The 72,089-nt window shown below is 31.5% G+C and overlaps 3 protein-coding genes, 1 non-coding gene and 1 pseudogene across 6 annotated transcripts; 3 read left to right on the top strand and 2 right to left on the bottom strand.

Annotated features, from left to right (window-relative positions):
- Positions 1-36,010: 36,010 nt before the first annotated feature.
- On the top strand, positions 36,011-38,205 carry LOC107956260 (cytochrome b561 and DOMON domain-containing protein At5g47530-like; annotated as a pseudogene).
- A 1,444-nt stretch (positions 38,206-39,649) lies between these two features.
- LOC107955025 (cytochrome b561 and DOMON domain-containing protein At2g04850) lies at positions 39,650-42,330 on the top strand. The gene has a single exon (XM_016890726.2). The coding sequence runs from the start codon at positions 39,848-39,850 to the stop codon at positions 41,183-41,185; it is 1,338 nt and encodes a 445-aa protein (XP_016746215.1). The 5' UTR covers positions 39,650-39,847; the 3' UTR covers positions 41,186-42,330.
- A 648-nt stretch (positions 42,331-42,978) lies between these two features.
- On the bottom strand, positions 42,979-47,556 carry LOC107955026 (heterogeneous nuclear ribonucleoprotein 1). Its single transcript, XM_016890728.2, has 5 exons — positions 47,144-47,556; positions 46,867-46,990; positions 46,372-46,596; positions 44,824-46,021; positions 42,979-43,526 (listed from the first exon to the last, which is right to left on the bottom strand). Exons 3-5 carry the CDS (start codon positions 46,588-46,590, stop codon positions 43,513-43,515), a joined length of 1,431 nt encoding a protein of 476 aa, XP_016746217.2. The 5' UTR covers positions 46,591-46,596; positions 46,867-46,990; positions 47,144-47,556; the 3' UTR covers positions 42,979-43,512.
- A 6,081-nt stretch (positions 47,557-53,637) lies between these two features.
- LOC107955027 (zinc finger BED domain-containing protein RICESLEEPER 2-like) lies at positions 53,638-57,478 on the bottom strand. 3 transcript variants are annotated; one of them, XM_041097812.1, is made up of 4 exons: positions 57,262-57,478; positions 54,169-56,225; positions 54,031-54,089; positions 53,710-53,909 (listed from the first exon to the last, which is right to left on the bottom strand). In XM_041097812.1, the coding sequence occupies exon 2, from the start codon at positions 56,222-56,224 to the stop codon at positions 54,473-54,475; it is 1,752 nt and encodes a 583-aa protein (XP_040953746.1). In that variant the 5' UTR covers position 56,225; positions 57,262-57,478; the 3' UTR covers positions 53,710-53,909; positions 54,031-54,089; positions 54,169-54,472. The 3 variants fall into 3 exon arrangements, 2 of the variants coding, with proteins under 2 accessions (XP_016746218.1, XP_040953746.1); XR_001699793.2 differs by lacking the exon at positions 54,031-54,089 and having other exon boundaries at positions 53,638-53,909; positions 56,097-56,225; positions 57,262-57,475; XM_016890729.2 differs by lacking the exon at positions 54,031-54,089 and having other exon boundaries at positions 53,658-53,909.
- Positions 57,479-62,420: 4,942 nt separating this feature from the next.
- On the top strand, positions 62,421-62,527 carry LOC121219694 (small nucleolar RNA R71). The gene has a single exon (XR_005916585.1). It is a non-coding gene; the product is annotated as a small nucleolar RNA R71 (small nucleolar RNA).
- The last annotated feature ends 9,562 nt before the right edge of the window (positions 62,528-72,089 follow it).

Here is a 72,089-nt window from a genome sequence, read left to right as displayed (position 1 = left end):
ACCAAACCCAAGTGTAAACACTGTAATAAATTCCATTTTCATGAGAGCCGTATGAGAAGTGGAGCATGTTTTAGATGTGGTTCTTTTGACCACTATCTCAGAGATTGCCCGAAAAAGTCTAAGAAAGATACTGTACAAACTTCAAAGCCGAGTAACTCTGCTACAAGAGGTAGACCACCTTGTAACCCCGACAATCTCAGTAGTAGTCGAGGTACTATAAAAGATTAAACTATTAAACCTGAAGTACGAGCACCGGCAAAGACATATGCTATTCGTGCACGTAAGGATGCCTCTGCACCCATGTTTTTACTGGTACTTTTTCTCTTCCTAATACTGATATAATTGTTTTAATTGATCCCAGTTTAACTCATTCATATATTTGCAAAAATTTAGTGTCTATTAAAAATTTACCTGTCGAGTCCACTGAATTTGTGGTTAAAGTATCAAACCCCCTAGGTCAGTATGTGATGGTGGATAAAATTTGTAAGAACTGTCCGTTAATGATGCGGGGTTTCTATTTTTCGGTCGATTTGATGTTATTACTGTTTGATGAGTTTGATGTAATTCTGGGTATGAACTGGTTAACTCAACATGATGCCGTAGTAATAGCAAACAAAACTATGTTTTGTTGAAATACCAGAATGATGAAATGATCTATATTGAATCTGATAATTTGAATGGGTTGTCTAATGTGATATCAGCCATGTCAGTACAAAAATATGTCAGAAACGGTTATGATGCTTATCTTGCCTATGTATTGGATACTATAGTGTCTGAATCCAAGATTAAATTAGTGTCAGTAGTTTGTGAGTATCCAGATGTGTTTTTGAAAGAATTACTCAGATTACCATCAGTTAAAGAGTGGAATTTTCTATAGATCTTATTTCGAGGACAACATTGATATCTATAGCACCATATAGAATGGCCCCTACAAAATTAAAAGAGTTGAAGACACAGTTGCAAGAACTAACTGATAGAGGTTTTCTTCAACCTAGTTCTTTACCTTGGGGTGCGTCAGTTCTGTTTGTTAAGAAGAAAGATGGATCTCTGAGATTGTGTATTGATTACAGACAGCTCAATAAAGTTACAATTAAGAATAAGTATCCACTACCTCACATTGATGACTTGTTTGACTAGTTGAAATGTGCTACAGTATTTTCGAATATAGATCTCTGTTCTGGCTACTATCAGTTACAAGTGAAAGACTCGGATGTACCAAAAACAACATTCAGAACCTGGTACGGACATTATGAATTCCTTGTGATGTCGTTTGGTTTAACTAATGCACCTGCAGTATTTATGTATTTAATGAATAGAATCTTTAGACCATATCTGGACAGATTTGTTGTTGTATTCATTGATGATATTCTGGTATATTCCCAAGATAAAAAGGAACATGCTGATCATTTGAGAATTGTTTTGCAAACTTTGCGTGAGAAACAGCTGTATGCTAAATTCAGTAAATGTAAATTCTGGCTTTGTGAAGTTGGTTTTCTAGGACATATAGTGTCTGCTGAGGGCATTAGAGTGAATTCGAATTAAATTTCAGCAATTGTTAACCGGAAACCACTGAAAAATGTGTCTAAAGTCAGAAGTTTTCTAGGATTAGCGGGTTGTTATCAAAGATTTGTACAAGGGTTTTCGATGGTAGCTTTGTCAATGACATGGCTATTACAGAAATATGTGAATTTTGAATGGTCTGATAAATGCCAGCAAAGCTTTGATCGGTTGAAAGCCCTATTGACTGAAGCACTAGTTCTGGTTCAACCTGAATTAGGTAAGGAATTTGTAATATACAGTGATGCGTCATTGAATGGTTTAGGCTGTGTTTTGATGCATGAAGGTAAAGTAATAGCCTATGTTTCTAGACAGCTTAAACCACATGAAAAGAATTACCCGATACATGATTTAGAATTGGCAGCTATTGTCTTTGCACTAAAAATTTGGTGACACTATTTGTTCGGTGAAAAGTGTCATATATTCACCGATCATAAAAGTTTAAAGTATCTGATGTCGTAAAAAGATTTGAATTTGAGACAATGGAGATGGCTTGCACTGTTAAAAGATTATGATTTGGTAATTGATTATCATCTGGGAAAAGCAAATGTGGTTGCAGATGTTTTGAGTAGAAAATATTTATTTGATTTACGAGCAATGAATACCCGATTATCACTATCAGATGATGGTTCAATCTTAACTGAGTTAAAAGCTAAGCTGACATTTTTACAGCAGATCTATGAAGCTCAAAAAAGTGATAATGATTTACAAGTTAAACGGGTACAGTGTGAATCGACTTTCGATTCAGAATTTCAGATTGAATCCGATGATTGCCTGTTGTACAGAGGCAAAGTATGTGTACCGAGAAATTCAGAGCTTGTACAGAAGATTTTTCACGAAGCTCATAATGGTACTATGTTTGTTCATCCGGGGAGTAATAAAATGTACAATGATTTGAAATAGATGTACTAGTGGCCGGGAATGAAACGTGACATTTTTGAATTCGTATCTAAATGTTTGATATGTCAGCAAGTTAAAGCTGAACATCAGGTACATTCGGGATTATTACAACTAGTCACGATACCGGAATGGAAATGGGAAAGAGTTACCACGAATTTTGTATCAGGATTACCCCTATCACCGAAAAACAAAGATGTCATTTGGGTAATCGTCGACTGTTTAACGAAGTCTGTACATTTTAATCCGGTATGTATGGATTTTTCCCTGGATAGATTGGTTGAATTATATATTTCTGATATTGTTAGATTATATGGAGTGCTGGACTCCATTATTTCCGATAAAGATCCTCGGTTCACATCTCGATTCTGGAACAAATGACAAGAGGCCCTGGGTACACAATTGGATTTCAGTACTGCATTTAATCCACAGACTGATGGTCAGTCCGAGCGTGTGATTCAGATTCTTGAAGATATGCTTCGGTGTTGTGTTTTAGAATTCGAAGGTAATTGGGAAAAATATCTGTCATTACTTGAATTTGCATATAATAACAGTTATCAGTCAAGTATTAAGATGGCACCGTATGAGGCTCTGTATGGTCGTAAATGTAGAACTCCATTGTATTGGACTGAGCTCAGTGAGAAAAAGATACATGGAGTTGATTTGATCCGTGAAACTGAAGAGAAAGTAAAGGTGATCCGAGACAGTTTAAAGGCAGCTTCTAATCGTCAGAAATCTTATGCGAATCTTAAACGAAAAGAAATAAAATTCCAAATTGGTGATAAGGTATTCTTGAAAGTTTCACCTTGGAAGAAATTTCTTCGGTTTGGTCGTAAAGGAAAATTGAGTCTGCGGTTTATTGGACCGTATGAGGTTTTTGAAAGAATTGGACCTGTTGCGTACCGATTGGCCCTACCGCTAGAGCTTGAAAGGATTCACAATATCTTTCATGTGTCTATGTCACGGTGATATCGATCAGATCCTTCACATGTTATCTCCCCGACAAAGGTTGAGATTCAGTCTGACATGACTTACAGTGAGGAACCAATCAAAATTCTGGCACGTGAAGTAAAAGCATTGAGAAATAAAAAGGTAGCTTTAGTGAAAGTTCTCTAGCAATGACACGAAAAAGAAGAAGCTACTTGGGAACCAGAAGAAACAATGAGAAAGCAATATCCGAATCTATTTACTGGTAAGATTTTCGAGGATGAAAATTCTTTAAGAAGGAGCCCGTTTTCAGTGAAATTGGAATATTGGTTTCGGGACCACAAATTCGATTCCGAAAGAAAATTTATTTTAATATTATTTTATGGTCTGCATTATGATAGGAATATCGTATAAAAATTTCGTTAAGAAAATTTTACCGATTACATGATTAATTGATAAAAGGATCAAATTGCATAAAATGTAAAAGTTAAATTCTAGTAGCTAAAAGGATCAAATAGCTATGGAATTCAAAATTGGAGGTCTTTATATGGAAAATAGACCATTAAGAGGAGTTAGTAGATAAGTATGATGATTCGCCCATGGAAAATTTGATAAAGAAAAGGATTAAATTGGAAAGTTGAAATAATAAAAGATGATAACTTAATTAAATAATAAAATATCATCTTTTTCATCATCTTTCCCAAATTTTTTTTATGGAAACCCTAGCTAAGAGAAGAGAACTCAAGCAAGCTTATTTGGCTTAATTGGGTAAGAATTTTAGTCTCATTTTTAATGATTTTTATGTTTTCGAGATCATAATAGCTTAATCTAGCTATCTCGGAGATTTATTTGTAAATTTATCAAAGTACTAGGGTTTTTCCATGGATGAATTTGCATGAATTATGAAATTTATGGTAGAAAATGAAAGGTTGTTGATAAATAAACAACTTTTGTAAAGAGAATTTTGATGAAATTGTGATTTAGGACTAAATTGAAAAGATGTGAAATTTATGAAAAAGTTCTAAATTTTATGAATTACTTGGGTTGTAAATGTTACATGTAAAAATCGGTTAGGCTTGGAATAAGGATTAAATTGCATGAATTTTATTTTCGAAGCCTAGGGACGAAATCGTCATTAATTAAAAGTATAGTGGCAAAATGGTAATTTTTCCTAAGATGTGAATTGAATTGAATTGAATATGAATTGTATTAAATTGAGCTAAATTTACTCGTATAGATCTTATAGATCAAATACGGAGCTAGATCGAGGTAAAGAAAAAGTAACAGATTAGTAGCATACAAGTTCACAAACATTGTCGAGGTAAGTTCGTGTAACTAAATTGTATATTTATATGTTTGAATTGAATTTTGTGTATGTGAATTGTTTAATTGTCATGTATGAAATTAATTACATATCCAAAAATGATCGATAAGTATTAAGTCATGTTTGAATAAATGAAATTCAATGGATATAGGGTTCCCGTATTGGTTGTGGTCCTGCATATATTGCAGACACACCATAGCTCGAAAGAGCATCCTGTTAATAGCCCTCTCAAGCTTCTCGTTATATGGTTCTTGCGAGTTTTCCGTTATATGGTTCTTGCTAGCTTCTCGATAATAGCTCTTCGGAGCATTCCGATTGGTCATGATCCTGCATGTGTTGTGGGCACACCACAGCTCTTATGAGCGTCCTGATATATTGCTATTCGTAAGCTTCCTGATTAAAGGCTCTTTGTGAGTTTCCTGATTAATGGCTCTCTAGAGCTTCCCGATATGGCTCGCTTGAACTTTCCGATATATGGTTATCCGGAGCTTCTCGTTAATAGCTCTTCAGAGCTACCTATTATTGGCTCGCATGAGCTTCCCAATTATGGCTCTTATGATCTTCCTGTAATACAACCTGGATAAGCTTCTTGTTATATGGCTCTTGAGAGGGCTTCCCGATTATATGCTTCAATGAGCACCCTCGAATATGAATTGACATATTTCAGATTTGTACACTTCATGTGTACACCCGAGTATCTATAGATATTTTAAATGATTCAACGGGCAAAATCCTAATATGAGAAAATTAATGAATTCAAGGTGAAATGTTACATGTATATACATGAAATACATGGAAATTTGATATTGATGAGCTCATTACTGATTCTTGGTATTCACATGAAATATATGACTAACATGTTGATGAAGTTGTGTGTTTCGGAGGTATTAGCCAAATTGCTTGGATGCATTTTGTATGCTTACCTTAAATGTAAAGGAATGGTAAGTTTATTTCCTGTTATACGAATTTACTAAGCACTAATTGCTTACTCTGTTTTATTTTCTTTGTTTTATAGTAGCTCGAAAGCTCATTAAGGTTGGATCTGGTCGGAGACACATCACACTATCCATTGGCCCATTTCGGTACATTTAGAAAACTAATTTTTTATTATAATGGCATGTATAAGGTAAATTGGCTAATATTGGCCTAATAGCATTTTGTTGTAAGGAGCTATTGGAATAGCTTATGTTGGACATATTTTGATGTATATATAAGAGGCAATATAATGTTCAATGTGAGTGTTGTTGATAGATGAAAAACATATAGGTATATTGATGATTGATTTGAGATAGTATATGGTAATATGACATGTTTAAAACTTAACTTTGGCTTGAATTAATTATCTTGAATTGGTTTGTGAATCAGTTAAAGTGTTAATATAGGTGGAAGGCAAATTTGGGTTAGAAATATGGCTTGGAAATAGCCCTTTTTTGTCCACATGGGCAAAGTTACAGGTGTGTGTCTCAGCTGTGTGTGATACACGGCTTAGCCCATGGGCATGAGAATTGGTCATGTGTCCCCTGCATCTTTAAAATTTAAAATAGAATGCTCAGGATTTATCACACGGCCTAGCATACGGGCGTGTGGCTTGGCCATGTGACTCAAGTCAGAGAGTTACACGGGTACAGACACGGGTTGGGACACGGCCGTGTGCCCCATTTCGAATGCCCACACAGCCTGAGACACGGGCGTGTCACATGGCCGTGTGAGCCATACGGCCTTACCACACGGGTGTGTTTCCCCTGCACCTTAGAAAAATTTTGAGATTTTGTGAAAAATTTTCTGAGTACCTGGTTTAGTCCCGTCTTGTTTCTAATGTATGTTTTGGGCCTCGAGGGTTCATATAATGGACTTTATAAATAATATTTGAGATGAATGTTAAATATTATGAAATGTCTGTATTTGATCTGTTTATTTCAGTAATGCTCCGTAACCCTGTTTCGGTGACAGATACGAGTTAGGAGTGTTACAACAAATGTAGAAATGCACTGTTACTCTTCCATTAGCATTTAACGGTGAAGTGACCAATTTGATCAATTTTTATTTTAGGGTGACCAAAATAAGAATGACACATATTTAGAGTGACTAATGGTAGTGTATCCATTAGGAAAACACAATTTTTCTAACTAATTGCCTTAAACATAAAAGGGTTTAACTTAAATGACATAGTTTCATAGAATACTTTTAAAGCTATCCATGTGTGTAAAAAATTTTACATATAAAAAACAATACGAATAGAAAACAAGAGTTTGCCAATGAGGCATTGACTTAATGATAAGTTAAGGCCATATGAACTTGAAATCTTGTGTTTAAGTTTCATCTTGTGTAAATTATGTGGGGATTCTCCCTAGATTTTATTTTAAATCACATCAAGTATGAATCTAATCTAAATATATTCTAAGTTTAAGTTCAAGCATATTTTAGTTTGCACTCTATTAGTGCATTGCAATAATTTGATTTTAATTATGGTTATATAGTTATGTACTATTTGTGACTGTAATTATATTTATAACTTCTTAATAAAGAAAAGAAAAGAAACTTTTTGAAATAAAACAAATGATTTCAAATTAGAAGGATAAGGAAAGAGAAAATGAAATAGATGTAAGTTATGGGTTCAAAATTAATCATTTTTATTTTAAAAAATTCATCTTATTTTTCAATTATATCAAATTAGGAAAGTAAAGAAATTATTATTTATTTTCAATTTTTTTATTTTCTTTTGATCTTATCAAATAAAACTTTTGGGTTAGAGGAAAGAAAAAAAAGGGGTTAATATATACAGATGTACTTGAATTTGGCAACTTTATTTATTTGGTACTTAAATTATTTTTTATTGGTATCTTACTAACACAGTTAGATTTCGAGCTAACAACTAATAAAATGTTAACACGTCACAAGTTAAAAAAAATTATTTTTTTTAAATTAAAAAAATAGGAAATTTTTTTTTAATTTTTTTCTTTTGCATGCATAATGAACATTCACAAAAGGTTGTCCGATTTCATTTGTAAGTGGGGACAATCATTTGTCCAGGTTCATTTTAAATATTTTTTAGTAATTTTATATTTTTATAATTTCGAAAATAAGAATATATTTTTTAAATAAATGAGCTTCTTTATTTTAGAAAATTTTTAGTGTTTTAATTTTTTTAAAATTTTTAGAAATTTTCTTGTTTAAATGTGTATTTCTCTAGTAATTTTATATATTCATTGATAATTTTTAAAAATAATATAAAATATTTTTAAAAATAAATTACAAATTTAAAATAAATTTAAATAATTAAATAATAATTTTAAAATAAATTTAATTTTTATTCTAGATTTTAAAAATAATAATGATCATAAATCATTCAAAATAATTTTTATTACTAAGTAATAAATTTAAAGTAAATTCCAGATCTTAAAATGATTATAAATAATTTAAGTGATAAAATTGGAACTTATTTTAAAAATATTTTTATATTATAAAATTGAAATTATAAAAAATATAAAATTACTAGAGAAATACATGTTCATAGTGAATCAAGACAAATAGTTGTCCTGATTCAAGGTTTATTGTGCATGTGAAATAAAAAAATCAAAACCAAAATTTGTAAATATATATAAATGAGAGAAAAAAAAACCTGAAATTTTTATAAAATACATGAGTTTATTTTTATTTTTGAAATTATAAAAACATAAAATTACTAAAAAATATTTAGAATGCATAAAAAATAAAATTTGTTAAAGTTTTAATTTATTTAAATTTTGAAAATAAATATTGATTGACAATGTTAGTCAAATTCGATAAAAAAAATTAAGTTGACTCATAATTTCTAAATTCAAATATGAATTAAATTTAAAAAAACTTTTATATCAAAGTTATCGAGTTGAAATTATGAGTATTATATTATATTAAGCTGTAATAACTTAATGAATGTTTCACGGAAAACAGCATTATTTGATTTAGGAATAATATAGAAAGGAATGAGATTCAACTCACAAATCTTGGAATGTAAATGATTAAAAATGTTTTCTTTTTTTCGATTAAGCTTCTGCTCAAGTCTGCGCGTTCTGGAAAAGATGAAGAAAAGACAAAGTAAACGCGTGTGGACAACTAGCAAATGGTGAAGTCTTACCTTAAAATACTGAAAAAGGTTAAAATATGTCATAGGTCCCTCTATTCTTCACAAATTTGGAATTTAGTCCTCATATCTTTATTTTCTGAAATTTAATTTCTCTACTTTTTGGATTTCTAAATTCAAGTCTAATTATTAATACGGTTATTTTTTTTGTTAAATTGATTTGTATGACATTTTGAAATATAAAAAGAATCCTCCCTTGATAGAAATATAACTAAAAATTTACGTTGTAATGAACTTGATAAATTAACAGTTGGACTTAAAATTTCGACATCTAAAAATTAGAAAAACTAAATTTCTAGAAATAAAAATATATAAATTAAATCCAAATTTGTTAAATTTTCCATTTTCCATTTTTATTATATTGAAGCAAATTATTACTTTAAAAAATAAATTATTATTCTCTTATTTGAACATAGAATTATCAAATACGATACTTTGCTTGCAGCTGAAGCTAACTAATTAGAGATTAATTAGCTTATCGTAAAAAAGAAATCAAAATATAAAAAAATTATAATTTTTTTTTGAACCATGTATAATTTTTTTATAAAATGAAAGAAATGTGGATTTAAAATTAGATACTCTCTTTATATTAATTAAATCACTATTTTGTCCTTATTAATACTTGTATGTATATTTTGTTTATGAATTTTCTTTTTATTTCAATTATTTAAATCTATTAATAAAATGACATCTTTTATTTTTATTAATAATAATAATAAGTTAAAATATATCATAAGTCTCGGTATTCTTTTTAAATTTGAAATGTAGTCATTTTAGTCTTATTTCTAAGGATTTAGTCTCTTTACTTTTTAAATTTCAAAATTTATGTCTAATTGTTGATACTAATAAAATTATTTTATTAAATTGAGGTTCATTACGGCACCAATTTTCTAGTTACATTGCTATTAAGTACATCTTTGTTTTTATTTCAAAATATTACACTAAAAAAATTAATAATATTATACAAGGACATATTTTAACCCAATAAAAATGAAGGTAAAAGAGGATGTTGAGTGCAGGCGGGGCAGTGTAGGGTTAGGCAAGCATGAGGGCAGGCCTTACGTGGTCTACAAGCATTTACAAATGGGCTAATATTAAAAATAAGTTGAAGAACAATGAAGGTTTCTAGAAGGTAGAGAATATGAGAGTCATTTTAGCGGTAACCATATAATGTGTGGGCCCCCTGCTGATGGACTATTTACTTTCCCCATAATGGAAGTTGCGACGTGGACCTTCTACTTTAGGTTTTCCATAATTGGTAGTTGATTATGTAGTTTTCAGTTATGTTCAACCAAGGTTTGATTTAATAATAAAGGCAGATGGTATTTACTCTTATCATATTTGGATTTTTTTAAAAAATTAAAGGTGTAAAAATTTTTAATTTTTTTTAAAAAAAATTCTGTTGAATACTTAAACTTTTAAAATGTATAAAAAAGCCCTCAAACTTTTTCAAAAAAGTAATTAAGTCACTACTTGTTTTTTTTTACTCAATTCGATACTTAAACTGTTAAAATATGTAAAAAAAGGTTCTCAAACTTTTTTAAAAAGCAATTAAACCTTTGTTTTTCTTTTTGCACTCAATTGTAAAAATGCATCAAAAAGGCCATTTGACCGTTAACTTTAACGGTTGGTCGTTGAAACTAATTGCCCCTAATTTTTTATTAGTTAAAGTCACTGCGTGTTACAACCACGGCGTAATATGTGACAAAAAATGATAAAAAATAAAAATCAATAAAAGTTATAAAAATTATAAAAATTATTAAATTTTAATAAAAGAATATAATAAACATTTAATTTTTATTAAAAATTAGAAAAAGATTATAAAAATCGTAAAAAATTATAAAATATATAGAAAAAAATATATAATTTTTTATAAAGTTGTAAGAAAAATATAAAGAAATATAAAATTCGTAAAAGAATTATAAAAATTATCATACCAAATAAAGCATTTATAATTTTTCTATAACTTTTATTGATTTTTATTTTTTATCATTTTTTGCCACATTTCCTACTATGTTGCAACATGTGATGGCTTTAACTAAAAAAAAACTGGGGATCGTTAACTTTAACGGTCAACAGTTAAAGTTTATGGTTAAAAGGCCTTTTTTATGCATTTTATAATTTTTTTATGATTTTTATAAAATTTTACAATTATATATTTCTATTTTTTAGTAAATTTTAAATATTTTATATTTTATTAAATTTTAACAATTTTAATAATTTTTATTTATTTTTATTTTTATAATTTTTTGTCACATGTGACATAATGATTGTGACACAGGTGGCTTTAACTAAAAAAATTAAGGGCAGTTAACTTTGACGGTCAACTGTTAAAGTTTATGGTCAAATGGCCTTTTTGATACATTTTTGCAATTGAGTGCAAAAAAAAAAATAGGGGCTTAATTTCTTTTTAAAAAAATTTTGAGGGTCTTTTTTATGCATTTTGATAGCTCAAGTGTGCAATTGAGTGCAAAAAAAAAAAAACAGGGGCTTAATTACTTTTTTTTAAAGTTTGAGGGATTTTTTGATACATTTTGAAAGTTTAAGTACCCAATTGAGTGCAAAAAAATATATATTACCTTTTTTTTTAAGTTTGAAGGTTTTTTACACCTTTAACCTTTTTTTAAAAAATTATTCTCCATCATTTAAAACTCATATCAATAATTTAAATTTTGAATTAATATTTAAGTTCCGTTTGTTTCACTAAAAATAGCTTCCGAAAAATATGTTTTACACTTGTTTCATGGAAAACAACTTAGTTAACAGAAAATGACTTACATGTTAACGGAAAATAAACCTTTTTTTTCTCTGTAAAATGATTTACCATTTGAAAAGCATGAGTCGTTCTCTAAAAAAGAGCTCATTTATGGGTGATTTTATTTATACATAAAAATTAACTTAAGTCAAACTTAATATTATTATATCAATAATAAATTTTTATTTTTATTTTTATTTTTATTTTTAAAAATGCTTAAAATTAATAAAATATTAATATAAAGTATTATAATTTCTAATATTATTAAACATACATATTTAATTATCTATATTAATCATATAATAATTTTTTAATATAATTTTTTATTTTAATTTTATTTTAATAATAAATTTAAAATAATAATTTTAAATAATATTCATTATTGAAAAATATTCAATATTAATATTTTAATAATAAATATATTAATAGTAAATATTTTGTAGTATATAGGTTAAAATATGTCATAAGTCTTTGTACTCTTCACAAATTTGGAATTTAGTCCTTGTACTTTCATTTTCAAGAATTTAATCCCTTTACTTTTCAGATTTGAAAATCAAGTCCTATTGTTAACATTGTTATTTTTTTTGTCAATTTTGTTGATGTCACATTTTTAAATAAAAAATACTCGACATTCATGTAACTAAAAATGGCGTTATAATGAACATGAATTTAATAAAATATTTTTAATAATGCTAACAATTGAATCTGAATTTTGATATCTAAAAAGTAGGACTAACACAAAAATAAAAATACATGGGCTAAATTTTAAATTTACGAAGAGTATAAAGACTTATGACATATTTTAACCTAGTATAAAAATATGAATATTTTAATTATATAAAAATGAGCATTTGTTTAAATAATACTTACTTCATTTATCTCTTGCAACTTTAATGTGTCAATATGTACTCTCATATATGTAATATATGTAATTTAAATTAAGTTTTAATTAAACATTATTTATTGTTAAGTTTATATATGGTACTGATTATTACAAAATATTTTCTTATTATTAAATAAATTTCGATTATTAAAAGGAAATTGCACTATAATATTTTATAAAAAATATATTTGTCATTTTTTTACAAAGAACAATGTAAAATATAAATTTATAGAACAAAAATATAAGAAAATCTCAAATGCATGTTTGTTTCATTAAAAAAAATTATGAAATATTTTTAGGAAATCTATCAAATAACAGAAAATATTTTACACAAATATATCCAAACAATAGAAAATATTAACTTTTTTCAGAAAAATAAATCATTTTCTAAAAATTATTTTTTAGAAATCATTTTCAATAAAACAAACGGAACTTTAATTGAGAATGAGGTTCACTTTTTGTTTTTTAATTTTATTTTATGAAATATACACATTATTAATGAAGAAAATAGGTGCAAAGTGCAAATTGTTTGACCGAAAAAAAAAAGGTCAATGCAAATTGGTAATTCTCTGATAGGAGGGGAGATAGAAAATTTTTTGAGGGGTTGTAATAAAATTGTATATTTTTATAATAGCAAAAGTAAAATATCATCATTTTAATAGTTTATATATTTATAACTTTTAAAAGATTAAATCATTTTTTTTTATTTTCAAAGGAAGCAAAGTGTAAATTTACTATATACTAATTTAAAATTTTTAAAATTATAAAATAACTAAAAATAAAATTTTCCATTATAGGCCCCTGGCTCTGCCTCTGTCTCCTATGATTTGGAAATGACCATCATATTCATTCACCGGTAGGAAGTAAATCATACATTGTATGTATTAATTTGAAAGCCAAGCCACCAACGACTACACTTAAAGCCTCGAAAAGCAGTACCTCATACCAATGTTCCAATAATGACACCTGCATGCATCATTTCTCGTATTTGAATTTTGGATATGGATGTAAATTTTATATAGTAATAAATCAAAATAATATAATATAAATTCATTTCGATATAAATTTTAATCTATATCAATTATAGCGGTGAGTACCATTAGCTTTGAGTTGTACCACCCAAAATATCATGTATCGGTTGGTATAAGAAATCTTTTTTCTTCTGAAAAAAATGAATTTATTTAATAAATTAATGCACTGATGATAAATTATGTATATTATTTTTTGGGAAGATTCACTTTAACATTTAAGTGGTTTTATAGTATTCTATAAATTTTTATACGGTCAATATTTTAACGATTCAGCCGTTGAATTTATTAATATATTTATATTTGTCATGCATGTAAATTTTTTAATCGATCTGATATTTCTATCATATCGATATAAAATGTTGTCTATATTAATATATATTTAACGATTGAAAGTGTTTTGCATAAAACGAATAGTTAGAAGATTTTAATTTATACTATCCTTGAGATCTATGATCTATATGAATGGAGTATGAAATATAACAGTTGTATTGCTAAAATATTAATCGTACAAAAAGTAACGGAAGAATGCAAAATCACTTAAGATTTATACTAATATAAGCGGATCCATTCCTTTATCTTTTACTTTCAATATATATGGATATATTAAATTTATTTAATTTATATACATTTATCAATTGCGTATAGTATCTTTATATAACTGACTAATATATTAAAATAGATCAATACTAATATATGCAAGTATTAATAGAACAACAATACATCCACTAATACGATATTTATTATATTAACATATATTTTACAGTTGAAAAGTGTTAGTAAATTATGTTATTTTTGCAATTAAAATAATTAAAGCGAGAAAAGGAAAACTTTTGTGATTTAACTTTGAAATATGAAAAGATCATGATTCTCATATTTCAAAATTTTTATAAATTTAAATGTAATTTTCTTAAACATTTCAGCCTCTTGCTTCGAAATAATGATGAATAGAAATTCATGTTATGGTACGATTGCTTTAAAAGTATTTAAGAGTTAGATTTAAAATTTATTGTAGCTTACAATTTTTAAAAAATAAAATAAAGTGTACTTTTTTGTTTTTATTCAGTTTTTAACCATTTTATTCTACTTTTAAATTTAAAAGAATTATAGTTTATTCATGGGTTCTCAAACTTTGGTATAAGTCCTACTGTAGGTCAGCTTTATGTGATAGTATTCTTTTTTTTTTTGGTAATTATTTGGATGTGTTTTATTTTTGTTTATAATTGTAATTTTAAAAATTTGTACAGTTTAACTAGTGTTTTACAAATTGGGAATTTTTTTTGGTATGACCAAAGTGTCATTTATTTCGGTATTATAGTTTATAATGATTAAATTTTCGGGATGCGTGGTTATCTCTTCCATTAATATCATTTTCAAATTTTTCTCTCTAAATTAATCAGTTTGATATATTCAACATTAATTTCTTATTTAGAAGTCATTTTTTAATTCACAAAGAAATGCATTTAGAAGTCATTTTTTTATCAGTTTAGTTATTAATTAGTATATTTAAAGATGAATGCAATGGTAAGACATATCGCATTGTCAAGTAACATTATTGAGAACAGTAATCACGAACTCCAAATATGAAAGATACTTTAATTTAAAAAATTGAAATTTAAATGTTAAAAAAAAAGGTACTTTTAAATGTATTAATTATCAATTTAGTGGCTCCAACTTATGGGTATGATATGTTCAATTTCCTCTTAATCCTAGCCATTAGGAATGCATTACTCTCGCAGAATTGCTTTAATAAAGAATTAGAGCTGGCAAACGGGTAGGCTTGGGTTGAGTTTACTTCGGGCTCGGATTAGTTTGGGCTCGAGCTTTTTCAGGTTTGTATCTGTTACGACTTGAATTTTCTTAGGTTTGGACCTTTTTGAACTTGGATTTTTTTTTTAGATTTGGGCTTGGTTCGAACTAGGCGAGCTCTAACGGATTCAGATGATTTTGAATTTTATAAGTTATAAATATTTTAATTTTGAGTGTGATAATTCATTTTATTTTTATACGATGACAACACAATTTAAATTTGCCTTATAAAAAACATAAATTATATATATTTAATAAAGTTATTTTATATAAAATAATTAAAGTGCTTATTGTAGGTAAAATTTATTATTTTATGAAATTATATGAATTGAAAAAATATCTTGTATTGTTCATTATTGTATTATATTGACAATTAAAATTTTTCTATCTTTCTTATTAAATTTATAATCCTAATATTCATATTCTAAAATATTTAATCAAAAACTAGAATATATTGTAATGACTTGGTTTCAAGTGGTATCGAAAAATGCAGTTTCGGGACCCTGTTTTCGTAAACCAAGTCCTTAAAATATTAAATATGGATATTTACGGAGTTAATATTTAGATGAATTGTAATTTGGATAGTTAATTTAGCCGAAATTGTGTTTAATTGAGGCCTAGGGACTAAATTGTAAAGCTGAATAGCTATAGATTTTTAATTAGAAAATGACTTAGGGACTTAAATTGTAATTATCCAAAAGATCAAAATGGTTAATAAGCCATTTTTAAACATTCTCTAGTGGACGATATGATGATATTTGATTAAATAAGTAAAATTAAGATTAATTATAACTAAAACATAATTAACTAAAGTTAATTGAGCCATAGTCGAAGTATAAAAATGAGAATTGGTGGATGGAAAAATAAATTTAATCTTCTCCAATTGGCTATTAGAAAAGAAGAAGAAGCTTGACGCCATTTTAGGTTCTTTTTAAGCTTTTGGTCCTTAATTCAAGTAAGCTCTAGCAATTTTTTATTTTATTTTTATAGATGTTTTTATATTGGAAGCTTGAATAAGCTAACCCAAGGAACAATTTGATCAGTTGGTGAAGTTTTGATAAGATATCATTGTTGACAATTGAATGATTTAGGTGTTAAGTTGATAGAAATTAAGCTTAATTTATGAAAATGACTTAATTGTAAAGTCTAATTGTTAGTTTCGTACATTAGGGACCAAATTGAATAAAGTGTAAAACTGGTATGAAATTTTGGTAGGAATAGAAAATAGAAGGTCCCTAATGAATATATGTGAAATCGAATTTTAGTCTGAAAGTCTAGATCGAAAGTTATGTTTGTCTTGGGTTTAGGAACTAAATTGAATAAATTGTAAAATATGTGTGACTTTGTAATTGTTGAATGTGATTTGATCTGTAATTTGATATTGTGTATTGTTGGATTATTTGTAACACCCCAAACCCGGCTTGAACGTTATGACTAGATTTGGGGATGCTACGTAAAACAGTTGTAAATCTGGTTCCCGTATATTTTGAAACATCGTAAACTTTTATTACCTAAAAACCCGTTTTATTAAAAAAATGTATTTGACATAACTTTTTAATTGAAAAATTTGTTTATTTACATTTACTGAATAAAACGAATACTTTGCAGTGGAAATCTTAGATCATTATATTTTGGAAAACCAAGTTTATTTCTCGAAATCAATTGTTTGTAGGAAAACAATAATTTTCGATAAATCATTTTGTTGGTATCATGTGTAAATCAAAAATAAAATCCAAAACCAAGATAGTCCCAAAATGTCCAAAATAGTCCAAATTTTACAAAACACTTAACCTAATTTAAAATAGTTAAAAAGAACAAAATACTAATATAATCGAGCTCCCGTAGCACCGACCTGCCTAAGTTTGAGGATTACCTGAAAATATCAGTTAAACCAAGAGTGAGTTTTGAAACTTAGTGTATAACGATGAACTTAGTATAGTTAAATGCATATCAAAAAGATCTATCAGAAATAGATTTATAACAGAGCAGAACAGATGTAACACATAATCCTACCCCCAACTAGGGGTGCTCAGTCAGTTAACCGACCCAAAATAACATTAACCGAATTAACCGACCTTTCAAAATTTTTAACCGTTAACCGAACAGAATTTTTTTCAAAAAAATTAACCGAATCGAAATTTTTTCGATTAATTCGGTCGGTTAACCGAATTAACCAAATTACCCGAATTAACCGGATTACTCGAATTACCAGAATTACCCTAATTAACCGAATTGAATCACTATATAATTAAAAACAATACATAAGTCTTTGAATTTTATTTTTATTTATTAAATTATTTGTTTAGACTTTTAGACTTTAGTTTTAGTTTTAGATTTTTATTTTTATTTATTAATATATTTGTAATTTTTATGATTGGGTTGGGTTAGATACTTGGGTTTGGATTGAGATTAGGTGAATAGTGGGCCTATTTATATATTATAAATTTATTTATTAATTTTTTAACCGAAAAAATTAGGTTAACCGACCGGTTTCGAACTGAATTAACCGTTAATCAAAAAATTAAAAAATAATTAATCGACCCCCGACCAAAAAAATTCGGTTAACTAATCGATTAACCGAATTCGATCGATTAACCGAATTTTTTCGGTTTTACCCGAATTTTACACACCCCTACCCCCTACCGCTACACACCATCTCTATCCATCCGAATACACCATATGGCTACGAAACACCCATCCATCCCTACATACCACTTAATGTCTATAGGACACTTTACAGAATAGTTGCAACTGAGCTGTCGGATCAATAGGCAATCTATCGCCTTTTTATAGAATCACTTCCTCCACATGTTATTTACAACCTAACCCAGATGCAGATACAAAATACAATAAATATCATACATATTCAGAGCAGAAATTATACATGCCAACATAATAGATACAAATCATAAATATTCAGGTTATTAATCATTTGCCATTTTAATTACTCTTACAGATAGCAGAAACTGTATTGAAAAATGTCTAGATTTCATGTTTTATAGTATATTTAATCATATATCGACCCTACAGATGGCCCACGATTGATCGAAACGACGTGTACGGCTCTAAGGAAAATTTTTGAATTTTGGGCCTACACACCTATATGACCCACACGTCCCAAATATCTCAAACTGTGTCATACACAGCCTAACACAAGGTCTGTCATAAATCGCCCAGCACACGGCCTGTCACACGGTCGTGTGTCGCACATGGCCTGCCACATGGCCTGGCACACGGCTGTGTGGCGTCGACAGTGCTGCTTTTTGACTTTTGCTGTTCGTTGATTTTTGGGTTTGTCATTACACACATAGGTATTTTCTGACGTCGATTCAAAACACGAGTAACCCAAGACTTAACACATCAATTAACACATCGATTAATGATTCCTCGCAGTCGAACACAAATTGACATTAACAACAACCATGCTTTAACGAAGAAATTCAATCCACGCCTTCAATTAAAACCTTACCTTCAAGAAAACTGTAACCCTCATGAATTAACTCGCAGGTGATTCGTTGAATGATCCACGCTCCTAACAGAAAAAAATACACTAGACCACCTAATGTAGTACAAAACGCTCCCAACAAAAACTGAAAATTAAGAACAAATGCTCTTATAATAGAAAATTACAAAGCTAGCATAAAAAAATACTTACGCTCAAACTAGCGACCCTACACAGTGCTCAATGATTGATGGACAACAAAGAAACCCGAAGAAAAAAAAAGAAAAATAACTAGGAAAGGAGGGAGATGACGTAGTAATGGAAAAAGAAAGAACTAACGTGAAAAAAGGCAAGTATTTGGGAAAAAGAAAATAAATTGAATAAGATGTTAAGCTAGTTACTATTATTAAATCACCACTAACCCAAAACAAAACTAACTCCTAAAAAACCCACTTTCATCTACTTACCACCTTTTTTTAGAGTTCTAAAGCCAATCCAACACTACCTACTAAATAGCCCACTAAGAAGTAACCACAAAACAAAAATTAAATTCAACTACTCACTCTAAGATTTGTACACCCAACCTCAACCACACACTCAAGCTCCCAACCACTAGAACAAATACTTAATTATGACATAACTCAACAAATCAAAAATTCATAATTTGGGGGGTTACATTATTATTCGTAGCTAAAGATGACGCAGGGCCATCGAGAGGGAAAAGAAAGATGAGAGTTGACGATGAGTAACTCGAGTCTTTAGTTTGTATTTTTATGATTCGAATCACTTTAATTGTTGAATATTTATACTATTTTGCATTATATAATGTTGAGGTCAATTATCAATTGTTATTTGAATTGAATTGTTATGATTGAGATTGGTTATAATATAGGACTAAATTGAATATTATAGAATAGAAAATAACGTAACTTGATGAAAATATGAAATTGGATTTGAATTGGATTGAAACATGTTATGTTATGTAATGAAATGATGAAGTGAAAATGATGAAATGTAAATTGAGCTATATGATAAATTGGATATTTGATTACCTTATTATCTGTTCGGATAAAGTCAAATATAGTTGGCATGTTATTGGATAGATTGAGTACGAGTTACTTCGACTATATGTTGATGAACGATGAGCGCATTTTCCTTCTAACATTTTTATTAGTGCAGGGTACAACTTTTATTTTGGTTATACTAATAAGCATTGAGCACAATCTATAATAGCCCACTCGGTGAAGTCCTAGTATCTGGTTATTGTTTATTGAAATTTGGTATTTAGAGTAAATTCTGAGTGAATAAGACATTAGTTTTGACTAAGCATAAGATTCTGTGAATACGCCAATTGACGAATCTTGTGTTTGGCGAGCTCGGTAGTTTGGCAGACTCTCCCGTGGAGTATACGATACCCCAGTTGTTTAAGAGTTTAAGTTAAGTTCTTAATTGATAGAATTATTTATTATTTTGGTGGGACGATTTAGTTAGTCAAATGAGAATTGGTTAGAATGAAACTAAGTTACTGTAGTTGATAAGACTAAAATTATGGAGAGAGTACTTAGTCACAATTATCGAGGGAGGGTTTCCACTAAACCTTTCTTCCGTCTTTAGTTGTATAAAGTTAGTAGTGACTTCTTGGACAAGTTTTACTTCTTCTTTGAATCCATTTTCATTCTAGATCTTTCTCCGCTCTCTCTCTCTCTAAAACTTAAGACTAGGAACTTACTTGAAATTGGGTTCGATGTACTCAGCCAACTCCTTCATTGTTTTAGCACTTGTTAACTATCGATGAACCTTATGTTATTTTCATGGTCATTTACATGATCTTAGTGTTGCATGCTTTAGTGTCATATTTGTATGTGAGGAAGGAAACTTCTTGATTCTGGGTTTTATGATAATGCTTCCTGCAAGCATGTTTAGTTTCTGATGTAGTGATTTGATAAGTTTAATTATCTATATTATAGCTCAAGACACTATTGAAGGTTCCCATGATAAGGGCAAAGATCCTGTTTTTTAGACTTGCTACACTTTCTGGTGAGTTCCTTCTTACTTTCATGTGTGTTCTGACTTTGTTTATAATTTATTTAAGGTAAGTATTCATACTCTGTAAGGATGAGATATTTGTACATGAAAGGTGATTGTTCAGAGTTGTTATTCTGGTTTTGGTTTGTCTGTGTTAAGGTGTAAGAATTATTCTTCATGTTTAAACTACTACATTCTGCTTTGGCAAGAACGACATTAACTTAATCATGGAAACAATGATTAAGGAAAATGTACTCATGGTGTTGCCCTCAATGGAATGTACATTGCACTGGCAGATTATGATACATGAAAATGGTTGTGTAGCATCTGGTAGGGCAATTATACGTTGCAAACTAGATTGGAAAATTACAACAAAGGAAATCAATTATATGGCTCGGACTAAAGGATCTGGGTACATGGTTAACATGAAGAAAGTTCGTCTACATGGTGTTAATGGTGTACTGTATACACCAAATGAAAGGTAACGGGTGTATAGACTATCAGTGTACAATACTCGCTATCTGGTGTATTATATGATTGTTTGACTTTTTGAAATGATCTGTTTAGGTGTACTAGTAAATATTTGATATGTTTTATGTAGGATCTCACTAAGTTCTTTGAACTTACTTAGTTACCTCTCCTTCTTAGGCATGCTATCAAAGTAAAAGAAATATTGTTGGACTATGCTAGAAGTCAATTACTGTTGTGATATTTCTAATGTTTTATATTATGCATGATATGAGGGTGATGTCAAGATGTTTAATTTTTAAGAATGAATCTTTTATTTGAACTTATGCTCATGGAAGTATGATTTTAATGAAATTACTGTGAAGTGTTTATGTTTCCTTTTAAAAATGTATTATTTTATGTAGTTTCATACAACAATTGGTTTATATTTCATAACAACTTATACTATAGTTTAATTAGCTTGTGCCAGAAATAGCTTTAAAGATAGTGGTTTTAAATTAGTGACATGACATTCTTGGATCCTCCTTAAGGATCAGTTTTGGAGTGTTACACAATCTATTTACTTCAAAAATTTTGATGAAGCACCGGGTGCTAAATTGGTGTGTTAGTTGGGATTCGAGTATCCATTCGAGTCCGAGTCATATTAATAGGGAGTATAAATTGCAAATTAGTTTATTAATATTTGAAAATGAATTCAATATTATGAAATTGTATTGCAGGTACATAGTTTTGATATACAATTGTCGATAGCATGTGAAGGATCATAAGAACCAGTTAAACGAGTATAAGGGTTGATATGGAAAGATAGTGATTGAATTGTTTTAATTCGAAAATGATATGCGGACTTAATTGAATGTGTTAATTGAATAGAAATGTGAACATTAATGATTTTGGTATGATATGTTCAATTAGATTGCTAATTGAAGTAATATGTTTAGTTAATTCATTTGACATAATTAGTGTATCTTGTGGCATATGCATATTGTCATATAATTTGAAGATTAGCATGAGTTTTATATGAATTGGTTGATATTTGAAATTGAAATTAAAATTGTTTGTATACAATTGATTTAAATTTTGTATTATATTGATTCAAATCATAGAAATACCATTGAGCTTTATCGCTCAATATATGGTTTATTTTTCGTGCACAAGTTAGGTTCATATCAAGGTTCTTAGCACCAATTTCAGCATCTAGACAAAGATCTCAGACTCAACAATGTTTGTATAGTTTCTTTTGTTGGCTATACAACATGTATCTAGGTTGAGTCGGAATTAGTTTTTTGGTTTGGTCATATGTTATATATATATGAAACTATGAATGTCACAACTTTTGGTTAGGAATGTTTTGTGGTATATTAATAGTTTATTTGGTAATGTGTTCACGTACATATATATATAAATGCCATTTAGTTCAATGAAGGAATTGAATGAAAATTGTTAAAATGGTTGAATGTATGTGTGTATAAATGGTACTTTAGACATAATGGAGCTCATTCGGTAAATAGATTTGGTTGAAATTATAATTGCAATTGAATTTGAAAAGTTTAGGTGTTTGTAAACAGGTACCAAAACTTAACCATTTGAAAACAGCATGTCATGTCACGACGTCGATTGATGGTCGTCGTGATGAGACCACGTTGCTATGCCACGATACGACGCTAATTTTTGAATGTTACGAGAGGCCTCTCAGTATGTTGAGTCGCGACAAGGAATCTCTTGACCTCGTAATGTTGACCCGATGTTTTGAAATCTTTACAATTTGGTACTAATTCGACCTTGGGTTAGTTTTAGAGCTTTCGTAAGCTTGTATAAGACCCCAAAAAAAGTTGTAAATTGTATTGTATGCATGATTGGGTTGAAATTGATCTTTTAATAGTATAAATTGAATGCACATGATTATAGTTGCTCCGGCAATGAATATGACACATTGTAACTCAAATCCGGCGATCGGGTCAGGTATTGGGGTGCTACATATATTATACTAAGCCCTAACCCAAATAATATACTCATAATTACCCATGCTCAAAATAAAATAATTATATCTCAAATATCATATCCAAAATAAAAATAAAATAAACCCCATACCCCAAATACAATTTGTAAAAGTTAAAGCACAATTCAAATTCTAATTTAAAAAAAATCTTATTAAGATATTAAATTTTACTAATATTTTATGTATGGTTAGTTATAATTATAAACATGAATTTTAATGTGCTAAATTACACATAACCATTGATGTTATATATTTTATTATAATCTATAATATAATAATTATTATATTAATACTTATAAAATATATTATTCTATTATACAATACTATACCACATACTACAAAAGTAGAGTAATATTGTAACACCCCAAAGTTTAACTGTTTGTTTGTTAATTCTATCAATAAAATATGTATTTGCTTAATTGGTTTAGGGCCTTGATTATGTGTTTGAGATCGGGGGTACAAGTCTTCCTTTTTGAAAGTTTTGTTATTTGTTTTTACTTAACCCTTATCCATAAACTTTCGAATTAAGTTTATTTCTGCATTAGCTTATGTCAAGAATGAGCCTGTTGGTTCAATGGTTAAACTTTTGCATTCCCTTTGGTCTTGTGTTTGAGTCTCTGCTTAAGTGAAGAGGAAATATATTTTTATTACTATTCCGTTAAGTGAAGTTCTTTTAATTAATTAAACTAATTTGCTTTCCCTATTTTCTTATTCGTTCTTTCCTTTTTTTTATTTCCTTTTCTTCCTGTTGTATTCTTCCTTTCCTCTGTTATCTTTTTTCTTTTTATTTCTTTTTATCAATTCTTGCTGCTGTTACGTCTGGAAAACTTCGTATTTCGATGTCTTCAATTGAAGGGTTAATTACGTAAGTTGTTATGAATTCCTGTTAGCATTCGTTTCTGTTCATCTTGTCAAAATAGAGTTTCTATTTAACTTGCTCAAATTCTGTGTTTAAGTGTTCGGTAGGTTTTCTTTTAGGTGAAGATCGTGAGGATAACAATTCCCAAACGCATTAAGTTTGTGAAATTGTTGTGTCGTGCGAAGGTAAGTGTTGGTTTTCGAGTTTGGGGTTTATGTAACACCCCAAACCCGACCTAGAAGTTATGACAAAATTTGGATAAATTACGTCGACTCGCTTGGTAAACTGTTTCAGTAAGTATTTAGCAAATACGAATATAGCAAACAACCATTAAAAACTATTTGTTCGTTTACAAAAAAACACTTAAGAAATTACTTAATTCTAGTAGAAAACCTTTTAAGAGTTTTAATTTTGAAAACCAAAAATCCATTTTGTAGAGTTGAGTGATTTTGCAGTTTCACGTTTAAAATATCAATTACTGACGAATCAACAAAAACCCAAAACGAATTCAAAAACCTATTACAGATTATAGACCCAAAAGTTCAAAATAAATATTTACAAGAATCACCATATTTATATTAAGGGCGGAAACAATCCGAGCTCCCACGCGTCGTCTGGTCTTAAGTAAGTGGGTTATCTGAACGGTAAAAAAAACAAAACAAAGAGGTGAGCTATAAAGCTCAGTGTATAACTAACTCAACAGAAATTATACAAAATACCATATACCACTCGAAGTATCACAGAGAATTTTGTAATGTTCATATAAAAAAGTAGAGCAAATCAGAGTATCACAGAGATTTTCGTAACAATCATATAAACAAAACAAAGAATGTATTATTATGCCAATGCGATATTTTTTTTCTTTTTTCAAAAAATCAAAATACAGGTTTTCAGAAACATCCTACCTAACTTCGCTACACCAAAATAGAGTTCCCCAGAACTCATCCAACCCAATCACACCAACAGATAATTGTGGACATTACCATTAGAATTGTAGTTAAAATTGCCAGATCAAATATATATGGTCAAGCCATCATAATTGCAGACAAGTTGCCAGACAGAATTATGGATAAACCACTAGATAATGTAGATCATTAAACTTCCAGAAACCTTCTCCTTTCACATCCTCCCAAACCTAATGCAATGTGTCATGGCAATGTGCCATGACACATATATACAGAGTCAAAATGATTAGCATGTAGGACATGCTGTAGTATAATAACAAAAATAGAAGGCATGGAAGTCCATCATTTACTGACCATATTTTTAAACCTGAATGAAACGTATCAGAGATGCCAAGAAATCATATACATGGTTCTATATCAAAATCAGTATCAACAAATCAACATATTCGAAAATCACATGTTATCATCCAACAAAGTAACACAGATAGTTACTATTAAAATAAACAGAACATGGATCATCCCTGAGTAAATCACATACCTTAAGCATATTCCAAACATAAGCACATTATACGCTAACAGATCATACTTGCGTAGCTTATATCATATTAAACATATGTTTATATACTAGTAGATCATCAGATATCGAGATTTATAGCTTTATCCAGATCATACAGACCTTATGGAAAGCCTACGTTCGATCCAAACGATATTTTCGGCCCTAGGAAAAATTTTTGATTTTTGGCCAACACGCCCATGTGGATTCACACGGCCTATATGACTGGCCTGTGTGGTCTAGCACATGGCCAATCACACGCCCGTGTGACTCAAGATCCATAAACAGTCTCACACAGCCTGGACACACGCCCGTGTGATCCACATGACGTACCATACGGCCATGTGGTGTCGACAACCATGTTTTTCGGCTTTTACCGAACTCAGAAATCAGGGTTTTTGTTACACACCTAATACAGTTTCGATTAAGAAGCAACAAAGATGAATTTCGAACCCTAAAAACAAGATTCAAATGAGTAATTTAGACACGATTCACAAATAAGAAAAATAAGAACTACTCCCAACTGTTCTCATTCGATGCCCAAAAACCCATTCGAAACTTACCGGTAAGTGAATAGTAATTTACACGATTATCAATTCGATGAAGGAACGTTAAACATCATTCAATCCTTTCCTTAGGGCCATAAACGTTGTTCGAATCGAACATAGGCCTCTGATAGGGTTCGTATGATTTGAATTAGGCTATAAAACTCATTAATTAATGATCTATTACTGGAAAATTTGTTATATGAACATTCATCTGACGTGTTATTTGATAAGCAAGTATGATTTGTATTGACTGAATCTGTACCATTGTGTACGCAAATCTGATATCTGTTAATTTTGCGTCTATATTGGGACAAGATTTGTGATAACAGAGGAAGTGTGGTAGTTTAATTATTTACCGATTCTAGTGGCTAAGCCATATATAAATATCTGGTTTTGGCGATTTATCACACTTTGATCTGACAACTAGCCTACAATATTCTGAACGTGATATATAGTCATTATGCGGTGTGTAGGGTTGGATGGGTACTAGATACCCTATTTGGTGTATAGGGGTAGACGGGGATGGTGTGTGGTGAATGGGGGTAGGAAATCTGCATCTGTATCTGATATATCTTTTTTCTATTTTTGTATCTGACTCAGAGAAGTGTTTGAGTAATGAGAAATCAAAACCATATCTGTTATATTACTGTTTATTTGAATACATAAGTTACACACTGAGTTGTAAACTCATCTAGTCTGTTTGTTTGAATTACAGGTAACCCATAGACTTAGGCGAGTCGGCGCGACAAGAGCTCGGTCATCTCTATTCTAGTTATTTTACCGTTTTATATGAATTTATACTATCACATATTTTATTTCGGATTATTGCTTATAAGTTTGGAATTCCATGTTAGTTTAACTGTTTAAATGATTGCCAATTTGTTGAATTTCAAATAATTTAAGTTGGACTTTTCGAAGAAGGTTATTATAACTCTCTAGATTTGACTGTAACATCTAGGCCGAGTTTGGAGTTTTACAAATACATAATATATTAATTATTATCATAAATTATTGGTTGAAATATGCCTTAACTCCCCATACTTTTCCTACATTTGAAAGTTAGCTCTCCTACTATTTTATGTAATATTATATCATATCATATAGTATATAATATATTAATAGTTTATACATGTGCATAATGATTAAACATTATAATATCATGTTATAATAGTAGTACATTATATATTAATTATTATCATATATTACTGTTTATTATTATACTGGTTGAAATATGCTCTAAGTCCCTAGACTTTTCATACATTTGAAAGTTAATCCTTCTACCATAATGTCATATCATACCATATGGCATATAATATATTAATAGCTTATATATATACATCTATGATTAAACATTATAATATCATGCAATACTATACCTTTTATTATAATCTATAATATAATAGTAGTACATTTTATATTAATTATTAATTATTAATGTTTATTATTATACTGGTTGAAATATGTTCTAAGTCCCTATACTTTTCATATATTTGAAAGTTAGCCCTCCTACTATATTATATAATGTTATATCATATCAAGTAATATCTAATATATAACAGTTTATATATGCATCAATGATTAAATATTATAATATCATGTAATACTGTATATTTTATTATAATAATAGTTATATATAATAGTAGTAAATTATATATTAATTAATACTATATATTATTGTTTGTTATTATACTGGTTGAAATCTGCTCTAAGTCACTATATTTATCGTACATTTGAAAGTTAACTCTCCCGCTATATTATATAATGCTATATCATATTATATTATATCATATCATAGCTCTCCTACTATTATATAACAATAATGTAAAATATAAAATAATATGTAATGTACTACTATCTATAATATAATAATAGTTATATAATAGTAGTACATTACATATTATTTTATATTTTACATTATTGTTTATTATTATACTAGTTGAAATATGCTATAAGTCCCTATACTTTTCATACATTTGAAAGTTAGCCTTCCTACTATATTATATGATGCTATATCATATCATATATTACTGGTTTATATATATATGCATAAATGATTAAACATTATAATATCATGTAATACTATATCTTTTATTATAATATATAATATAATAATAGTAGTACATTATATATTACTTATTAGTATATTATTATTGTTTATTATTATACTAGTTGAAATATACTCAAAGTTCTTATACTTTTCCTACATTTAAAAGTTAGCCCTCCTACTATATTTTATAATGCTATATCAAATCATATTTTTAGTGATAGTTATATATTATAATATTATTTTTGTTGCGGAAGCGACGATAATATTAATAACAATATTATCAGAAATATTTAGATAATTATTATGCCAACAATTATACTAAGAAAATTCCCAGTTAAATTGGAGGGGTCACAAATGGTCCCACTTAAAACCCAACAACTAGACAGAACTCACTTAGTTATTTATAGCAATAATAACTAAATAAATATAACCAATATAAAGCTATTAAATATAAGCAAACAAATAAGAAATAAAACACCAGAATTTAACGAGGTTCGGCCAATTTAGCTTACGTCCTCGGACACTACCAAATTAATATTTCCGCTAGAAATATTATAAAAGAGAAGATCAACACCAAGTTACAATTAGCTACTTGGATTTTCAAAATGAGATTTTGGGATGATGAAACCTAAGGGGGAGGGGTTCTATATATAACAAACCAAACCCCCTCCCTTTCTATCTTTTCCTAATGTGGGATATTGCCAATATTCAACAAATCTCCACCTTGGCGATATTCCACATCTTCGAACATCTTCTCATAACACAAACTTCAATAGTGTCTTCAAATTTGCGCCAACGACGCCATATCAAATGTGTCGGACATTGATCAAGTCTAAACAATGTTCAAACTTGGCCCTTGTAACCACCTTAGTCAGCATATCTGCAGGATTCTCCGTAGTGTGAATCTTTTGGAGAAGTATCTCCTCTTCTTCGAGAATTTCCCGCACAAAGTGATAGCGAACGTCTATGTGCTTCTTTCGTGCATGAAAGACTTGATTCTTTGCTAAATGAATAGCACTCTGACTGTCAGAATATACCTTAAGTTGTTTCTGACCAACTTCCAAGTCTTTAAGCAATCCGTGAAGCCAAATTGCTTCCTTCACAGCCTCTGTAATTGCCATATACTCTGCCTCTGTTGTAGACAAAGCCACCGTGGACTGTAAGGTAAACAAATAGCCAGTTGTAGACCGTCGCTTATCCAAATCACCTGCATAATTAGAATCACAATATCCAACTATGCATTGACCAAGTGATTCATCCCGCTCGAATGCCAATCCGACATCTATGGTATTTTGGAGATACCGCAGAATCCATTTCACAGCTTGCCAATGACCTCTGCCCGGATCATGCATGTACCTGCTAACAACACTAACAGCCTGTGAAATATCTGGTCTCATACATACCATTGCATACATCAAGCTTCCAACTGCATTTGCATATGGGACTTTTGCCATGTACTCTCGTTCTTCCTTAGTCGTTGGAGATAACTGGTTACTCAGTTTAAAATGAGGAGCAAGTGGGGTACTTACAGGTTTTGTACCTTCAGACATACCGAAATGTTGTAGTACATTCTCCAAATATTGTTTTTGTGACAACCAAAGTTTGCCCCTCTTTCTATCCCGAGTTATTTCCATGCCGAGAATCTTCTTGGCTTCCCCTAAATCCTTCATCTCAAACTCTTTACTCAACTGAGCCTTCAGTTTATCAATATCCATTTGGCTTTTTGCTGCAATCAGCATATCATCAACATACAAGAGTAAGTAGATGTAGGAACTATCTTGAAGCTTGCGCAAATACACACAATGATCGTATTTGCTTCTTTTGTACTTCTGGTCCTTCATGAACTTGTCAAATCGTTTGTACCATTGTCTCGGAGATTGTTTCAATCCGTACAATGATTTGCTAAGTTTACAAACCCAATTTTCTTTACCAGCAACCCTGTATCCATCTGGCTGAGTCATATAGATTTCCTCCTTCAAATCACCGTGTAGAAACGCGGTCTTCACATCAAGTTGAGCTAGCTCCAAATTCAACTGCGCTACCAAGGCCAACAAAATTCTAATGGAGGAATGTTTAACAACTGGAGAAAATACCTCATTATAGTCAATTCCCTCCTTCTGAGCGTAGCCTTTAGCCACCAACCTTGCCTTGTAACGAACATCTTCTTTGTCAGGAAATCCTTCTTTCTTTGCAAATACCCATTTGCAACCAATCGCCTTCTTCCCTTTTGGTAGTTGTGCCAGCTTCCACGTCTTGTTTTTCTCTAGAGATTGCATTTCCTCTTCCATTGCACCTAACCATCTATTATTCTCTAAACTTTGAATGGCTTCGGTGTAAGTGGATGGAATATTATCAACAACTGGAAGTGCATAAGCTACCATGTCAGTGAAACAGCAGGTTTCTGAATTTCTCGTCTTTGCCTTCTGACTGTAATTGGCTCTAATTGTTGTTGAGATTCTTGGGTAGAAACCTCTTCCTCATCTGACTCTACATCTGCCAATGAAGAATCACTAGTGGTACCTTCTGCTAGAATTACCACACTCTGCTCAAACTCCACCTGCTGCGAAGTACTACTCACTCATTCTGAATTTACCTTATTCAACATGGCAGATTCATCAAAGGTAACATCCCTACTGATTATCGTCTTCTTTGCCTCTAGACACCACAAACGATATCCCTTAACACCAGCATTGAAGCCCATGAATAGAGCCTTTTTTGCTATTGGATCTAACTTTGATTCTTTCACATGATAATATGCAATAGAACCAAAAATACGCAAGGTGTCATAATCAGTAGCAGATTTTCCATACCATTCCTCCAAAGGAGTCTTGCCATTTATAGCAGATGATGGCAAACGATTGATGAGATGTTGAGCGTACGTCACAGCCTCAGCCCAAAACTTTCTATCTAATCCAGCATTAGATAACATACATCGAACTTTCTCCACAAGCGTTCGATTCATACGCTTTGCCACCCCATTCTATTGCGGTGTTCCACCTACGGTGAAATGCCTTACTATGCCACAATCTTGGCATATCTTAAGGAGTGGATCGCTTTTATATTCTCCACCGTTGTCTGATCGGAGAACCTTAATCTTCCTTCCTGTCTGATTTTCAACTTTAGTTTTCCACTTAAGGAAAACTTCAAGCACCTCATCTTTGTTCTTCATAGGAAACACCCAAACTCTTCTGGAAAAATCATCAATAAAGGTGACAAAATAACGTCTTCCTCCAAGTGATGGAGTCTTGGACGGTCCCCATACATCAGAATGCACATAATCTAGAATACCTTTGGTATTGTGAATCCCAGTGCCAAATTTCACCCTTCATTGTTTTCCCAGAACACAATGCTCACAAAATTCAAGTTTGCAAGTCTTTGTACCTTTCAATAATCCTTGCTTGGCTAGAGTTTGCAAGGATTTTTCACCAGCATGGCCCAAACGCATATGCCACAGCTGTGTTGCCTCAGCGTCCTTCTTGGTACTCGAAATTGCTGCTGCTGTTGTCCCGACCACTGTACTACCTTGGTAGTAATACAGATTGTTCTTTCTTATGCCTTTCAACATCACCAATGCTCCTGAAGTTGCTTTAAGAACTCCATCTCGTATTGTCACAACTAGGCCTTTAGATTCTAAAGACCCCAAAGAGATGAGATTCTTCTTCAACTTTGGGACATATCGTACATCCCGCAAAATTCTAGTAGATCCATCATGATTCCTCAGTTTAATTGAACCTATCCCAGTTGTTTTACATGTGTTATCATTACCCATGTAAACAACCCCTCCATCTAGTTTTTGAAATTCAAAGAACCATTCCCAAATGGGACACATATGATAGGAACAACCAGAATCCATGATCCACTCATCTGCATGTGATGTTGAAGATGACATACTAAGAGAAAAGTCTGACTCTGCTTCACTATTGCATTCTGCAACATTTGCATCTTGCGGAGTCTTCCCTTTTTTCTTCAATTTTGGACAATCTTTCTTCCAATGTCCTTTTTCTTTGCAAAAGGAACATTCATCTTTGGCAACAGCTCGACCTTTGGACTTTCTTCTCTTCCCCTTAAACTGACTTTGCTGACGACCTCTTGTTACCAATGCTTCCACTGCTGCTTCACCTGAACCTTTCAACTTATCCTTTTGGCGTAGTTCATAGCTATACAATACAACAGTTACTTCATTGAAAGTTACTTCCGACTTTCCATGAAGTAGAGTAGTTTCAAGGTACTCAAACTCCTTAGGAAGCGATCCCAACAACATTAACGCCAAGTCTTCGTCTTCAAAAGTCACATCCAAATTCAACAAATCAGCCACCAGCTGATTAAAATTGGTAATGTGCTCGTTCATCGTGGTACCAGGAACATAACTGAAACGAAACAGTCTTTTCTTCATATGCAACTTATTTTGACTGTTCTTCTTCAGAAATTTCTCCTCCAATGTTTTCCACAATTTACTTGCAGAAGTCTCTTTACTGAATGAATACTTCTGCTCTCTGGAAAGACATGATCGAATTGTACCACATGCCAATCGGTTGATGGTCTTCCATTCTTTATCATCAACCCCTTCTGGTTTTTCTTCCTCAATGGCAATATCTAGACCTTGTTGAAAGAGGGCATCTAGAAGCTCACTTTGCCACATGCCGAAATGACCTGTTCCATCAAAAATTTCCACTCCAAATCTCGTATTTGCAGTTCCAACCCTCGACAAAATGTACGAGGTGGAAGTTGTTGATGTGGATGGTTTTTCTTCTATCATTTTTGCCATAGCTTCTATTTAATAGCCACCAAATGCGGAATACCCACAAGCTTTAGGAAATGTTTCTGATGTGTAAGATCAGACTAAGCTGCAAACACAGAGCATACTACAAAACCTTGGCTCGGATACCAATTGTTGCGGAAGCGACGATAATATTAATAAAAATATTATTAGAAATATTTAGATAATTATTATGCCAACAATTATACTAAGAAAATTCCCAGTTAAATTGGAGGGGTCACAAATGGTAATTGTAACTTGGTGTTGATCTTCTCTTTTGTAATATTTCTAGCGGAAATATTAATTTGGTAGTGTCCGAGGACGTAAGCTAAATTGGCCGAACCTCGTTAAATTCTGGTGTTTTATTTCTTATTTGTTTGCTTATATTTAATAATTTTATGTATGAGTAATATACTAATTTAGTATATCGGTTTAAGATCAGGTTAGGTAATTGATTTCGGTAATAGTTATATAATATGTTATTATATTATCGTTAAAGTTTAATTTTATAGTTTTTAATAATTATTAATTTTATATAGCTATTATACATATATAATTATAGCATTAAAAATATTTTATATTAAATTATTTTTAAAAAAAATTATTTCACTTTATAATTTAAAATAAAAAATTATTATGAATTACTTTTCCCATTAATAAAAATTTAATATAAATATACAAATACATTTTCAAAAAATAAAGAATTATCATTTATTTATATTTAAAGTAATATTATAAAATTATATTAATTATTAATGTCTATTATGGCTGTTTATAAAGTTAAAGTTTTTGGGCTTTGAGTCGAATTTATCTCGGGCTTGGGATATATCGGTCTTGGGCTTGGGTCTGTTATGAGCTTAAATCTTTTTGGGCTCAAATTTTTTCAGGTTCAAAATTTTCAAGTTTGCATCTGTTACAGATTTGGATCGTTATGGACTTAGATTAAAAGAAACAAACTTTAGAACTCGGGTATTTTTTAGCAACTCTATAAAGAATTAAGCTGAGATCAATTTTCTACAGCTTAGAAATGGATTTTATTACTATTCCAAATTAATAACAATTAATGTACTAATTATGCCGTTTAATTTCTAAAAGCAGAGATCCCAAGCCAGCTTCTTTTGTCTCTACGGGATAACCTTAATAGCTTACTAGATACATGCCCGCGCTTTATTGCGGAAATGTCATGAAATTTTATAATAAATTTGTAAATTTTAAAAATCAAAGATAATTTAAACAAATAGTTAACTACAATCATTTAAGGGATCGAAGACCCACCCAAATCTAGGTATTTGGACAGTATATTATTTAAGTTAAAAAATGGTGATTATCTAAATCCAACCGAGTTCTATTTCTATTTAATTTATAATTAATTTTAATTTTTTATAGTATAAAGTATAAATATTTTATATTAAAAATAGCCAACATAGCTTAAAAATTCTATATAATTTTTTTTAGAAAAACTACCATATGTATGATTTATTGATTATTTTTATTTATTTAAAAATTATTTTTATATTTAAAAATATTGAAAATTATTGATTTCAGAAAAGCTTTAAAAAATACGGCATTGCCATGACTTCCAAATAATTTGGAGCATAATTTAATTATATGATACAAATATAATATGACAAAAAATAATTAAAATTACATTACATTACATAAAAGTAACATAAACATAATAAACTACACGAATGAGTTAAAATCACATAAAAATAATTAGTTATGTGCCAAATTTTATACAAGTATATAATACTTTGAATACATCTATGACAAAAAAAAATGATGATACATGGCATAAAATTTTTAAAAAAATTTATTAATGTTAATTAGATTGACAATTCTGGGTGACATAAATATAATATATATAGATATATGTACTATAATAAAGTCCTTAAATGAATTTATGTTTTTTGAAGGGTGAATTGTTTGGTCAGTAATTCTAAATAAGGGATTGTTGGTTGTGTATTTTTTATTTGATTTATGGGGTTGTTTTTATATAATGTGAAAATTCATAGGTTCTTTTATTACCATTTTAACGATGAAGTGATTAATTTAATTAATTTCATTTTTAAAGTGATCAAATTAACAAAAAAAATTTTAGGATGATCAAAATAGGAATAAACTCAAGGTAACAAATGAGGTAGTTTACCCTAATTAGAAATATTTATAATTAGTATTTTATATGAATTTTGAAGTATTCATGTTTTCTTCTTCTTCTATACAATATTAGACGTAGGGGATCAGGGTAACACGGTTTGAATCTGTGCCAAATGAATATTTAATAAGAGCTTTAATTACCGCTCCATTCAAGTCAAAATATTTATATTTTCATTTCGTGATCTTATTAAGGTTTATATGATATTTTAATTATATTTTATAATTGTACTGTGTTCAAAATTTTCAATTGTAACTTAATTTAAAATAAATTACACCCAAGGTCACTAAACTTTTAATAAGTTTACGTTTCTGTCACTTAACTTTAGAAAGTTACAAAATGGTCACTAGGTCATTCAAAAGTTTTTATTTAAGTTATTGGGCTGTTAAAATCATTGTTGGATAGGCTTCTTTGTTCGCACCGGTTAGACCAATCAAAAGCTCTTCTCCCCTTTCTCTTTTATAGTTCAGTTTTTTTTCATTAAATAACTTTGAGCGTTACGAATTTGTGAACCAAAATCCAAATAACTTTTTTTTTAGTCTTCGACACTGGCCGTCGGATTGACTTAGATATAATGTATGTTCTTCTACTAATTGATGTACATTGATCCACTATACCGATCGTTGAAAGCTTAGAGCTCATTAGTTGGACATCTTTTTTTTTTTTAAATTTAAAAGTCTAGTGACTTAAATAAAAGTTTTCGAATAGTTTAGTGACTTAAATGAAATCTTTCAAATAATTTAGTATCATTTTATAATTTTTTGAAGTTGAGTGATTAATACACAAACTTACTAATAATTTAGTGACGTTGGGTGTAGTTTACCCTTTAATTTATTAGGTTGAAAAATGAAGATATTGAGATTGCCTGAGAATATGTATGAACCAAGAGTAACATGCCCATACCTTTTATCTATTAGGTTGGAAATGAAGATGTTGAGAGTTGAGAGTTGAGACCTGAGAACGTATATGAACCAACACTAACATTCCCAACTCTTCATCACTCCCATCACCAAACCCTAATATTCACCATATTTCATGGCTAAAAACACTAATATAATCTTGCTGCTCTGCACTTTCACATGTCTGGTTTTCAATTCCTCGGCCCAATCTTGCTCCAACTACTGAATTACGTTTTTCCAGGTAACCAACTGTTTGGTTCATGCACTGATCTCCCAGTTCTTCAAGCATCATTACACTGGAACTACAGTCAACTGAGCGGGAAAGTTCAGATTGCATATCGAGCTACCCAGATTCCAAGGGGATGGATTGCATAGGCAATAAACCCAATAGGAAGAGGCATGATTGGATCTCAAGCTCTAGTGGCTTTCCGCCATTATAATGACAGCATGATTGCTTATTCCACAAGTTACAACCCTTCAATGCAGCCTTGGGAGCTGAGCATTCCAGTTTCAGACATCTTGGCAGAATATTGATGTGATCCGGCTCGGTTGATTGAGTCGATTCACTTGATTGCCCGATCGTCGACGAGAAGTTTGTTCGATTTTGTAGATAGATGGAGTTAGATGATTTTTTATAGCGGAAGTTGAGAAAATGGGTTCAAAAGATGGTTTGGATAGATGTTTGATAGGCTCGGTGAAATAAAGAAATATTGTTTATAATTTAATAGTTAAAATGGAATGGAAAAATAGAACTCAAGCGAAGAACGATTCAATACTATATGAAGTATTGCCCCGGGACTTATATTGCTTAAGGTGGGTTTAATGGATTGTCGAAGATGGACCTTGACCCGTTACCTATAGAGAGGTAGGAACCAAAGGTATAAAAAGGTGGATGAACGCCACACCAGGATGGTGATAAGTTCAAGAAGTCAGGTTGACGCCACTAGCGAGCTAGATAAGTTAGAACGAGACTCGAACGAAAGAAGAGAGGAGGTAACCTCACAAGAACAAAAGTTCTATTAAGTTTAATTGATCAAATTCTGTAACCTTTTTACAAAGAGAAAAGAACTATTTATAGATTACATTAGATAGCCAAATAGACTAAGTAAATTCGGCTTTAATTGAATTAAACTAATCTAGAAATGTATCTTTAAAGGCTATGTCCAAATTCAGCTGAATGGTACTTCAATGGGCAGTTTCATGGCTAAGGAAATGAACTTGAAGGCTTGGTGAATGTATGGGAGAGCAATGGACATGTCTAGGTTCGGCCAAGGTGTGAATGGACACTCCAAGAGATGCTTTTTGGCCGAATAGGTACTTAGGAGATCAATGGACAGCAACCGATGCATGTAAGTGAACATTCATGCATTCTTCCATTCATTGTATTAAATCATTCATGCATCATCCTTACGTTCATTGAACCAGCCCATTCATGAATCATCTTTAATTGTGTTCCCACATCATGCATTGTAAGTAGACGTTCATGCACCTAGCTTGAATGAATCTCCACATTCGGCTGTACCTACATGAAACATGAACAAATTAATTAAAATAGATATATTAATTAACACATAAATTTAAAATAGACAAAAATAAAGTCTTAAGCTAAACATATTAAATTCGGCTAAGACAACTTTAAAAACATGAAATAAATCAAAACATAATTATGAGCTGTAATAACTTAAACTAAGTTAATAAAATACTTTAATTATTCAACCAATAAAATAAATGAGCTGAATTGTAGCTAAATTGAGCTCGATTGAGCTGAAATGAGCTCAATTGAGCTGGTCGGAGTTGAAACGAGCTAGAAAAGCTAAAATGGAGCTGAAATTAGCTTGCACTAAGGTGCATGGTTTCTTCAAGGAGTTGGATCGAGCTTCCTCATCTTCAACAAGCTGATTCTCCTTCCAAAACTTGAACAACAAAGCTGAAACAACTTCATGAAATCGCTTGGACCTAGCTCGGGTCATTGGTCCCTTTGGAAGCTCGAGGGAATCAAGACGAGGACTTGATGGGGCTTGGGGCGTGGTCACATCAAATATGTTAACGAGCAAATGATTATATTTGGTGTACTGGTGCCATTGGGTAATCAAACGAGTTTCAATCATGTGTGGTAAGCTGGGAGTTCAGTTTCAAATAACATTCCTCAGATTCATCCACTGTCAGGTCAGAATGTTGAGTAACTGGGACTAATCAATTTCCTGTCAACTTACCTGTCAGGTCCCAATATTTTCCATGGTTCAAATATTTAAGTTGAACATCAACTCTCAAGTTACTAAGCATATCATCGCACTATTTTAGTGTGAGTTTTACTTGAAATTCTCTGCTATTCAGTTTGTTGTTTTCTACGTCATCAATACTTATATAGTGAATTGACAAACATGAAATGAACCAAGAAAACAGGAGCAAATTTATGAACAACCAAGGTTGGTCAAATATTTGGATGATATATGTGCAATAATTAGAAAAGTAAAATTGTAACTTCCATTTATATTTTAAAAAATCACATATTAATATGAAAGGGTTTTTATGAATGTTAATTTTTTTTAAATGTTCATAGACGTTAAATATAATTTCTTTTTGAAAGTATAATTACATGTCCAAATAACCACTTAATATAGAATTAAATTAACCATTATAAAATACAAAATTAAACTATTACAATGCAAATCAGGAATAATTACAAAAATAGAATTAAAGAATCAAAATTAAAAATTAACTAAATGAATTAAAATAGATATATAACAACAATTTCTAGTGGGATTCGAAGACACATATATATTTTAATCGCACATAATAAATCTCAATACATTTTTATTTTCTCCTTTGCGTAAAATGGAGGTAAACAACAAAGGGACCAAAGCCAAGGCAAGGCAAGCGGGTCATCTTTATTGGCGTGAGTGTTAAAGAAGCACAAAAAAGGGTGGCGGGTGACGAATGCAAGATGCGTAAAGGAAAATTGTAAGCATTTGAACCCAAATTAGTGACATCTTTCATGAATTGATGTATCAATATATTATATTTATTTCTAAATATAATTAATTAATAATTAATAATTAATATGTATTTAATTTTTAATATAAAGTTAAAAAACATTAAATATTAAAATCATATATGGTTTATAAAAAAAGAAAATTGTAAAGTTATTTTAACGATTTTAATGGGTTGAATATTTTTACCATTTTAATAGAAGGATGTCTTTTTAATTATTCTTTTAAAAATATAATTATACAGAGTTGATTTAATTCAATTCTTTAATATATATGTAAGTGGAACAAATCAAAGGGAAAGTGATTGAATAGGAGTTTTGTGATTAAAAGGAGGTTCCCACTTGCAAAGGATGATTGTTCCTTACAAATGAATCAGAGTGGAGTTGCAGCCCTACCTTTATGGACATTTCTTACACTAATATTTAAGAAATCGCTATCCATAATGATGAAAAAGATGCTTCCAAAATTTTTATTAAGTGGAGAGGAAAGCAAACCCAGTAACCATATCTTTTCTCTCATTTCAACTTTGCTTCAACGCCAAGAACATCACTACACACACAATTTTCAACCAAACATCCTACTATGGAAGATTAACAATGGAATGTTTGGAGTGAATATAAATTATTATAAAGTTTTGTGGATTCATTTATAAATAATTCAATCGTTAAACAGAAAATTTATTACCTTACAGATTACCAACACAAGTAAGATGCCAAATATAACCAAACTTGAGTTTTAAAATACAACATTAAGTATTAATTAACAATACGAGATCAGCCTTGACTTTATATTATATAAAAATCACATCTTATCCTCAAGACCTACCAAACCCTAAATTTGATAGAGTCTTAACTTCAAAGTTAAGCACTTTTGCAACATTTTCATAATTGGCTCAATAACAATCATGACACACCACTTTCTTTGCCCCCAACAAAACCTTACCACCATTCTCATAAATGTTAAAACAAAAGCTCCCCTTTCCACATTCAAGCCTCACCCTGTTCTTGTGTCCACAACCATGGGCTTTCTCTTCTTCATTTTCCTTTTCATTTCCCATCTAAACACTGCATTTTCAGGTCATTGCAGCACCACCACCGCCACCAAGACTTTCCAAAAATGTACGACACTCCCCACACAACAAGCCTCTATTGCTTGGACATTCCATCCCCATAATGCCACATTAGACCTTTGCTTCTTCGGCACTTTCATTTCGCCTTCCGGTTGGGTCGGGTGGGGTATCAATCCGACGTCCGCGGAAATGACCGGCACACGCGCCCTCGTTGCATTTCCTGACCCTAATTCTGGCCAGTTGGTACTACTACCTTACATTCTTGACCCATCTGTCAAGCTCCAAAAATCACCACTCCTCTCTCGCCCACTTGATATCAACTTGATATCTTCATCGGCTACATTGTATGGTGGCAAGATGGCTACTATACACAATGGTGCTACTGTTCAAATTTATGCCACGGTGAAACTTGTACCAAACAAGACCAAAATTCACCATGTTTGGAACAGAGGACTGTATGTCCAAGGCTACTCCCCAACCATCCATCCCACAACATCTAACGACCTTTCCTCGATCACTACATTTGATGTCTTGTCTGGCTCAGCTGCTACACAGCACAACAACGTAGACATGCTCAAACTTGTTCACGGAATCCTTAACGCCATCTCCTGGGGCTTATTACTACCGATGGGCGCTGTCACGGCACGGTACTTACGCCACGTACAAGCACTAGGACCTACGTGGTTTTACGTCCATTCAGGTATCCAATTGTCAGCATTTTTCCTGGGAACAGTGGGGTTTGCAATTGGGATCCGGATGGGAGCCATGTCACCAGGAGTGACGTATGGACTCCATAGAAAGCTTGGATTCGCAGCGTTTTGCTTGGGGGCTCTTCAAACACTTGCTCTGCTGTTTAGGCCTAAGACTACACATAAATTCAGGAAGTACTGGAAATCCTACCACCATTTTGTTGGGTACTCTTGTGTGGTGCTCGGGGTTGTGAATGTTTTCCAGGGCTTTGAAGTTATGGGGGAAGGCAGGTCCTATGCTAAGCTGGGGTATTGTTTGTGCTTGTCAACATTGGTAGGTATATGCATAGCTTTGGAAATGAATTCTTGGGTGATATTTTGTAGGAAATCTAAAGAAGAAAAGATGAGGAGAGAAGGACTGATTTCAGGATCAGATAAAGGTAGTGGAATCCACAGTGGAACCCATAGTGGAATCCATGGCTAAATAAATATAAAAAGAGGAGAAGAAAATGAGAGATTAAATGGTTCGCTAAACATCACATTTGGGGTTTAATCTTTTTAAGGATTACTGGGATGCTGCTTTGAGCAACAGGTTTTCAGTTGTATTTATAGCCCAAATATACATGATAAAAAAATGTTGCTTGGAACTGTTGAGACCAACAAGTTTTTGTTTCATCCTTTATGTAAAGTTGAAGCAAATTTTGCGTTTCAATGAGAAGATTCAAATACGATGTTGGATTGGAACATGATTATCTTTCTTCTGCAATCTGTAGTTCTCTGTCTGTTATGACACATTGGGTTGATAAGTAGGAGTACAAAAGATCTTCATTTCATGCACAAACATTTATAAAGATATATGTTACAAGTTAAAAAGAGGCAAAATTTTTTGAGACTTTGGAGGGACAACAGTGCAGTGGCTACTTCGACCAAATCATTAAGATTAGGAGCAAATCCCCGCGCATGGACAACGACATGAAAGGTGAAGCATCAATGGTGGATGCTACCAACCAGACCAGTCATCTTCTAATCAGCACCACCACTACCACCAAATTTATTTTAATAATTGCTTCATGCCTTTTCTTTTCGGAGTCGATGGGCCTAGCTCTTTCAAAGGGGTTGATTTTCGGCCTATTGCCCTTCCCCCATTACTTTCCTTTTCCCCACCTATATAATCATTTGGGGTGAGGTAATTTTTAATTTCTAAACTAGACAATTATTTTTCAATTTGTTCTCTAAATTGTTTTGGTCTACATTAAGCTCTTGACAACTTTTTCTAATTTTGGTTCATGTGATGATATAATACTTGAGATTGTACCACATGATCATTATTAAGAAATTATAATTTTATATTAGAGTGTCACATCATAGACTAGAATTGGAAAAAGTTATAAAGTTCAAGGACTAATGTGGACAAAAAAAAGTTTAAAGACTAAGTTGAGAAGAAATGATAAGTTTAGAGACTAAATATCGCTTTATCCCTGCCCTTGTGTAGCTTTTTAGGGTTGGAATTTTTTCAAAATTTGCAGGTTGCAAAATAAAGAAAATAAATAAATTGATTGATTCCAACCTTACAATCTCTTATTATAATGTCTTGAATAATGGGAATATGTATGAGAATGTGGTATTTTAGATTGTTTGCTCCTTTCAATTTCAATGAGAAACAACAAAGAATAAAATATAGTCAATGAAAGCAGCAAGCCAAATGGTCTCCCTTTAAGGTGGCACTATCAAAATATAAACATAATTGGTGGTTGAATATGCCGGAAGGGAACAACTTGAATCATACTACATCTCCAAGGCATGCATTGGACAGAGACTAAGAAAGACAAAAGGACCCTCAGATGAGGTGGTTGGTTTTTGATTAAGCATCAAGTTGTGATATGGTCAGACAGCAAGAGCAGCGACCACCTCTCATATGATTGTCCATGTGGTTATGGTGTTGGGTTGTTGCAAGCAATGCTTCTGAGTTATCGGAAAAGAGTAAAATAATTTCAAGTGTTGGAAGAAAATGATGGACCAACTTTCAGTAAGATCCTTGCTGGATTCAAATAATACACAAACAGAGCAAACATGTAAGGATATGTACACATATGCCCCCATACTAAAAGCTCAAGCAATGCAATGTGATATACAAAAACATTATGAAACCCACATTAATTACAAATATGGCTTCCATATTTAATGTCGAAAATCAATTCCAATAATTCATTTCAGCATTTCAGGAAGAAAATTTCTACACTGTTGGCTCAAAATTTTGTAGGGAAAAGAATCAGCATATATCCGTAACTTATTTAGAGGGACCCTATATGGGTGTATCCCTTTCAATGTTTCACTCTAATAAATGAACAAGAATCTCTCAGATACATTCTGACTGAAAGATAAACCCAAATAATGGAAGATAAAGTAAAAAAAAAAAAAACAAACAAAGCATGCCTGACAAGAAAGAACCCACAACTTTGCCAGAGCCATTACAGAACATAAAATCTACCTAAAAAAACATAAGGAAAAACGTCTATATTGTTATGCATCACTGCCTCACATGAGATGCATGATACATTTTCTGACTATATTCCGGAACCTGATTTTACATCTCACTCAAATACCAAAAAATGAACCCTAAAACAAAACTCAAGCCTTAACATCCCTAACTCTAGAATGTATTTCTCCAAAAACAGCCACTCCAGTTAGCTAGATAACCAACTTTCATATAACTGAAGCATATTGATTAACGAGGGAAATGTGCAGAACTGACAGATCACTTGCTTCACAAGTTATCTCCACCTACAGTATAGTGATAACCAAAATAGTCTTCTAGGTAGCAATTCCTGAACCAAGAGAAAATCAATATCTGTTAGAATAAACAAACCAAGTAATTATAACCGTGCTTTTGGGATTACACTTAAAAGCATGTCCTGGAAACAATTAAACCGAGCAATTGGATTCTTCAAAGTAACGAGACAGTATTAGAGCGATTACAAGTGGCATCACAGATTCATGCATAATCAATGACGAAAATAACAAGTTCAAAATTGCCAACCAAGACTGATTAAGATATCCATTCTATTAATAAGTAAAATTTAAAACTAATTGCTTGTAAACAACAGTCTAGCCCAAGGTTAAAACTTTTTAAAGAAATAGATGCAATGAATACTTTTGCAATCTGTGGAAGCAGCCCCTATCCTAAACTTGGCAGGAGACCTCTATTTCTAACAAAGCTAATCGACAAAGTTACACTTTTTCTTTTATAGTAAATAGTTATAGGAAAAGGCCTTCTCTCATATTAACCTTCTACCTCTCCAAAAGAAACACTTGCATACAAAGAAGTATAATGGGTATTTTGGTATGAGAGAAGTCTAGAAGATGGTGACAAGTCGAGAAAACACAATGCTACCCCTGTCAATACCAAACACAGTTAAAATTCATGATGTCATATTATAAACACAATGCTAAATCACATCAGTGCTATATCTAAACGTGCAAAGCCAAATTCAACTCTTTTGTATTTGCCATGCAATTTCAGGCAGTTTCCTTCTCTGAGATCTTTATCTGTATCGTGCTTTGAAACATGATACTCCACAATGAAGTGGAACATTGTCGAGTAGGCAAAATACCACCAAACCTAGTTAAGCTTAAGGGAAAAACCAAAGAAGAGAGAGCAAAAGTAGTTACTTTACTGGCCTAGCCCCAAAAAAGGAACATTGTAGAGTAGGCATAATACCACCAAACATGATTCACCATCTCTTTTTCTGTTGCCCCTTCTTTGGTGATTCAAAGCTTACAATAAAAGCTACCAATTAAATTACTGATTTCAGGGATTTTTTTTTATATAATTCGGAGATGTTAAAAACAGTCAAATGCAAATATATACACATTACATATAAACAATCACATTCTATTAATAAATGAACCATACGATCACTGTGTTCAAAAGATGTCCAATCTTTACCTAAATTCTTGCTCAAACAAGCAAAGCACGTGATGAGCTATTAACAAAAGAAAGATTATATTACTAAGAGGAATGCTACATAAGACTTAGTCAAAGAAATAACCTATCAGAGTTTGTGCCACTAAACTCCCATTAACATAAATAACACTATGAAAATGCCAAGTACGAATTCTTACCTCTATTTGATTGTCCCTTATTAACACTATAACTGCCGACATAACCAGGAGAACTTTTACCAGGAACATCAGAAGTGGCACTACCAAGTCCATAGCCAAAGGAACCAGAACCATCATGCTCAGATGTTGATGATGGCCAAGTGGTATCCCTGTAAAATGAAGCACCACCATAAAAGTCTGCAAAGGCTCCATCATAACTGCCATTTGATGCTGCATATGATGATGTCAGCACTACATTGGTCCCAGTGTTTCTCTCATGCCCTGCTGTCCCCAACCCAAAGCTGTTATCACCACTTCCATAACTGAAATTAACATTATTGCCAGAAACATTATTCCTTCCACCTTGACTGGAAATCTGAGAAGAACTCCAGTTAATTCCACTATTTCCAAAAGCACTTGTTCCTATACTCCCACTTCCAGATCCTGCATAGGCACTGGAACTAGCAGCATTTGCATTATAATTAAGCCCTCCATTTCCCCAAAGATTCCGGGTCACCGAGCTGAAAAAGGAAGTATTACCTCCACCTCCATTACTTCCATCATACCCAATCGGACTACCAAACCTATTTGTATTTCCAATATAGTAAGGGCTCAATCCCCGTCCATAGTTATTAAAATTTGTACTGTTTCCAAAACCTGGGTTCAATCCTGGCTCAAAGTTCATTCCCATTCCATAACCAGAACCAAAAGGAGGAAACCCAGTTCGACCTGCTGCAACTGGACTGAATCTACCATCCATCCTAAGTCCATATCCTCCAAGGTTGCTAGGGGTATATCCCTGAGTGTAGCCATTAAGAAAGCTGTTGCTCCTATTCAGACCATAGTTATATACACCAAGGGGGCTACGAGTAGGGCCAGGCGACAACTCTTTGGGAACTGCTCGTTTAACCTCGACCATTTTACCATTCAGTTCATGGAAATTTTTTAGCAACACTTTGTCGACTGCCTCTTCTGAATCGTAAGTGATGAATCCAAAACCCCTAGGCCTTTGAGTGTTGTGATCATACATCACTACAACATCTGTGATTTTCCCAAACTGATCAAAATACTTCTTAAAGTCACTCTCTGTGACTGTAGATGCTAAACCTCCAACAAAAATCTTTCTTGTGCGTCCAGGACCAGGTGAACTGTGGATGCTACTAGTGCTTCTACTCATTATGTTCTGGTCATCCCTAGGAACAGCCTTTTTTGCCTCAACCTGAGCAAACAAATAACTCAATGATGAAAATGAATCTTTTAGAGCCCAAAATGTTTAATCTCAATATAAATAATTATACTAAATTATGAGAGAATTGCAAACATATCCAATATCTTTGAAAAGGAAAAGATAAATAAGAGGATGCACGAAACAATTACTCTTGGCTTAATTTAGAAATTTAGTTGGACACGGAACCAGAAATATATGAACTCCTGCAATTACAATATCAGGTTCATAAACTCAATAAGGAATTGAAATTTCACCTCTTACTGCAGTAAGCTAATAGCTTCAATGAATAGTTCATGGAAAACACTAATCTAAGGACGTTTGCTTAAAGATCAGCAACTTACCATCCTGCCATCAATGTTGTGTTTCTCCTTGATGACTTTCTCAGCAACAGCTGGGTCAGAGAAAACAATGAAACCGAAACCTCGAGCACGCCCTGTGGTTCGATCCTTCATGATCACTGCTTCTACAACTTCACCAAAACTACTGAAATACTCCTTGAGACGCTCTTCATTGGTGTCCCAAGATATTCCACCAATAAATAGCTTACCATTCTCAGACATCTTTCTCTACATTACAGGAAAACTAGTTCGATCAATACAAAGTCCAAACTATCCCGCAAGTCTAAATCAAATACTGACTTTAACAGCCAAATTCATTACTGGATCCAATAGAACACGTAAAAATTACATTGCAACAACAACAACAACAATAAACCAATAAAAAACCAATACCAAATTATTCCTTTTTTATCAGTCAAATTAACAGTATCAGATCAAAATTATGTCCTTTATTGTCTTTAGCAATCTAATCACAATAATGCAGATACAATTCAATACCTTTAATTTAACAACAAAATCGCAATCCGATCCACAACGCAAATTTTCTCTCTGATTCAAAACTAAAACCAAACAGATCCTTCGGCGTTCAATAAACCGACCAACCCAGAATTTTTAACTTCACCTGGAATTCAGAAATGAAAGAGACAAAAAAAAAAAAAGAAACCCAGACAGATGATCAATCAGAAACCTGATATAGCAGTAAAAGTTTATTGGAAATTTAAGCAAAGGAATTAAAACACAAATCCAGATTCAGAAAAAAAGAAAAGAAACCCACCAATCCAAGCAAACCCAAGTGCCAAATCTTGCAAAGAAAAAAAAACTAAGATCTGAAAGGAGGCACAATAAGAATAAGAATAGAGGAGGTTAATTTCATCCTCTTTGTTCTCTTCTATTTGCCTTGCCCCCTTCAAATAATATTTCCTTCTTTCAATTTTATTGTGTCCTTTCTTATGGGAAAAATCTCGTGTTTTTTTTTTAACATCCAAAATGCTAATTCAGTTATCCTTAAAAAAATGCAAATTCAGTTAAAACAAATATTTATATAAATTTTATTATATAAATGCAACAATAAAAGCATAAGAAATAAAAAAAAATGGAAAGAGAAAGAGGTAAAAAGAGCTGCCTGAACAGAGAAAAATTTTGATTTTGAAGATTATATATTATATAGTTATAAATAGAAACTGTCTTAGAAAAAAAAATTGAAGACATACCCTTATTCTTTCCTTTTTAAAATTATTGTAGGAATTTGATTTTAATTTTTTTAATAATCTCATTATAATTTTAATTATATATGTTCTTTTTTATATCATGCTTAAAATTATTTATACTTCCTCTCGCTTCAGTGCATTTAAACTTATGTCTTTTTGTATTGACAACAATACCCATGCTAATCGAATTAAGACTAAATCAATTAATTTTAAAGAATTTTATGTTTGAAGAATTTATTAAAAGTTATTTGTTATTAACAATTTAAATAAATTAAAAACGACATGTTGCTTAATATAAAGTTTGCAATATATTAAATAAGTATATAATTTATTAAAGGGAGGGATTTATTTACACTATTGTTCTGCTTATTGCATTAAAAATAAATTTCAAAAACTGGATTGATTTTTTTTTTGAAAGATTGATCTTTTAGGTTTGAATAATAAAATGATTTTTCTTTTATAAATTGTTCAGAATTTTTTTTTGAAAGTTGTTTCTAATGAAAAAACAAAAGGGATAATGGTTAAAAACCCCCTTATACTTTAAGGTTTGTTCTAATGTGGTACTTCTATTTTCAAAATGTCTAATTTGGTATTTGAAGTTTTATTCTGTTGATCAATATGGTACCTGACACTAATAGCGTTAACTTTTTTGCTAATGTGGCATGTGAGCCAATAGGGTGAACACGTGGCAATTTTTTTTAATATTTTAACTAGGAGTTTAAGGACCTTTAAACAATTATTTAAAATATTTCTTTTATCAAAACTAAATTTATTTAACTAAAAAAATCACATTTTTAACTTCATTAATTTCTTTTTTTTAAACTTATTTAACAAAACCTTAGGGTTAAAATAAAAATAAAATACAAAACCCATATTTCCGATATTATCTTCTTTATCTTCATTCAAAATCTAGATGTTTTATCTTTAGTGACTTTTTTTTATAAAAAAAAATTATGCAGAAGAAGAGGAGATTTCTCTTTTGATGACTTGTCATGAAGGTAACAATGTTCAGCCAAATCTTTGGTATTTGGACACTGGGTGAAACAATCACATGTGTGGAGACAAGACAAAAATTTCAGATTTGGGTGAATCATTCCACAATATTGTAACTTTTTGTGATAAATCTAAAGTGTTAGTTATGGGGAAAGGAAGTATCAAGATTCACACAAAAGAGAACTCCAATCAGGTGATCTTCAATGTTTTTTATGTTCTAAAATTAAAGGCTAATTTGCTCAGTATTGGTTAACTCCAAGAGAAAGGGTATGAGATTTCCATAAAAAATGGAGTGTGTCGTATTTATGATGAGAAATTGGGGTTGATTGCTCATGTTGACATGACAACAAATCGGATGTTTCCATTGCATCTTGACAATACCAATCAAATGTGCTTCTTTACCAGAGTGAAAGATGAAACTTAGTTGTGGTATTATCGCTATGGGCATTTAAGTTTTGGAGGTCTAAAAATGTTTTAGCAAAAGAAGGTGGTGACAGGCCTTCCAGAAATTCAGATTCCTTCTCATGTATGTGAAGAATGTGTCATTGGTAAACAACGTCGGTAACCATTCAAAAAGGAAAATCATGGAGAGCGAGGAAGGTGTTGGAGCTTGTGCATTTAGACTTGTGTGGTCCGATCACTTTGATGTCAAATGGAGGTAAACAATATTTTATATCGCTCACTAAGAATTTTAGTAGAAAAAACTTGAGTTTATTGTTTGCATGAAAAATATAAAGCTCTGATATCACTGTTACTGATAGAAGGCTAATAACAAAGTTTATAAAGAAAATGATTATAGATAATAATTAGAAGAAATTTCTAGTAAACTGGCACACATTTGAACTTATGTTGCTTGTATTTTTCTTTAACTACATGAAGTGAATCTCATATTTTACTCAAACACAAGTTATGTAAAATAAAGACACACTCTTTTAGATTAGATGCTTTGTAACCTGAGTATCGTTGCAAGTCAAAGCTCCAAGGATAACACTAACTATAAGCCTTGTAAGAAAGATAACAAAAGCAACAACCATGGAAGGTAAGAATTTTACACATCCATTGTAATAGTTAGATTTTCAATGGTATCGAAAAAGGTAGTTTCGAAACCTTATTTTCGTAAACTGGGTCCGTCAATATTAAATATAAATAATTATGGAGTTAGTATAAAAGTTAGTATAAAAGTTTATTAAAGTTTGGTCCTTCAATTTTGCTTATTAATTGCTTAATTAAGGTACATAAACTAAATTGTAAAAATCTTATCACTATATATTTTTAAAGAATAAAAGAAGCAAATTGGTAATTAAACCATTCTCACTATGAAATAGTGGAAAATGATGTTATTCTCCACTAACTTTGGTTAAATGTGATTAAGATTTAATTAGATTAAGGTTTAATTAATTAAATTTGGTTTAATTAAGTTAATCTAACTATATAAAGGTGATTTAATGCTTGTTATCTTTATTTTCTCTTCTTCATCACCGAAACTTAAAGAAAAACAAATAGGGAAAAGCTTTTTAAGGTTCCAAACATTTTGTCCCTTAAATTGGTAAGCTATTCAAATCATGTTCTTGTAATTTTTGTTTTTTTTGAAGTCATGAGAGCTTGATTTAGCTAGCTTATGTACAAATTTACAAAATTGTTAAAGTTTTTGAAAGTTGTCATTATTGATTTCTTGAAGAAATTGGTGTTAAAATGATGTCCATAAAACAAACTAAAAATTTGACTAAGGCAAGTGCACTTATCAATTAATAGTATAGCTACAGTGAGCAAAAAATATTGTTCTCATGAAGACTAAAAGTACTAGTGATTATCGCCTTTCTATTATTTAACTGAATAATTCGAGTGATTGATTAAAAACTAGAATTAACTAATTAATTAACTAACAAATAGGCAAAAGAACAAATCACAAAAATAACCGATTAAAAACCAATAAGCGAAAAAAATCCAGGAAAGAATTCACCTAGATTTCATCTCTCGCCGTCAATTTAAATTACACAATTTCTTTACTTAGCACCTCTATCCGTAGAAATCTCTAAATTATGCTAATATATATTTCGAGCATAAGGGCAACTGACTCTAAGTTGATTAATTGAAATTTATTTCTAATTAAAACCCCTATTATCGCATTAACTCATGCTATGGATTCCACTATTATATTTGAATCTAATATGGTATATTTATGTCGTCCTATTTCTATGATTGCATGCAACTCTACTCAATTACGCAAGATCTACTCTTAAACAATTTATTCAACCTTCGATTTAAGCACATCAAATATGGATAAATAATAAATATTAAACCAAGAATTAAACACACATAATTGAGAACAAGGAACCAAGAATTTATTGCATAAAATAAAAATCAAACGACATAATCTATCATAAGGTTAATCTCCCTAGGTATTTAGAATATTAGTTCTTGCTTGAAAAATAAAAACACTCAAGATACAGTATAATCGAAAAAAACAAATAAACTCATGATAATCTCCTAATAAATCAACTGGGAATTTTCAATATTGATGGAAATCTGCTTCAAAATCGGCCTCAATGGTGTTTTTTGAATTGTTTTATTAAGTATTCTATGATGGCCCACTCCTATCTTCTTATTTTTGTCATATATACGTTTTAGAATGCCCGAAAAACCTAAAAATTTTGATTTTCTAAAGTTTGGTGTGAAATCCTGTGAAATTGACACAACCTACTCCTGTGTGGTTCGCACAACTGTGTGGCTAGGTCGTGTGAAATGGTCCCGCCCGTGTGGCTCCTGTAGCTTGCTTCGATGCTCTAGTTTCCGCTCCTTTTGCTCCCAAGTGCTCTATTAAGCATCAAAACATGAATTTAAAGGATTATAAGCATGAAATTCACAATTAACATCGAATAATCACCTAAAAACGTATTAAGAATGAGGTTAAAACATGTTACTTTTAACACTTATCAAATATCCCTACACCTAGGAATTTGCTTGTTCTCAAGTAAAATTCTCAACCTACATTCAAGTTAATATCCTTCAATTTATCATTTTCACCAACAATGTATTAGGATAGTCTACAAATAATCATGCATTGAAAATTCACACTAAAATGACACTAAACAGTACAAGCAATTCAAGCATAGATTTGTAAGACTTAAAAACATTAGGCATATCATTTATCTCAATAATTACCTGAAATTCAAACTCAACAAGAATTAACATCCTTACTAAGGATTCACTCAAAGCACTCAAAGTACTCAAAGTGTTTAAGGCTCAAGTAATGTGCACTCAATAGTTAAATAAGAAATATTATTACCATAGGCTTGCTTGAAAACCAGATCTCTACCATTATAGATCGACATGACACACCAATTAAGAGGTCTTTACAAGGTTGTAATGGGCTTAAGTTAAGGGTATGGAAAATTTTAGAAAATTTTCTTACAATCGAGAGTCGAGTTGATAAGTTACCAAACAAAAAAAATCAATTGTTGAATTGAAAGAATTTACATAAACGAGAAATAAAGTATGAAAATGAGTTTTCAACAGAATATGAAACTAACGATTCAAGTTCAATCAAATTTTTTTATATTTTTTCTTTGTTTTTTTTAATTTTATTTTTTAGAACAAATTAAAATCCAACAATGCAAATGATGAAAAATAATCAGACAACTAACCAATCAAATCTTGACAAAAAAGGAGTCAATAAAAAGGGTGATTTACAACATTAATGTGGTTTACAGGTTAATAGGAACGAGTGTTTGGTAAAAAAAATGTGTTAGGATCAATGAGGTTTACTAGAGGTTGATGCAACAGGTAAGTTGTTTAAAGGTTAAGCGAGTTAAATCCTAAGTGCCTTTATCATCTGAGTATATCAAATTAATAGTGTGCTCTTGACATGTATAATTGAAGCAAGATCTAGAATAACAAATCAAGTTTACATACCCACAACCAAAAATAAAATGAGCATGAAAAATATATGCTCTATAGGCTCAAAAGCTAAAAAAAAATTATGGTTTTGATGTCAAACTTGTAAAATTAAAATTTCAAGATAATGCTTCAATTTAGGGAGACAACCTAAAATAATAATTTCTAAAAAACACGGCCTATCATCTTGACTTTCTTGTGTCTTAAAGTATAAATCACATAATACATAAAAAAATTAGAAATTAATCCCAAACAAAATCAATAAAATCTCTAAATTGAAAAAAAATAACTTCAATGTTAGGTTTAAGAAAATTACTTAAACACAAAAAACTGTTCATGGAGTATATCACATAAACATATAAAATCCTCCCCTCACTTAAGATGTACATTGCCCTCAATGTACAAACAATTATAAACACAATAAGCAAAATATCATAAGTGAGGAAGAGAATTGAAATTGCCCTGAATTTGGATGATTTCACCTAAATAATGAAATCCAGAATCGTAGGAGATTCTAAATGAAGTAAATGTTGTCGAGCACACTAATAAGAAGATAGACAAAAAGAAAATAAGATAAAGAGATGTAAAAATAGAAAAATAGTCGAAAAAACCATAACAATAAAGTGCATAATAAAACAAAACAAATAAGTCCGATAAATAAAATAAAAAAAACAAAAAAAACTAAATGGTGTTATTGATCGGCGTCATGTGGAAAGTCAGGATTGAGAGGCGTAGGTACAATAAGGGGATCAGGTGAAGAAATATGAAAGTGCTGGCATATCTGTTGTAAATACGCCTCGATACGATCCTGTTAGCTCTGAAGCTAGCCGAAGTGCTCTGAATGTCGTTGTTCAATGCAGTCGATCTTCTCTGACTGCTGTTACTGAAGGCAATAGATATCCTCAAGTGTAACTGAATGTCCAACAGTGGAGTGACTAACCGGAGGATTGGGAACGGGTCACGGTGGTGGTGGTTAGGGGTGTGCATTCGGTTAACCGACCCGAAATAGCTATAACCAAATTAACTGACCTTCAAAAATTTTTAACCGTTAACCGAACCGAATTTTTAAAAAAAAACATTAATCGAACCGAAAATTTTTCGGTTAAACCGGTTGGTTAACCGAATTAACCGAAAATCATCTAATTTTTATTTTTGGTTAAAAATTAACCGATTTAATCGAATTAACTGATTTAACATATTTAACCGAATTGAATCACTACATAATTAAAAAAATTACATAAGTCTTTGAATCACTACATAATTAAAAAAATTACATAAGTCTTTGAATCACTACATAATTAAAAACATTACATAAGTCTTTGAATGAGTATATAATTAAAAACATTACATAAGTCTTAAAATTAACACATAATTGAAATGTAAGTCTTTAATATTCTCCATTTATATCCATTTCTTCTCTCCAAAAAATCTCCATTTGTATTAAACCTACAAAAAAAACTTGTGCAAAAATTTAGCATATAATAGAAATATACACATTTTAAAAAAATTAAATAATATAAACAAACGAATAGATTATAAGTTAACAAGAATAAAATAGTAAGCATACCCTTCAACTCATGAAAGCTCATGAATTTAGGGTAGGCTCGGTTCCATTCCAAGAAAAGTCTAAACATTGAATCAATTAAATAAGTAGGAGTGATATGGTAAAAAAATTGAAACTATTAAAATAAAACAATAAATATACCATTTTCGATCTTGTCAAGATCTTGGATTTGTTCTTCAATCTTTTTGATGTCTTCTTGTGATGATGATTTTCGAATCCAATCTTGAGTACACACAAGAGCTTGTACAATTTTCAGGAGTTAAAGAACTCCTATATTGATCAAGCACACGTCCCCCGGTGCTAAATGCAGACTTTGAAGCAACTGTAGAAACCAGTATAGCTAACACATCTCTGGCCATTTTTGAAAGAGTGGGAAATCTAGGGCTGTTCACTTTCCACCACAATAAAATCTCAAAATCTTCAACAAATTCCTCATTAGCCTCAGCTAGATATTTATCCAACTCAGATGTTTTATCTTCACCACAAATTTCCAACTCACGCTTTTTATACAAAGCTTGCATTTGCCTTTTGATTTTTTTTGTTGTAGTTCACCGAGAGAAACATGTGTTGGCACACTTAATTGGCTACAAGTACTATGAAGTGGAGGCTTATACTCGTCAAACAATTCATACAAAGATTCCTTCAATTTTTGCATCATTTCACAAGCTTTTTCAGAACTAGACATTTCACTAAGTGCAAATTCAATATACTTTAGTTTTTGTCTAGGATTTAAAATACAAGCAACATACATAAGAAAATTCATCTTATCAATATCACCCCAATACTTATCATACTTCTCTTTCATCTTGATGGTCATAACACTGAAATCAACATTACTTTTTAACTGAGCATCTCGTAAAAGAATATCAATTTCAGAAAGCTCATCAAAAAAATTATTGGACGTGACATATGAAGTGCCAGATATACACAAAGTGACTTCATAAAAGTGTTCCAAGAAATCCCTCAAGTTTCTAACATTATCCCAATCATCCACACTAGGCCAACCCTCTCCCCTTTCAAGTTCAGCCCTAAAGTTTGTATCTTGCTCCTCAAATCTCTCAAAAGCTCTCTCAAAGTTCTGAGCAGTGTCCAACATTAAGTAGGTCGAGTTCCGCCTAGTACAAACATCAAGACACAACATCTTCTTGCACTCTATCTTTTCCACCACAACACACTCCTTAAACTTTTGTATTCTAGCTGGAGATTGTCTCACATATCTAGCAGCCCCCCTAACACGTTCAACAGATTTATTCATTTCCTTTGAGCCTTTAACAACAATCAAATTCACAATGTGTGCCATGCATCTCATATGAAGATATTTACCATTTTGAACTAAACCCCCTCGAGGGTTAAATTTCTTTCTCAAATAACCAATAGCAACATCATTTGAACTTGCATTATCAACAGTAACAGTAAACAGCTTATCAATCCCCCAATTTAACAAGCATTTCTCAATCACCATCCCAATGGACTCACCCTTATGACTAGAAATTGGACAAAAGTTTAAAATCTTTTTATTCAATTTCCAATCATTATCAATAAAGTGAGCAGTGATGCACAAATAATTAACTCTTTGCAAAGAAGTCCATGTGTCAGTAGTTAAGCAAACTCTAGAACAAGAACTTCTCAAAAGTTGTTTTATCTTGATCCTTTCATCTAAATACAATTGATAAACATCCCTAGTCATAGTAGTTCGTGAAGGAATATGAAACTTAGGGCATACCACAAACATAAATTTCTTAAAACATTCACTTTCAACAAACTTGAAAGGTAATTCATCAATCACAATCATTTGTGCTAGTCCTTTCCTACATGCTTCTTGATCAAATCTCCAAGTTGAAAGATTCCCTTCCCCCCTTTCAACTCCCTTTCTAGGTAAAACTAGTTGTCCTTGAGAATTGTCAACAACATTACTAGGATTTTTCTTACATGAACCAATATAATATTTCAATGACCCTGTAGTATTTTTTTTCATATCACAACAAAATTCCTTTTGACAATAATTACATTTAGCCTTACTTGTACCATCACTATTAATAATCTTAGTGAAGTGAGACCAAACTTCTGACCTTTGAGTGGCTTTTCTTTTCCCGGTAGTCCCCTTTGTTTGGCTTGAAGCTCCAACTCTCGAATTTTCAGAATCTATCGAAGTAGGAGGTGTAACACTACCCTCAATAGATGTTGGTTCGGTTGACATTCTGCAAGAAAAAAATATAATAAATTAAAATACATTTACAATATTAAACATGTTAGTGAAGTACGCAACATCTTTTTTTATATTGTGAAATTGTTATTGATGTAAACAAGCAATTACCTATGTGCAGTGAATCAACAAAAATTAGAAAGCCATAATTTCATAAAGTAAATTAAAGGGAATTACTGCTTTTTTTCCCTTATGGTTCTAAAAAGAAGACAACTTGGTGAAGTACGCAACATCTTTGGATTTTATATTATAAGTAATAGTGGTGTTTTAAAAACATAGAGATATTTATAAAAATAAAGTACAAATATTGCGAATGACATGATGACAGACTAAAATCGTTATTTTAGATTAGGTTATTTATAACTATTATATTTTAAATTTTACACATTTTAAAAACATTAGGTCCGATTTAAGAAAATGGAGGAAAACTTCAATCAATGAGCTTTATAACATCTTTATAACATTTTTGAAATTAATTATGGGGGAAACGTGGTATAGATTGGACAATTTCAAATTGGGGAGGTGAGCTAGGGTTTTGGTAAAGGAATCAATTCACATGCCAACTCTTAAATAAACTAAACTAAAAATAAGCAAGTCAAATTCCCAACTATATACATATTTTCAGTGTTTATCCATACCTGTTCTATATGGAATTAAAAAAATTCACTAACACTTCTATTTTCTTAGTTTATCATAAATATATTATATGTTAATCAGTAAATCAATAATAAAATTACACATTTCATTAAATTTTGAAATCCAAAGCATGATGTTCAAAAAACATAAATGCAGTTTCAGATTTCGAAATAATATATATATTACAAGATGAGTGGAACCGGTCAATCTTGAAAACCAAAAAATTTAAGACAAAGACAGAGGAGAACTAAAAATTTAAGGCAAAAGAAAAAAAAACATGTGAAAAACATAATACAAGTAGAAGCATAGATATGGAACAAAAAAAAACGGCAAAGACAGAGGAGAACTAAAGATTCATAGAGAAAATTTAAGGGATGAAAATGGAGATTTATTACCTTTTTGGAAAGTTGCAAGGAGTGGGGTTGAAAAAGTTGCAGAGAAGAATAAGAAAAATTAGAGAAAAAGAAGAACAATATGGAATAGAATGGCAGCCGAATGGTAGGGCAGCAGCAGGGAGCCATGGAGCTGCGTGGAGCAGGCTATTAGATATTAGTTCTGTTTTAGTTTTAGGGTTTTAGTAATTTTCAGCTGTTTGTTACTTTGTTAGAGACTTAGACTTTATTTTTAGACTTTAGTTTTATTGGGTTGGTAAATGGTAATTGGGTTTGGGTAGACTTTAGTTTATTGGGTTGGTAAATGATAATTGGGTTTGGGTAGACTTTAGTTTTAGTTTTATTGGGTTGGGTTAGATAATTTTATTTATTAATTTTTTCGGTTAAACTGAAAAAATTCGATTAACCGATCGGTTTCGAACCGAATTAACCGTTAACCGAAAAATATAAAAAAAATTAACTGACCCTCGACCGAAAAAATTCGGTTAACCAACCAATTAACCGAATTCGATCAGTTAACCGAATTTTTTTGGTTTTACCCGAATTATGCACACCCCTAGTGGTGGTGGGAGGTCATCGACTAGATGCTCATTATCCTCATTCTGTTGAGTCAGATATAGTAGCACATATTGATCACCTTGGGCTGACGGACAACCATCCTTATATGTTTCATTATACATAAGCCTTATGGTGCTATGTCCTCAACCAAACTAAGAGTATCGGCCTATTCAGGGGTCTCGAGAAGGCTAACGTAATGGGCCAGACGTATCACATAGGGACCCATACAGATAAATCATTTCCATAGATGCTCACTCTGATAAAGACAACATTGGGCCACAAAATGGGCTAAATCAATCAGGTATTTCTCGTGCATGCTCCATAGGAAATACATATCTAAAGTGCTTACAATGCTTGTACTCTCTTTCTGGCCAGTTAGAGTGTGAGCTAAAATGGCGTGAATGTAGCACAAGGTCAGAGGTAGGCACCGAGCCTTGGGCTGGCTCGTGTTGTATGAAGTGGCAACCTCTAAATATCGGCCAATGGATGTGTCATGGAAGGATGGAGAACTCAAGCGTACCCAAGAATTCATCAGAATATATACCAAGAGAAACTCCAAGTCTCGTAATACTCAAATATCGAGTGATGCCCCCAAGATGGAATGAGATTGCTCGAGGTTCATCCCCTGACGATAGCATGGTCTGTAGGAAAAATGTGGAGCAAAACTCCAAAGTAAGCTCAACATACACCGGCTCCACGACCGTAAAGAATCGTTCTCACGGTGTTGCATCCAATAAAGTATGAACATGTGTGGATAGACCCATTGTCTAAAAGGCTTCCCATTTGATACACCGACCCAAACCTAATGATCTGTCTTTCAGGTGCTGGTACCTCTCTTCATGGGGTGAATGACCCAGTGTTGAATGATTACAGTCGGAGATGAGAAAGATGAGGTCCCAGTAGTCTTTCGTTTCTTGGACTGAGCAGGTACCTTACTTTTGCCTCGTGTGTTTGGCGTCATGTACTTGAAAAAAATAACAACCAGCTATCAAAAAAGTAGTGAATCACTGACTGAGGCATCATCAACATCGATAAAATACATCTCATATAAACATAGTCGATATCTGCAACAATTATCAACAAAAATAATTAAAAGAATCCAAATATATTGTGCTGATAGAAATTAACCCAAAACATATTGAATTTGTAACATAAAGATTTAACATGAACAATACTAAAAAAATAAGCATCAATCAGTACAAATTGCAAGCATATAGGCTTCCCACCAATAAAAATAATCTAGCGGATAAAAATATTGACATACAAAACATAACTAATCAAGTGTAATCCACCTCACAACAAAAATTGAATTCCTAACTAAACCCTAAATAATTCAAAAAGAAAAAAATATAATACTAATAATAATCAAATTCACAAAGTAATATTAGAACTAACAATAATAATAACAATAAAAATAAAATAGTAATAATAAATAAAATATACAAAATTGAAGGGGGTGGCAAATGGTGGTAGGGATTCTTGGTCGGCGGGGCAACAGCGGGCAGTGGTGTGAGGGGGAAAGGGGGAAAGGAAAAAGGGGGTGGTTGTGAACGACAACGAAGGAGATGAAAGACTAAGGAAAAGGCTTGGACGGCAGTGGAATGAAGGGTGAAAAGAAAGGTTGAACGACCGTTAGGGGTGAAATGAGGCAAGGAGGACAATATGTGGAGTGAAGAGCCATCGATAGTGACGGCGGAGGAAGAAAAGAGGAGGGTGGGCGGTGGTGAGTTGGAAAGAAAGGAGAAGGGAAAGATGGAAGGGTAAGGAGGAGACTGGCGTTGTGATTTACGAACGGTGGCAAAAGGAAAAAGAAAGGGAGAAAGGAAATGATCGACGACGTTAAGGATATTAGGGTTGCTGGAGGAAACAACCATAAGGTTAGGGGTATAAGAGAACGGTGGTGTGGGTGAGGAAGAAAGGAGAGGGAGTGAAATGGAAAAAATGTTTCAGGTTAAAAATAACTGCAAGGGCATGTATATGGACTGTGTTGGGCCACACGGTCGTGTGAATCGGTAGTGTAACTCACTATGCCTGTATGGCCTATTAGAAAATTTTAAAATGTTGCTCAAGTGTTCACATGGCCTAGGACACGCTCGCGTGTCCGAGCTATGTGTCTCTTACAGCTGTATCACCAGGCCGTGTGTCATCTCCTAGACCATGTTTTGTTGTCGTTCACTTCTCCCACGGTCATGTACATAGGCATGTGGGTCACACGGCCGTGTGATTTCACTCAGACTGTGTGGGTCAAAAATAATTTAGAAAAATTGGCTCCAATAATCACATGGTCCAGGACACGCCCGTGTGTATAGGCCATGTGTACTACACAACCGTATTGATAGGTCGCGTGGCTTCTAAATTTTTTTAATACCCATGTGCACATGAGCGTGTTTCCACACCGTGTAGGCCACATGATCATGTTTCTAGGTTGTGTGGTCTACCCCAGACCGTGTGGACATTTTTTAATTTTTTTAATTTTTAAATTTAAAATTTTTTAAGCAATAAAATGAAATTAAAACATACAAATAAATAGAAAACACTCGGGTTGCCTCTCGAGAATCATTTTATTTAGACTCTAAGCTCGACTTCCCTTTTCAAGCTTACGGTTAAGTTGGATTTTGAAGTCGTAGCTCTTTTCTCTTGTTATCAATGTTACTGCTAAGATAAAGTTTGAGGTGATGACTGTTTACCTTGAATGTGCCATAATCAGGGTGTGTTACCCCAAAGGTTCTATTTGGGAATCTGTTTTGTACCGCAAATGGATTCAACCATTTTGACTTAAGCTTTGCAGGGAACATTCGTGGATCTAAATTACCCAACAACACTTTGTCTCCAAATTTGAATTGATTTGTCCTCTTTAAATGCACACCATGGAATTACTTTGTTACTTCTTTGTATGTTCTCGGTTTCTCATTAGCCTTTGTTCGCCGTTCATCTAATTCATTGAACTGCACCATTTTTTTCTTCACTTGTCCTTTATTTCTATCACTTTGAACAAGATACAGTTCTAACACGTCTTCATTAGTGATTTCCTGCAAAGAATGTTGAGCTGCATGATTACTAACATTAACAGAATGACAAGTATGATCTCACCCCCTAGAAACTCTCACAACATCACGTGCTTGAAGAGTAACCTTTTTATCACCTACCCTCAGCACAGGTTCACCATTACCCACATCAATAATAGTTCTAGTAGTGGCTAAAAAGGGTCGACCTAAAATCATGGGTATCTCAACATCCTCATCCATGTCCAGTATAAAGAAATCAACAAGGAATATAAATTTATCGACTTTAACAAGTACATCCTCAATTGTACCCCTAGGATACTTAATTGATTTGCTAGCTAATTGAATACTCATCCTAGTGGGTTTTTAGTTACTGGAGACCAAGTTGTTTGAACATTTTATAAGACATTCGATTTATACAAGCACCTAAATCAACAAAAGCTTTTTCTACATTTAAGCTACCAATAAAACAAGGAATAGTCAAAATCCTTGTATTAAGCTTAGTGGGTAGTTTGTTTTAGAGAATGGCCAAACACTCCTCATTGAGCTCCACAGTGGACAATTAATCTAATTTCCATTTATTTGGTAATAGTTCCTTTAAAAATTTTTGTATACTTTGGCATCTACGAAAGAGCTTCAACAAAAGGTAAGTTAATATGCAATTTTTTCAAAAGTTTAAGAAATTTACCATGTTGTTCATTGATGCGGTCTTTATTCAACTTTGTTGAATATGGAATTGGTGGTTTGTATTCTCTGATCACCGTCTTATGCTCTTTTTTGCATTCTTCAGCCCCATCATTTTTCTCAACAGCTTCTAGATTCAACTTCTTTTCAAGCTCGGCTAACACCTTTCCACTTCGTATAGTGATTGCTTGGACTTGTTGCTTTGAGTTGGTTTAAGTTTTACTAGGTAAACTGCCTTGTTGTCTCTCTGAAACCAATTTAGCAAGCTAACTAATCTGATTTTTGATGCCCTGAATAGATACTTGTTGATTCCTAAAAGTTGTTTCAGTGTTCTGGAATCTAGTTTCTGACACTGAAATAAATTTGGTCAACATCTCTTCCAGATTCAACTTCTTTTCTTGCTGATAAGGTTGCTAAAAACTCGGAAGGGGTTGTGACCATTGATTTCCTTGACCACCCCAAGAGAAATTTAGACGATTCCTCCATCCTAGATTATTATTGTTGCTGTAAGGGTTATTCTAAGTTCTAGAATTATTACCCATAAAGTCGACTTGCTTATGCTCCATGTTAGACTTGAAGGGCAAACATTCTAAATTGATCATCCTCGCTCCAGTCGCATCACATTGCATTACTGTATTCACCTATTTAATTCAACTCAAACAATCAATATTTTTACTCAACACTTCCACCTGACTTGCCAACATAACAATTGCATCTATATTAAAAACATCAGCGGCTTTAGTAGGCTTTGTTCTCATAACTTGCCACTGATAGTTATTTAGTGCCCTCTCCTCAATAAATTCTTGGGATACCTTAGATGTCTTATTATTTAGTGTTCCACCAACTGTTGAATCAATTATCTACCTAGTCGAGGGGTTCAAACCCTTGTAAAAGATTTCAACTTGTAGCCACAAAGGTAACCCATGATGAAGACACTTTTTTAGAAGATTCTTAAATCTCTCCCATGTATCATACAATGTCTCAAGCTCAAATTCAGCAAAAGAAGAGATGTCATTCCTTAACTTAGCTATTTTGGCTGGTGGAAAATACTTCAACAAAAACTTTTCAGTCATCTGAGCCCAAGTCATGATGGAACCCCGTGGAAGTGAATTCAACCACAATTTCACCTTATTTCTCAAAGAGAATGGGAACAACCATAAGTGTATGACATCATCAGTCATTGATCTTGAATGTGTCGTAGATCTCCAGAAAGTTAGCTAAATAAGAATTTAGATCTTCATCTTGCAACCCATCAAATTGAACATATTACTACACCATCTGAATTGTGTTTGGATTAATCTCAAAATTATTTGTAGTAATAGTCGGTCTAACAATACTTGATTCAGCTCCAATTAGAGTGAACTTAGCATAGTCATACATAGTTCAAGGACCAGGAGTTGTAGAAGGTTGTTGATTACCAGAATTATTATGCATCTCAACAGTAATTTCCTTTTGCTCTTGATCGTCTATTAAAATCTATTGACCTTGCCTTGCTTCTCTAACTTCTCTCTGATTTCTGTGAGCAGTTTTTTTGATCTCATCTTCAAAAGTTAATGGTTCCACAGGGTTGTCTCTGGTCATAAACCAAAAGAACCTGTAAGAGTAAAAAAAAGAAAAAGTAAAATGTAACAATTAATTTTAAAAAAATAAAAATAAAAATAAAATGACTAAATTAATAGAAATAAAGTTTTCCTAATATTTTAGTTTTTGGCAACAACTCCAAAAACTTGATTTCTACAGAACTAACTAAAAATTTGACTAAGGTAAGTGCACTTATCAATTAATAGTATAGGTACAGTGATCAAAGATATCATTCTTACGAAGACTAAAATTACTAGTAATTAAACATACTAATTAATTTTAATAGGTGTAAATTTTTTATTACACACAATTTTATTATTTTCTTCAATTGGAATTTCTATAAAATCATCTTTTACTGATAACCAAATAGAATTTTTATCTATAGTAAAAGGTAAATATTTACATATAAAATTATTTCCTAATAATATATCTCCTTTCATGTTAGGAAAACATACAATTTTTGGAATCACAAATCTAACATTGTTTATGTAGATTGGTAAATTTTTAACTTTATAATGTATAATAGTTTTACTACCTTCTATTCCTATTATTTTTATAGGTTTTTTCATTAATTCCCATTTTTCTACAGGAATTACATTTCTTCTGCAACTACAAATTGTAGCTCCAGTATCAATAAAAGCATTTAGAGAATATTTTTATATTTTCTAAATTGAAATGTGATTTTGATATTTATTCCAACTTTTGACTTTTTATCAATTGTTGAAGTTTGAATTTCTTCCATTCTAGTTTTTCTAGAATTATTACTAGGATCACTAGGAAATATAGGAATTTGAACAGTTTTAATTCCTATTGGTGTACTGTTTGTACTAATATTATCCTCTTCTTCATCTGGTTGAGAACTAGAGGGTAAAACTAAATTTTCATTTGTATTTGTTATACAATTATTTTTAAAATACAATCAATTATTGAACTCTTTGAACCAAACAGGTTCACTACTGAAATTCAGCCAAAATTATTAGATTTAAGAGATCTGTCAATTCCAAGAGATTGGATGATGGAAAAAATTAATAGTTCTAGTACTTCTAAACCAGTTAGTACTATAGAATATATGTCATCAGGCAATAAATTGTATTTTAAAAATAATTGTATAACAAATACAAATGAAAATTCGTGATTGATTAAAAACTAAAATTAACTAACAAACACAACAAAGAACAAATCACAAAAATAACCGATTAAAAACCAAGAAGCAAAACAATACCCAGGAAAGAATTCACCTAGATTTCATTTGTCATTATCAATCTAAATTACGCAATTTCTATACTTACCACCTTGATCCGTAAAAATCGCTAAATTATGCTAATATCTCTTTCGAGCATAAGAGCAACTAACTCTAGGTTGATTAATTGAAATTTCTTTCTAATTAAAACCCTTATTATCGCATTAACTCATGCTATGGATTCCCTTATTAGATTTGACTCTAATATGGTAGATTTACTCTTAAACAGTTTATTCAACCTCTGATTTAAGCATATCAAATATGGATAAATAATCTAGAAATATTAAACCAAGAATTAAACACACATAATTGAGAATAAGGAACTAAGAATTTATTGCGTAAAATAAAAATCAAACGATAGAATCCATCATAAGGTTCATCTCCCTAGGTATTTAGAAAATTAGTTCATGCTTGAAAATAAAAACATTCAAGATATAGTATAATTGAAAGAAACAAAGAAAGTCATGATAACCTCATAAGAAATCAACTGGGAATATTTAATATTGACAAAAATATACTTCAGAATCGGCTTTAATAGTGTTTCTTAAGTTGTTTTCTTAAGTATTCTATGACGACCCCCTCCTATTTTTTTTTGTCATATATACGTCTTAGAATGCTCAAAAAACCTAAAAATTTTAATTTTTTAAAGTTCGATGTGAAATATTGTGGAATTGGCACGACCTACCACATGCTCGTGTGGGTTACACAATCGCGTGGAATGGTCTAGCTCATGTGGCTCCTGTAGCTTGCTCTGATGCTCCTGTTTTCGTTCGTTTTTTGCTTGTTTTGCTCCTAAGTGCTTTATTAAGCATCAAAACATGAATTTAAAGGTTTAGGAGCATAAAATTCACAATTAACAACGAATAATAACTCAAAAAATGTATTAAGAATAAGGTTAAAACATGTTACTTTTAGCACTTATCATAAATTGATTGATTTTAAGCTTAGATGTGAAAAAGGACTAGCTTGTAAATTTTAATTGTTAATTTTGTACAAAAGGACTAAAATTTATAAAATTGAAATTTTATGTGAAATTTCTTTAATAATAGATTGTAGAGGGCCCCTAAAGGATGTAAATGAGATCAATTTTGAAATCGATGCTCAAAAGTAAAAGTTATTGTGATTCTAATTTCAAAGATTAAATCAATTTAAATGCAAAATTTAAGGGGCATTCTAAAATGGGATTAAATAGGTTCATGCATATCCTAGAATGAATTGCAAATGTTTTCTATTAATAAATTGTCTAACATGATTGTTTAGATCACGAATTGAATCAAACTGGAGATAATCAGGGAAAAGCCAAAATTATCTATTAGTCCATGAAGGTTCAACTTGTTGGTTGTTTCTACCAGGTAAGTTCATATGGTATAAATGTGCTTAAATTTTTATGTATTTTATTTCTTATTTTATGCTTGATTGTGAGTTGATTGAGGTAATTAGTATAAAGGTGAAAGTTGGACTAAATTGTAAAGAAATATATATATATATATACGGGTTAAATATGTCTGGGTGAATTTAATAAATGTTAGGATATGATTGACAATTTAAGGGTGTTGTGTACACTTGTATGGATTGATGATAGAGGTTACCGAGATCTAGCATTTGTTGCAAACTTGAAGATACATGTGAAAAAGGTTTAACCTGAACTAGTAACCTAATGTCATTTTAAACGTTTAACCTAGACGAGTAACGTAACATGTATAGTTTTAGCTTGATCAAGCAATCAAATGTGTCATTGTAAAGGTTTAGCTTGGACTGGTAACTTGACACGAATATATATTCAGCTCGAATGAGCAATTGATGAACGGGAGATATGTGTGACACAAATTTGCCTTGACTGGTAACCTGATGTCGTTTTAAAGGTTTAGCCCAGACATGTAACCTAACATGTATGTATATTCAGCTTGGGCAATAAATCAAATGTGTCGTTATAAAGGTTTAGCTGGAACTGGTAACCTGACACAAATATATATTTAGCTCGGAGGAGCAATTGGTGTATCAGAGATACCTGTTATAGCCCGCTAGCGTAGATTGTATTGATATACTATTTGGCGTACTTTTGTAATCTAAGGATAGAAAAGTTTACACTAGTGAATTATTTGTTAAGTGTTTGGGGGCGTATTGTATGCCTATTTCAGTGTTTTTTTTTTTAGATTTCACTATTTAAAAGACTCTGTGTGTAACAATCCACCAACCCCAGATGCTTTGGGCGAACTTGTTAGTTTGCAGTTTGATAGATTTATTTTCCGTGATTTAACATGAAAATGATGGCTCGGTAAGCCTCGTTAGAAATTAGTTGAGGCCTAGTTGGATTTGAATTGGGTACTATAGATGATTAGAATTTAAAAATATTAAACAAGTTGTCCTCGAGATTCAAGAGTGATAGTGGATTTTATGATATTTCCACTAAATTTTGTCCCCGTTGTCTGTGTTATATGTAGATAATGGGTGTAACAGCCTGTTTTTATTGGTGTCAAAAATAGTAATTTTGAAACCATAAATTCGATGAGTAAGTCTGTATTAATTATCATTTAATTCATATGAGTCAATTACAATTTGATATTGAGTTTTGACTTGGTGAATTTTAGTTAATTGAATAAATGGTTAGGTTTAAGTGGTTGTCCCAAAAGTCAAGTAGTTTTGAAAAATGAAGTATCGAGATCTCATTTCTGAAAATTAAGTCTGTGAATATTTTTAATAAATATTTACAGAGATATATTTTTTATATAAAGGTCCTGTTTGAAAATTTTATTGTTTGGTTAGTTAATTAATTAAAGAGGACTAAATCATAAAAGACATAAAACTTAACTACTTTTGAATTATAATGATTAAATGCCTTAATTAATACAAGAGGAAGGATTTAAATGGTAAATTTACCATTTTTATATAAGTGAGACGGCCACTAGGTAAATTTTATACTTTTATACATTAAAATTTTAATGATTATAATAATAAAACAAATAATAATAGTAAAAATATAACAAATCAACATCATTTTTATTCATCTTCTTTGGGGAAACCGAATGCTCCATCAAAAAACATTCAAGCTTTGGCCAACTTTTCTTTATCTTTGCATGGTGTGTAATTTTGATCCGTTTTTTTTTGTAATTTTTATGTTTTTGAGATCATTGCAACTAGGTCCAACTAACTTGTATCTCTGTTTTTGAAACTGTTAAAGATTTTGGATTTTTCCATTAATAAACTTTATTTATTTTCTATGTTAAATTATAAATTTGTAGTCTTGGTTGTTAATGAGAATTATTTTGTGAAGCGATTTTTTTGTTAGTTTTTAGTTAAAGGACCTATTTGATAAAATATAAAAATTGACATGGGAATTTCATGAATTTTGAATATATATAGACCGCACTACAATAGAAATAAATTCGGCTAGCATGGAAAATTTGTGAAATTTTGATAAATTTGGAATTTCCGGTTTAGGGATTAAATTGAGAGAAATGTAAAAGTTTAGGTGAAATATGTAAATAATGAAAATTAAGGGTGTCATGCATTGAATTAGGTTTATAAGGCATGTGAATTTGATAAATTGAATTTAATTACTATATAGATCAAGAATTGGGTCAAAAAGATGTTAACTGCGAAAAAGAGAAAAGAACAGAGTAGTCCCTGTGACTTAACCAGTAGTAGATTGTAGGTATGTTCATAGTGTATTGATATGTATATGTGTATTTCTTTATAATTATGTTATTTTTCACTAGTTAATTGTACAAATGTGTAAATTATTAGTTATACATATATTATTACATGTTTCTATTAAGTACAAATGGAAAATGAATATTTAGTAATGGTAATTCTTGTGATTGCACATTATTGAAATGAATGTAATAGATTTATAAAATGTGTACAGGAAATGAGAAGTACCTCTGAATGATTGATTTATTGATATTATGCATTTAAGTATAATGCCTGGTTGAATGTAGTAAACAACTAGGACGCGATTGACATGTCAATAGGTTTAGTATGCGCGCTTGTATGGGATTACACTTCGGTGCCTCTGTCTGCACTTCAGTGCCTCCGATTGCACATTTGTGCCTCTGTCTGTACTTTGGTGCCTTTGTTATGCATCAGTGTGGTGTAGTTACCTGAGCATCCGAGTCAAGTTACTATAGTTCATCGAGCTATGTGTTAATTGATCTATAACTTAATTACTTGCTAAATTCTATTACATATTTGTGGTATTACTAAGTGATAAATGTTACAAAGAAATTCTTATTTATAAATGTTGTTGGTTATATTGAAAAACTGTAGTTGATGGAATTGGTTAAGCCTTTTTGGAAGGTGTTATTTATGTATATATATAAGTATGAATTATTGGTTTGGAACTATTACGGGAGATGAATTATTCTATAATTGCTTCGATACTAACATCAAGTGACACTTGTAACAATTGTCATTGTATGACTAAGAAAGCTTTTTTAATATTAATTTATAAGTTAAGGTAAGATGATATTGAAATCATGAATCATATGCAGATGTTAAGTTATAAAATGTGAATATTTGATTATTATGTATTTAAAAGTTGTTTGTAATAATATTGAAATGACAAGAATGTTTATAGTTATAAGTATGAAACGCATGCTTTATAAATATGATATTAGTGTCAGAGTTATGTATTTAAAAGAAATAGAATATGTATGTGAGTTGACACAGTAAAATGGATGATACATTTTACATGTTGAATCTTCTTATTGAATGATACTGAATTATGTCATATTAAATGATTAAGAGGTTATATGATTGATATGTGAAACACTCACCTAATTTTTTAAAATGTTCTGTCAGGAAATTGTATTAAATTTAATTATATTCATTTACTTAATTATAAACCAAGGTAAGAGTTTTGTTTAAATACCTATAAACTTACTAACCTTTATAAGCTTACTCTATCTTTTTTCCTGTTTTCTGTAGCTATCATTTTACAGAACTGGTTGGATGAGTCAACTTCAAAGCTCACACTATCCAACCCCTTTTCCGGTAGCTTTTAATTTTGGATCATTTTAGTTTGTGGCATGTATATAAGGTTTGATGTTGTCAAGGTTAAAAAGTTAATTGAATTGTAATTAAGCTTATATGGTTTTGATTTGGTAAGTTATGCATGTTAGATTTACTTTTGGGTTTGTGTTTGGTATTTGAATATTTACGAACATGGTTATTAGTTGGATAGCAAGTGCTTGATGGTGATCTCTTAGATGAAATGTTTTAATGTATATGTTTAAATTGAGATGTCAAAGATGGCACATTGGTTAGACACATAAATTGTATGAGATAGGTATGTTTTGGACTCAATTATAGGTGTTTGAAAGCATGTTTATAGCTGGTTATGGTTTGCCTTGACACCTAGGATATTGGTGTTGAAATTCCTTATGTTCGAAGAAAATTTAGGTGCACATGGCTTGAGACATAGACGTGTGTCACACACGGTCTCTCTAAACGGCCGTTTTAGGTCCAGGTTTCACACGGTCTGAGACACAACCATGTGTTTCAAGTCAGTATGTAGCACGATCTGGCACACGGCCTAAGACATAGCCGTGTGACCCAACATCGAATGCATACACGGGTGGGCACATAGCCTGCGACATGGTCATGTGGCCCTATTTTGGGCTATGTCACACGGCTTGGCTACACAGCTATGTGACCCATGTTTTCCAAATTTTTATGTTTTTTACAGAATTTTCTGATTTATTTCGATTTGATCCTATATAGTTCCCAAACTATTTTTAGGGCCTCAGAGATTCGATTTAAGGACCATAAATGTATTTTTTCTATGATTATATTCAAATATGATATATTAGCATTTAAATTGTATAATTGTTTCGATTATGAAGAAATTGTTTTGTTTTGATTGATAATACTCGGTAACTCTAATCCGACAATGGAGATGAGATAGTGGGCGTGTCTCATTTTGGTTTTCTTGCAATTTTCACTAAGGTGGGAAGCTGTTAAAGGGGTTCTTGTTAGTGAAAGTGTAGAAGTGTTTTAGTAGACAGTCAGATAACCATAGTTTAGTACCAGTTTACTGGTAATTTTTGGAAACCCTTAGGCTGTCATTTTGGGATTTACGATTCTGTAATTGTACATGTCTAAGTGAGAACTGGCTTGAGAAGGAAGGAAATTTCCTGATCATTTGAGTTGCATGAAACCAATTCATACATTCATGTTAAAGTTTATTAGTTAGATAATATTATGAATATAATTGTTTCTTATTTAGGTCAAAAGGCTAGTGAAGGTCCGAGCGATCGAGGAAAAGGACCAGTAGAGTAGATTCTTTGTTGAAGTTTCTAGTGAGTTCCTTCTTGTTCCTGTTGAGTTCTAAAATTTCTATGTTATGTGGGTTATATACAGTAACTATCTTTGCTGTTAGGAAGTTAATATACTATGTCTTGATGTGTACGAAACAAATCAGTGTTGCATGGTGTGTATGGCCATGGTTGATGTAAAAATGTACCCTCCTTGTTGTACATGCTCAGTGCCAAACAAATTGTGATATATGAAACGATGAAGAGGATATATATTGTGTAGCATTCGATAGGGCAGTTATAATGCTAATCAGATAGATAAAACACTGTGAGGAGGAGATATATTGTGTAGCCTCTAGTAGGGCAATTATATTGCTAACTGGACAGGTAGAACACTGTGAAAAGGATGGTATGAGGGGTTGTAAATAGAATGAATATGATTGATATAGAAATTTGAAATATTAGGTTCGAGGCCGGCACAAGGATGGGTCATATATAAACTTGTTTGTTGAAAATGGCAAGTACAAGTTGGCAAAAAGCATTCGCCCATGCATTTTATATGTTAAGTTGGCGATGTGTATCTGCCAATGGACGGTGATTAATTATTTGACGCATTGTAATTGTATGTCGTAATTCAATGGAAAGTTTGTTTTTGTTATGGGTGTCAGTGTTTGTTAATTAATGGTATTCCAATGCAGTATCTATGTCTATTTTGGAACTCACTAAGTTTAATTGAATTTACTTAGTTGTTTTATCTCTTCAGAAGTGCTGATAGTAGAAGAAGATTTTGTAGAAGGGAAGTATGCCAGAGTTGCAGTCACTTGTAAGCCACTATTCATAAAGGCACTTCGGTCGGATCAATGTGGAGAATATTTATCTAATGAGTTCTTAGAGTACCTCATAGAGAATGAGATTCTATCCTAGTTAACTGTGCCAAGCACTCCACAATAGAATGACATGGCGGAGAGAAGAAATCGAACATTGTTAGACATAGTACATTCGATGTTAAGTTATTTAAAGTTGCCAATCTCTTTTTGGGAATATGATGTACAAACAACTTGCTATATTATGAATGATGTGCGAACTAAGGCAACATAGAAAACCCTATATAAATTGTGGCATGGTAAGAAGCCGAATCTTAATCATTTTAGGATTTAGTGATGCCCAACCTACGTATTGGACAAAGATGCGAGGAAGTTGGAGTCACAAACAAAATTTTGCGTGTTTGTAAGATATCCAAAGTTAACAAAGGGTGGTTTGTTTTATAACCCGAAAGAGCAAACTGTTATAGTGTTAACTCATGTTACTTTTCTTAAAGAAAGTTACATGAATGACTTTAAACCTCGGAGTAAAGAGGTACTTGAGGAAATTTCGGGAAATATACAAAACCTTACTAAAATGGTTCTAAAACCAACTCTGTAACAACCAGTTTTTAGTGAAATCGAAACAGTGGTTTTGGGACCATAAATTTGAAGTTAAAAAATTTATTTGATTATTATTTTATTTCCTACA

Source organism: Gossypium hirsutum, chromosome D07, assembly GCF_007990345.1.
Source record: "Gossypium hirsutum isolate 1008001.06 chromosome D07, Gossypium_hirsutum_v2.1, whole genome shotgun sequence".
Taxonomy (NCBI): domain Eukaryota; kingdom Viridiplantae; phylum Streptophyta; class Magnoliopsida; order Malvales; family Malvaceae; genus Gossypium; species Gossypium hirsutum.
Note: the sequence above shows the minus strand (reverse complement) of the source record. Positions and strands in the feature narration are given on the sequence as shown.

Coding starts and splice junctions, on each gene's coding strand:
- LOC107955027 (XM_016890729.2), bottom strand. CDS start 56,224: ATGTCAACCGAACCAACATCTATTGAGGGTAGTGTTACACCTCCTACT.
- LOC107955026 (XM_016890728.2), bottom strand. CDS start 46,590: ATGTCTGAGAATGGTAAGCTATTTATTGGTGGAATATCTTGGGACACC. Junction 46,022..46,371: donor ACAACATTGATGGCAGGATG/GTAAGTTGCTGA, acceptor TTGTTTGCTCAG/GTTGAGGCAAAAAAGGCTGT.
- LOC107955025 (XM_016890726.2), top strand. CDS start 39,848: ATGACACACCACTTTCTTTGCCCCCAACAAAACCTTACCACCATTCTC.